Source organism: Ambystoma mexicanum, chromosome 5p, assembly GCF_040938575.1.
Source record: "Ambystoma mexicanum isolate Mex_15411 chromosome 5p, UKY_AmexF1_1, whole genome shotgun sequence".
In the NCBI taxonomy this organism is placed as follows: domain Eukaryota; kingdom Metazoa; phylum Chordata; class Amphibia; order Caudata; family Ambystomatidae; genus Ambystoma; species Ambystoma mexicanum.
This window is the reverse complement of record NC_090930.1, coordinates 911,385,506-911,457,594: the sequence shown is the minus strand read 5'-3', so window position 1 is coordinate 911,457,594 and position 72,089 is coordinate 911,385,506.

Below are 72,089 nucleotides of genomic sequence, written 5' to 3'. Positions count from 1 at the left end.
TCTACTTTGCTCCATAAACTCTCTCAGGTCAGCAATGTACAGAATATAGAAAGTAGGGGCCAAAGAGCAGCCCTGCTTAACACCTCTTTTTGTTGGAATTTCCTCACTAAGCACCCCAGAGGTGGTAAAATGGATTATTATGGTCATATTAATATAAAGCACCTGAATTTGTTCCAATAAATCAGCCGGGCACGTCTTCACAGCTATTTCTTTCCAGAGGAGATTTCGATTTAGACTATCGAAGGGAGAAATCGACGAATGCCAGATTTAGTCTGCTGTTATTTCCAACGGTCCTTGCTTTAAGTAGGCTAATCAAGAAATACTGGGGCAGGGGGAGTCCCCAGCCCTTAAACAAAACCAGCCTGGAACTTGTTGTTTAGACCGTTCATGTGTGACCATGGCGTCAATCTTTTTAGAAACAGTGTAGCATACATTTTCCCCAGTACATCGAGTAGGGCTATCTGCCTATAGTTATTGGGGTCAGAGCGGATGCCACTTTTGAATACAGGAATTATGCGTGCTGTTTTAACGGGATGGATTTAGAGGAAAGAACATTCTGGAGCACCAAATCTAACATGTTGACCCACTGCTCAGGATTTTCCTTAACTTGTAGTTTGATATCCCTTATCCGGATCCAGAGCTCTGGAAGAGCTTAATCTTTTGATCAACGTGAGAAGATCATCCCGCTCCTTTGGCAGGTGCCAGGTAGATGTCGCTAAAGGGTCATCTTTCTGTGAGGGCAGATTTTTGAAAAGTGAACCAAAGCAAGCATCCAGTTTTAGTAAGTCATGCCATTCGCTTGTTGTTAGTGTTGGGTCTTATTTAGTGAAATAATCAGGGAATAATCTTGGCCATTGATTTTCTGACCAAGGACCTTAGCATGGTCTCTGTGTCGTGTTGAAGTAGAACGTTTCTATGGTTAATACAAAAAGATTTATAGTTGGCCTTTATTTGTTTAATTGCAGACTGAGATGTGTTATTCAAGGATTTCTTAAGGGCCCGCAACGCGTGCCTAATTTCCTTTCTTTTTTGGACCAGTAGACCGTTCAGTAAGTGCTGGTGTATGCTTCCTTGGCTATAGCAGTGGGCTTTACCTTTAACACGGTAGAGAGCCAAGATGGAGGTATAATCCACTGGAGTGCTAGGCCTCGATGTACAGATTGCGTTGATTCATGCTGAGAAGCTTTTAGTAGTTCTCTCCACGGCTCTTGTGTTCATTCTTAGCCTATTATTAGTCAGTTCCACTTGAAAATAACTTTTCTTTGTGGGTCTTATGGTCTCCTTGCACCACTTGAGTTTTAGCCAATTGTGGTCGCTTTGAAAGGAGGTAACTTCTTCCAAAGAGATTATATCCTTTATTAGATTTCTTGAAATAAAGATATAATGTAGGATGGACGATTGAGCTCCTCTTTTCCACGTTGAATGCTGAGTGGAGTTTTTTTCAAAAAAGCAATTTGCCACATGCAAGTCTCAGCTGGTCATCAGTTCCAGCCATAATTCCCCCTTTTCTGAAATAGTAAGTTTAGGATCTTTATCTTCTGAGTCATGGTTTTTTCAAGTCAAAGGATAGCGGGCAATGAAGTCACTGCATAGGATGACGGAAGAGATGTCCCAGTTATATGCTTCATCAATACCTTCTGCCAGCTTCTCCTGGATCTCTTTTTTTTGGTCTATATCGGTCACTCTCCAGTAGATGTTAATGAGTGACAGGTGTCTCGGTGTGTGCTTTACGCATAGGATACAGCTTTGTGTCTTTCTCAAGATGGCATGTTGAAGGTGAGCTCCCTTGTTACTGTGTTTAATTAGTTCATAGTTTGATTTGGCGTTGATCAATGTTAGCATCCTGACTCTCTGTCTGCTGGCCTCCCCCCTGATAGCTGGGTTGAGTATTGATGTAAAGCCATCCAAGGAAGGCTCCAAAGACAGCCATGTCTCTTGAAAACATATGAAATCGACATTGTCCCAAGGAAGGGCTCCCTGCCTACAGCAGATGGTAGAAACCTCATGTGTTCCAAGATATGAGGGTTAAGGCATTATGTGGTTGCTCTAAGAAGGGTCACTGCTACTGCTTTTGTTTAGCTGCCAACACTGAAGGGAGTCAGGCCTATGATGCCTCTTCAATGTTATCCAAGTATGATTGAGTTTTGTGTGTCATCTTCTTTATTTGATTTTTTCCTACTTCACAGTTGATGGTCAGCACAAGGTTAGGTTTCAGAAATGTTGGGGAAGACTCTCCTTTAGATATTAATCCAGATGCCTTCCCTGATAGATCGTTGTCATGAGACTCTTGTAGTGGGCTTGTTGTTGTCTTCGAGGCATAACCCCTGATTTCAAGGTCACACAGAATCCTTTGGGCATCCCTAGATTGACTTGATCTAATAGAGCTGCATGTGCCTTCGGACCCCTTGGAGAGGTCTGTCAAATCGAAGCCCATCATCAGAAAGCTTTTCTTTATGGTCAGAGTAGATTTTTTACTATAATGGATCTCAGATGCAGATGGACCAAGTCTTATCTCTCTTCCTTCGGAACTCTACTATGGTGAAGTCTTCACTGTTAATTTGCCTTAGTTGAGGGAAGCAGTGGCATAGTCTGAGCAAGTTGTGTCTGTTTAAAATAAAAGTGTCTCCCATGTCGACCACTCTTTCCAGTCTAAGACATCTTGAGTAGTCTTTTGTGGGATGTGGGTAGCTGGTAGGTGGTTCTGTTCTCCTTGTCTCTTAATACACTTTGTCTAGCGAATTGCAGGTCATTCTTAATTCTCTGGCCTCCCAATCTCAGCTTCTATGCCTCTTATGCTGGTCCTGTCTAATAGGGGTGTACTCCTTCTGGCCATTGCCCTTTGCGCCGCCGATTACCACACAATTTTTAAAAATGGGATTGAGACGCTTGTGCGGCTCTCGACTCATTTCTTTATACTTCGGTACTACCGACCTGGCAACAGGGTTGTTCTCCTGAACTGTACATTTAGCAATACAGCACTCTTGTTTTTCAGCCATCGTAAGGAAGGAGGATGCCCCTGTTGCGTCACTAGCTCAGATAGGAGGAGAGCTATGGGCATAATCATATCCAGCAGATGGAGGGATCGCTTCACCTGCTGCATATTCCCTTACTTTATTTTCATCACTCCTTGTAAGGGTATCAGTTGACTGGCAAGTGCTTGGACTATACCCAGGACGCCGCGCAGGTGCTCCACGCTTGCTCCAGGCAATTTTAGCTTTTCTTAAAGTGACAGCTCCCATCAAATAGACACTCAGTAGAGCACTGGTCCTTGCAGAGAGTATGCAGACAGACCCACCAGCAGCCTATTTGGTGAGTGACTGGACTCTACTCAGGACCCTGTTCAAGCGCTCTGCACTTGCTCCATGAAATTATAGCTTTGCTTAAAGCAACAGCTCCCAGCAAATAGACACTCAGTATAAAGCCGGTCCTTGAAGAGAGTATCCAGAAAACAGACCTTGCAGCAGCCTATTTGGTGAGTGACTGGACTCTACTCAGGACCACAGCTTTTTTCAAGTTGCACGCCGGTGCTTCTAAACAAGGAACCTCTCCAATGGAAAATTTGCTGCATTGAATTATTATTTTTCATGAACTTTCTGCTACAGTAAAGATCCACCTTTACTTTTTTGTAGGCATTGGGCCTCATTACGAGGTGGGAGGTAAGGGATTACTGGCACTGGTAAGGGCACCGGTGCCGGTAATCCCTTACCTCCCTACTACGAGTTCCCTTTGCAGGTCCTTGCTTAACGCCTGGTTTTTGCAGGCGTTAAGGACGGGACCCGCAAAGGGACTCTAGAGCTAATAATGGTACCGCAATTTGCGGTACCGTTAATAGCGCCTTCCCCATTCCCATTGATCCCTATGGGGGCTCAAATGGGAATGGGGAATAGCCCTGGTGAATGGGGAATTACCGGTCCCTCTGACCTAGGAATGGACCGGTAATTGCTCCATTCACCAGGGCGGAGTCGGAAGGGTTTTGAAGGCAGCCATGGAGCTAATAGCTCCATGGCTATCTCCAACCTCGTAATGAGGTCCATTGTCTTTTGCATGTTGGGAAAGTTTGTGTTTGAACATTGTTGAAGGTTAATCCATGTATTATGCATGGGTGTGTGTGTGATTGTACAGTGGGATGATAGGTGTGGTTGGGAAGGTTCTAAGAGTGAGAGGATTTACAGGTGTGCTAAGGCTTGGGTTAGTGATTAAGGGAGTGATGGTATGATGGAATAAGTAGGGACATTATGATGTTTTGAAGAACACACTGTTTGTTATAATGGTGTGATGTATGGCATAGGTAGGAGGGTGTTCTGGATGTAATGGGAAAGAGGTGAAGAAGTGTGTCTGTGTGTTCTAATGTGTGTTAGTGATCTGGAATGGAAGGAGTTTCAAAGGAATTTGGACCTTATATGCATAGGGGTATGGAATATTAAGGAAATAAATTGTGGTGTAGAAGTTGTTGAGAGATAGCTATGTTGTTGGGTAGTAAGGAATGGGCAGTGTTTTTAAGAAAGAACAGTGTTTAGATGGGAATCGAAAGAGTGTGAATGTTGCAATATAATGAGTATTAGTGAAATACAATGCTGGTGAGTAGAACAGAATATTCTAGGCTAATATATAGTGAAAGTACATTGGGCCTCATTATAAGTTTGCCGGTCTGGGAACTACGGTACCGGTAAGCATGCCGGTACCGTAGTTCCTGGACCAGCAAACTATGAGTTGTGCTCATGGGTGTCTTTCTGCCCGCCAGGTCGGACTTGACGAGAAGAAAGGCATCCGCGAGCACAGCATGTCAGATGCACCAGCACTGTTATAAACGGTGCCGATGCATCCGACCTCCCCATTCCCAATGGGCCCAATAGGGCCGAATGGGAATGGGAAGCATCTTTTTTCCAGTGCCCACACATGGGCAAATACCGGGTCCAGCATGGCCATAATGATCCAGTAATTGCCCATTCCCGGGTGCCGGAAATTTTTGGAAGTTTGGCAGCGGCCTGCCAGTTTTACCGACAAGGCTACTGCCAAACTTCTAATGAGGCCCTTTGTCACAGTTAGAGCAGTGAACATGCTATACTCATGTACTTACTTTGTAGGATGTGAAGAGTGTTCTTTCTTCGGTAGCTGTTTTCTTCAATGTTCTTTTTTCTTGTAATTGTAAAAGTAAGTTAGTGGATATATGTGGTAATGTGAAGTGCTTTGAGCGAGAGAGTTTGTTATTTATTAAGGTAGGACAAGTTGTTGGGAAACAGAGTTAATGAAGTTTGGTTACGGATGCTGTAGTAAAATATGTGAAGTATGTTATTAGAAAAATTGGACTATGGCTCTTATTATTAATAAGCTTTATTTAAAGGTACCATTAAAAAGTTACCAACAGCTTTTCTGGACCAGCTTACTCTGTGTTTAGTGGTAGGGGCACTGTTTTCCCAGCAGGTTTTACCTGACGGGAGTTGAGACCGATGCCGCCAGGCTTTACACTGAAGCACCAGCATTGTTACTAATGTTGCCAGTATTTCATGGTTCCCATTCTCATAGAGTCATAGGACTGTATGGGAATGGGAACTTATTGTACTGAAACTGATTGTGATATTTCTCTAGCATCAGGATGTCAGTGGGTGGTAACGGTAATATGGGATTGATGGAAACACACTGGCTACCGGTGGGTTTTATCCTGTAATGAGGCCCTATAAGTAGTGTTGCTTGGGATATGATAAGGTGTAGGGCAAACATGTAAATGGTTATGTGCAGTAATGTGCATATCATCAAAAACCAGTGAGATGTACATGTAGATTTTGGTATACATTTTGACTGACTCATACATCAGTGGATTTACGTCATATAATTGGTGAGGAGCAACAAAAGGGGGTTTTAACACACTACCCCATACACGGTTTTGCCAAACAGTTTTTAGAAACACATAAAGAGTTGTGGTGCGTTATATTGAAGTCTACAATCTCGCTAACTGAAAGCATCCGCTTGTACCTAGTCTCATTTATGAGCCGATCTGGGAGAATGATGTTCAATGTGTATAATTATTGAGGTAACCCTTTCAAATTTTTACCCACAAGCCTATATTTTATTTATTCTCATGTAAAAGTCAAGCACAAATCAGTATCATTGCGGCCAGACATAAGGTAAAGAGATTCATAGAGGGTTTGCCATATCACGAATAACTATACTGTTCAATTGACCATTCCAAGATGGCCACAGTACCAGTTCACTACTGCTTCCATTGTCACATGGGACGTTGGACATGGTTTCCGTGTCACATGATGCTTTAATTTATAATGCTGATACAGGACGTGAGGCTGTTTTTACATTGAATCATTTGAAGAAAGGTATGAGCCTTTGATAGCAGCGGTGCAGCACATGGAGTGCAAGCACATACAAAAGTTCATGTTTTTGTTTGGCTTGTAGAGATGAAGGCAGAGAGAGGAACTGACCTGGTGTTTACAGGTTGGTAGAAAATTAACATCTTGTATACTTATCATATTACAATAAAAGCAGGTTTGTTTATGGACATATTCAGTGAAGTTGCATGTCCTCAACATGTGATGCATGACTGGTGAGGTTTTCCTAGAGGGTGAGAGATGGTATTTAAAGTTTTTACAGCTCTTCAACTGATGAATTTGCTTGGGCAGTTCAAGAACAGATCGGTCAGTCTAAGAACGGACAAGTAAGTACTCTGCCTTACAGGAACATTAGAATGTATACTACTGGTGTCATAGCAAAATAAGCTGATGGGTATCTTTCTCTTATATCCTCAATAGATCACAAGATTAGATAACAACTACACCTGAAGAAGGGACAGAAGGTCCTGAAACATGTAGTGTGGCGTCAACAGAAAGCGCCTCATTAAGAAAACGTAGTTTTGCGGATGTGGTACTGCTTGCATTGTACACAGAACTGTTATTTATCCTCATACACACATGAACATGTTTTCTTTGTGTACGTTATGCATGTTTGATGAAATCTCTTCTGCATAATGAATTGAGAAGATAAATGCTTTTTGGTTTAAGCTTTATGCTCACAAGATAACAGAACTTTGCTGTTTGTATGAATTATTGAATTTTGTACAATGTATCTTTGCATGTTAAAACTATTTTCTGTTAAAAAATGTCATTAAAAAAATACATGAAGGTGTTATCCTGGACCACGTAAGAATTTAAGAATTACTGGGTTATTCTTCAGTGAGACTGATCATTTCTGTTCATTTCCCCTGTAGCGAGGGGTTGATCCAGGGCACCTGAAGACAATTGAATTACTTGATGTACTTAAGATTAATTCTGGAGTAGAGATTACCAGTATTGCACCCTCCTCAAACTTGTATGACTTGTATTCCAAATACAGACACATTACTCGCACTCTCTACTTTCATAAGCTATTTTTAAATATAGCTACACACAGAACCCCTCCCAGTCCCAATGATGTCCACAGACACATGCCTGTGTCTGCAGCTCAGAATATGGCAGCAGACAGTAAAATGGATTGCAATCTCGCTGGCACCCGCATGGGCATTTTCACCTTTCTACTATTTTTTCCACACCCTTACCAGACACTCTTTTATCCACAAAATAACCCCAAATGTATTTTCCAGATGTTTTTCACACTGTGCTGTCACACAGGCCCAATACGGTTGACATTTTAATATGTTTGACGGAGGTCACGTTTTTCAATACCCAATCACTGTGCGTGTTTGATGTCCACGGACATCACAACGTACCCCTGATTAGACCAGAAGACAACAAAACAGGAAATAAGTCTGTGACCGGATGCAAATATCACCATTTTGTTAACCTACTTTTTGGCCATTTAACAAAAAACAAAGTACTGAATGGATTTAAACCAAATTTGCAAAATCATACTTTGGGGACTAGGCCGCTACTCCTGTGCACATTAGTTGCAAATCAGTCCAGTGGTTTATCCTGTAGATATGAGCAAATTTGTTTTCAACGTATGTCTATCCAGATTTAAAATGTTTTGGGACCCCCGTAGAAGATTGCCCCCCCCTTGACCGCACCAAACTTTGAATAAACATTCAGAGGTGGTCATATACTTTTTGAAAAGTTAGGTGAGGATTCATTGAATGGCACCAAAGTTATAATAGGCCCAAAATGGGTTCAGCAGCTTAACCATTAATGCAGAGTCGCCCTCGAAGACCCTGTAATTTGGGGGCTTAACAATGTTTGTAAAGGGTTCTTTGGATTACAATATAATTGTATCAGATACACATTTGAACTATTTACAGCGACTTACAATATCCATGACTCAAGGTGAAAACTTGTTGATTTAACATTTTTACAATAGTCCCCATAATTCCAGCTTCGCGCAACCTATGTATCAAAGAGTTTCTAACCTGCACCTGGCGCATGTTACCATGAAGTGGTCCCCAAATGGTAATGGCTCTTGCCCAGTATGCCGTATAGCAGAGGAGTCGTTGATGCATTTCTTGTTCTTCTGCAAATGTTATATTATGGCCAGGCGTAGATTATTATGATTCCACTATTAAATGCTAATAGAATAACAATGATAGATGAGGCACTGAGGCACTGAGGTTTCTCAAAATATTTGATGAGATTGAAGTGTTTTTTTGTGTCTCTACATTCCTCACTTGTGCGTGGTGCATTAGAGCCAAAAAAATCAAAGACAGCTCATAAATGTTATGAAATCTCCTTATGTATGTTATGCTATGTTATGTTATTGAATTTGTATAGCACCCCAGGTACCCTAGGGCTTAAGGGTGCTGTGACATAAAACAACAACTAACTGACAGAGAATAACACAAAGAGGCAAGAAACACCAGACAGTGAGTTCCCGATTGGACCAGATCGTTAGAAGCGTGGTCAGAGTTTAGGAACAAAGGGCAGTTTAAGCCCTTCCTTGAAAACCTCTTTCTATGTCATAACTCTTAAAAGAGGGGTAAGAGAATTCCATGACTGAGGCGCTGCAGATACAAAAGCAGTATCCCTAGATTTGTTGGTCTTGAAACATGGAAAAATGAGAATATTTGACGCCTCAGATCTGAGAGTTATGGTATATTTCTTGAGAATGATGATGTCTTTCAGATAAGCAGGCATATTTCCATGTACACATTTATGTGTGATAGGAAGGGTATTACCCAAATTGTTCGAACACAATTGTTCGAATTACTGAATTGACAATTGACCGCACATATATATATATATATATATATATATATATATATATATATATATATATATATAGTCAGAGAAAAAACTTTGTTAAAGGGACGTGATGGTTAAGTTGCGCTACTAAAAACCTATGCAATTCAGTGAAAAAAACTTTGTTGAAGGGACGTTATGGTTAAGTTGCGCTACTAAAAACCTATGAAATTCAGTGAAAAAACTTTGTTAAAGGGACGTTATGGTTCCAAGTAAAACCGAAAAACCCTTGAAATTCGCCAGTTATGGTAAGCTAAGCAACCATAACTCGCGCCACCACCGTGCACTGCTAAGACTAACACCCAGGACATCAAAGATGACTATAACTTTTCGCCCCCTGGTCGAATCCTCACCAAACTTTGCAAAAAAATTCAGAGTGACCCAACTACTTTTTTTGCAAAGTTTGGTGAGGATCCATCCAGGGAGAATGAAGTTATAAGCCGCCCAAAAAGTGCTCTTCCTATGGAAACAGCAACTTAACCATAACTACATGGCCACTACCGTGGCCATGTAATATATATATATATATATATATATATATATATATATATATATATATATATATATTGGTTTGGTAATATATATATGTATATATATATTTATATATATAATGAGGGGTTGCGGAGAGGCTGGCACCCATGCTCAATATGCTAATCAGCATTTGATTCCAAAAGGCAGAGCGCGACGCTTGCAAGTCGGCAGAAACTTTTTCTTTTTTGTTCCAAAGGATCCGCGACGCAGCCGCCCATCGGAGGAAACATTGCACAAACGAAAGGAAGGGAAATACATGGAGACTGGACACATTGTGTATACACGGCTCTACAGCAGCGCTACTCGAGTCGGAGGACCCGGACGGCACATGCAAGGTAGGCAGTGTCAATGCACAATTGACCTCGTTTCTTTGTTTTAAGGCAGCTTATCAATTGAATTGGATAAGACAGATTATCTGTCAAATTGCCATTCCCAATTCGTTTATTCCTGGAAAACTCCGATGTTATAGCATGAAACTCCCAGAGACATATTAAAAGCAATGAAACAGGACTCAGGGTCAATACCAAGACACATTGCCCATAAGTGAGAAGGTGAAACTGCACATTGCGAGCAACCAGAGGGATTTTTTACAAATTAAAAATAAACAGAAACAATGGTGGACAAGGAGCGAAGTAGGGATGCGGAAGCTTCCGCTTTGTTCAGTGAAAATATCAATGCCAAGAAAGTAATACAACAGGTACAAGGTACGCAAACCAAGACACTACAGCAATCTATGGCAACTTTGGAAAAACTACACAAAAAAGAAACAAACAAATGGTGGGAAATAAAATCCCTACAAAACTACATTGATAACAAACGGATCCCAAGGGGCTTAAGAATTCTAACAATTCCAACTTATGAAGACCCGGATCCCCAGATGTTACAGGAATGGGGGGATGCCACTAATGAATGTTCTTTCAAAATGCTAACGACTTTAGTAAAATACGCCAAAAGTGACAGATTGAAAGCCCTTAATGAAATTGAGGCCCTTGAAACAATGGTTTATACAGGAGCTGAATCTAACACAGCTAAAGAGTTAAAAATACAAATGGACAAAAATGTCAGCAAATACGAAGAGGAAATAAAAGAGAGAAAACAGAGGAAGTTTCTCCGTGACAAAGAAGACTATGCTAGTGGAAGAATCTATACCTTTTCTAAAAAATATGATACAGTTAGAAAAGGATTACAGAGTCAAAAGGAAAATCCTATACCGATAATTACAGAGGCAGATTCAGAAACAGAAATAAGTGCAGGCTCATCAACCGATACTTCAACCTCGAGCAGTACCAACGAACCTCTTCCCAAATTAAATTTTTTAGAAGAAATGAAACTCCTACATCAAGTAGGGAAAAATACGCAAGGCAGGAATCAGCCAAGATACACAAGAGGAAAAAAAGACGGGGGACCAGAGGCCAATCCAAAAAAAAAGAGGACAGTCAGAAACCCGGCCGACACGCTCTGGCAAAGCCAAAAAACAGAAGCAGTAATGTCAACTCATAACCCACAAGTCATTAATTTATCAGAGAAGATATTAACTGATGTAGAAATTAACATCTTGTCAAAGGGGCTGTCATTTTGTCCAACATCAAACTTCGACTATGCCCAATGTAAAGTGGATGTGCACCTGTTTATCAGAAAAATCAGATTGGCAAAATTTTTTGCCAACACAAGCTACAATGAAAGGTCGAGCATAATGGAACTAGAAGTACCATCGGAATTAACCATTAAAGACATACCTACTCTATGCACTTTAACCTCATTACAAGAAGAAAATGAATTTGCGGTAAGACCAGTATCACAAGAGCCTGAATGGAGCATCAATGTACCGGAGGATCTATCCACTAATATACCGGCACCAAGTCTTTTAAAGAAAAAATCAAAATTTATTCCTCCAAACAATAATATGCCATACATAGACCTTTTTGAAGACTTTGTCATAGACGATTTAAAAAAATTGGCCTCCGTTAATCAAAAACTGAACCACAATGTGACCTCAGACGAACGGACAGCAATAAACAATTTGAAACAAGATAAATCAATTGTCATTCGTCCCTCAGATAAGGGAGGAAACATTGTAATTCTAAATTCAAGTGATTATAAACGGGAGGCCATGCGTCAACTTAATCAAATCAACAACTATGAAAAGCTACCTGCGAACCCATATAAAATGTATAAAACAGAATATGATTTGAAACTATCCAACTGGCAAGCAATGGGCTTATTAACCCAACAAGAAGTGACATTCTTATCAAAAGACTTTCCCATTTTACCAATCATACATTTCATTCCTAAGATCCACAAAGGTATGAAAAAACCGCCGGGTAGACCGATAGTCGCATCAATTGACTCCCTGCTCGAAAATACTTCGAAATATTTGGACCATTTTCTTTTTCCATTTGTTCAAACTCTGCCCTCCTACATCAAGGATACGTCAGATTTCCTCCAGCAGATTGACCAAATACCATGGAAACCAGGATATTTACTCATAACTTTAGATGTTGTGTCACTGTACACGTGTATTGAACATCAAGAAGGCATGGAAGCTGCCAGAAGATATCTATCCACCAGATCTCTTAGTTTTAGAGACCACTCTCAGATGTTACTGGACATGCTCCTTTACTGTCTTACCCATAATGCCTTCATGTTTGATGGACTACATTACAAGCAATTGTGTGGTACAGCTATGGGTACTACAGTGGCACCAACATATGCAAACCTATTCATGGGCAATTGGGAAGCTAGTCTGCTGGCTGATGAAACAATGCATCGACATACCAACAAAGTAGCTTTATGGCGTCGCTACATCGACGATCTGTTCATAATATGGGAGGGCAGTGAAACTGAATGGATGTGTTTTTTCAACACCTTGAATGCGCAGAATAGTAGTCTTAAATTCACCCAACATCATGACCCAACAGAAGTGGTATTTCTGGATATCAAAATTAAAATCAAAGATGGAGTGATTACCACGGAAACATACCGAAAACCAACTAGTACCAATTCTCTACTCCATGCAGATAGTGCACATCCAAGATGCCTCAAAAACAGTATACCATATGGTGAATTTCTACGCATGAAAAGGAATTGCAGTGAGAGTGAAATATTTCAAGAAAATGCAATTAGAACAGCGGCCAACTTTGTAGCAAGAGGCTACAAGAAGTCAACAATCAATAGCGCATTTAACCAGTGTGCTAAACAAACCAGAGGGGCTATCCTAAGAAAAAACAAAGAAAAAAGCCAATTGGAACAACAGGATACAAACATTGATAATATAAGATTTATTACAACTTATAACAATGGAGCCAGAGAAATCCAAAAAATTATAGGCAAACATTGGTCCATATTAAAGAAAGATTTGGACATTAAAAAGCACATCCAACCAAATGCAAGTGTGACATTCAGGAAAGCCAAATCACTACAATCAGAATTGTCGCCAAGTCTTTATATTACTCCTGTTCAATCTACAACACAGTGGCTAGCAAGCAACCAAAATGGGTTTTACAAATGCACCAAGTGCAAAGCTTGCAAATATGGGATTTCTCTCAAACATTACATACACCCTCGGACAAAGAGAAAGATAGTGATAAATAAACACATTACCTGTTCCACGTCTTACGTAGTGTACGTAATTACATGTGACTGTAATCTCTGGTACATCGGAAGCACAAAGTTGGAAGTGAAAATACGTGTGTTGCAACATCTTCGAGCCATCAAAAATAAAGATCCATCTTACCCTCTCGCAAAACATTTTGAAGAAAAGCACAATGGGGCTATATCATCTTTTAAATATTTCGGAATAGATAGAATATCTCCACATCCGAGAGGGGGAAACCGGGAAAGAAAATTGCGACAAACAGAATGTAAATACATTGTTGATTACCACACTAAGAACCCGGGAGGCCACAACAAAGATGAAGAACTCTACACCTTTGTGGGGGAATAGAACTTTCTAGGAATGACCTGTGTTGATTGAATTTCTTTTCATAGAATGTATATATGTATTCATAACATCCTTTCTTGGATAAGATATTTAGTTTTAAATAAGCATCAATGTTTGCATATAACTTTGCAAAACAAATGGTTTTGATAATAATTTTTTAAGAAGCTTCCTCAAATATAGTGTGATATATGTGACAAATTACAGATCTCCAGTTTTAACATTTAACATTTATGAGTCCATGTGTTAAACATCTTTGCATTTTATATTAGCATGGACCCTGGAAATATGACGAACAGAATATAATCAATGCAAGAGTATACTCTGATAAGATATTATACCTAGAAGTGAATAGCCACATAGTGGGACCGATCTATCATTAGGGATTTTTACATTAAAATGCTAAGAGGGAGATCTAACTGATTTTATGCAATTTTATCATCATTGTCCATCAAAAGAAACATTTGAATGAAAATTGAGTATTAACTGTATGCCATATCAATTGTAAGCACTATGCACTTTATTGAGGCTGTTATGGAAAATAGTATTCACTATTATCAACTAGTTCCTTCCTTTCACCAAAATAACAACATAACAGCCCATTAATTTAAGAACATATTCATCCTTATAGCATATATTCATACACAAATGATGGAGGCCAATTAACAATGGTGTAAAAAATATACGAGAAATCACAAAATTACTTTTAACTTTTAGCATCGTGCACTTTAAGCACAATGCACTTTAAGGCCATAAAACATGATGCATTTTGCAGTCATGCCAGCTATGTAGAGTGTGCGTATAAATCGCTCTAAATCTTTAGCACTGTGCATTTTAAGCACTATGCACTTTCAAGTCAAGCCTAAGTAGTATACACCTTATAGCTTTTTGATAAAGCAAAATTATCAAGATGCTATTTGACTTTTAGCACTGTGCACTTTAAAACACAAGGCGCTTTAAGGCCCTATGCACTTTATGATTATGACATCAGTGCGTAAGTATATGCAAAATTATATTATTGCTCTCAATCCCTAGTACTGTACATTTTAAGCACTGTGCACTTTAAAGTTGAAGTTCAGTTCTAGTAGTATATACCTTATGGCCTTAAAAAAGCACTGAGTATTACATGGCTGATATAATCCATAAGCGAATAACAATGGAAAAATGGGGACCAAATATGGCCAAACCTAATTTAAGTAATTAAAACTAAACATTCTATTCTATTAACATTATGGCAATAATGTGTAGGAAGTCCCCTTATATGATCGGTTCTCATAGATGGCCATTAGGAATTCATAACAATAGAAATAGCAATAAGAGCAGGTGTTTTAAATAAAATCAGATGCTCCTGGGAATTTAAATAAAAATAACTGAAGTATATGACTTAGATTTGATTTAAATTGCAATTATAGCCATGCTCAGCTTTCGTTTTCAAAGAGAAGATATTTTTCTTTTCTCTGAAATCATTAAACGATTGAAATGATTTTAACATAAGATGCATGAGGGAGCTGAGAACATACATTGTAAAGAAACATTTCCAACATGGCACCCATATTAACCAGGCTCAATGCAACATATCTCTTCAAATGAAAGTGAAGAGGGACTACAACATCAGAAAAATGTTAAAAGGAGATATCTGTTTTCTATGTTTACAATCCGACGAAGCCCGGAAGGGTGAAACGCGTAAAGCCCGGAAGGGTGAAACGCGTAATTGTTTGTTCTCTCCTGAAACTGCTTGTCCACCGTGTTTCTAAAGCAAAATAAAGGACGTATGATGGAGATCCTCTTTTGCATCTGGTGCATTTCTATTTGTGGGAGAAGAGTGCCGCCTAAAAAGCTTTGATTAGCTTTTTCTCTTTTTTTGTTTTTCTTTTCTCGATATATATATATATATATATATATATATATATATATATATATATATATATATATATATATATATATTGGTTTGGTAATATATATATGTATATATATATTTATATATATAATGAGGGGTTGCGGGGGGTTTCCCCCCGCATATATGTAACAATTGACCTTCACAATTCGGTCAATTGTGCAAAGGTCAATTGTAATTCGAACAATTGTAGTTCGAACAATTCGTATACATCCATAGGAAGCAGTCTAAAAGACCCTAGCCTGCACAGGGAGCCAATGCAAACTTCTATGTGCTTCTGATACATGGTCTCTTTTCGCGAAACGTTTCACCACTCTTACAGCTCCATTTTGTACGACCTGGAAGCAATGAAAATCTGATAGGGGTACGCCTACCAGGAGGCTGCAACAGTAATCTATTTTAGAGACAATAATGGCCCTTGCCAGAGTTTCTGATTTTTTTTGGGATACAACGGGTCTAATACAGCGGAACAGTTTGATAAAGTAAGATGTCGAAGAAATTATGCTATTTACCTGGGCCTTCATGTTTAGATTTTTGACCAAATAGATGCCCAGAGTTTTTACTTTGCTAATAACATCAATTTTACAATTATCAATAGTAAAGTTCTTGTAGATGGGGCCCAACTTCTCAAGCTTGGTCTCTGACCCAACTAATAAGAGCTCGGTTTTGGAGCTGTTGATGGCTAGACCATTTGCCACCATCCATTAATGGATTTGTTTATATATTTTGTTGATCAAAGTTTCATCCTCAAAATGGGAACCTGAAATCGGGATGACACACTGCATGTCGTCTGCATAGTTTGCTAATATGATTCCTTCCTTTTTCAGCATCTGGAAGAAAGGGATCATAAAGATGTTATAAAAGCAAGACGACACACAGGCCCCCTGCGGAACACCATACATTAGTGTGAAGGGTTTTGCTTTGGCACTATCACTGGCCACTCTGAATGAACTGCAATAATAGAGTCATTGGGTACCAATTACTGAACATTTTAATGAACTTATGTTTTAATGCAATATTTTATTTGTTGATTGTTTTTTCTGCTCATGTATTTTGTAAGATTGTTAAGACAAAATGATTATGTCAAATAAAAGCCGCACAACAACAACATAAATCCAAATCAAAAAAACTTCAGGTGTTGAAAGACTTGGTGGAAGGGGGAGTACTTCTACAGTTAGACCAGAGCACAGTCCTATTGATGGGGGTGATTTGTAGGTCAAGCTGGGTAATGGGCACCCTGAGGGCCTGTGGGATGAATCTGAGGATGTAGAAATGGAGTCGCACACCCTCAAATGTTGGCTCCAAGTGTCTTTGCCAAAGGACTGCAAGTTGGTTCATGGTTTTTAGAATGGGGTTTGCGCTCTCTGAATGGATGTGCCACACCGGTCGGTCTGGGAGCACCAACATTCAGAAATCTCCAGGGTTCATCAACTGGTGATTATTTATGCATGCTTATACAACACTGAAATCTGATAAAAGAATCTAAGGTTATAGCAGAGCCTTGTAGTGACAATTTCACAATTAACCTGAGCCTTGAATGGCAGGGTGCCCAGTAGACCTCTGTTACTTTGCCTCACTTACATCTTGACAAAGGTAAACCCTACTGTAAGAGAAGAATTAAACAGGCCAAGGTTAACTCCCCAACTCTCCATCAGAAACTAGTGTCTTCTAATTTTCTTTCAATCCTCTTGATTTTGGATACAACAATCCCCCCGGATGTTCTGTTCAATTGGTTTATACACGTGATGGGGTCACTGCCTAATAGTTTGCAGCATGATTTTGTTTATAAAAATTCTCTGAAGAAGAGCTTGTTTAACAAAGTATGTAAATTGTCAAAAAAAAGATTGCTTGATATTTTGAAAGCCCTTGATAGTTCAAGGAGGAGCAGTATTTGTGCAAGATTTGCATTTAAGGCAGTTTTACAGAATAGGAAAGTGGTTCTAGAAAATCAGGTGTGGGAGAATTTACTTACAGAAGTCTCTTCTAATGATTCAAACATTTTAAGGGAACGGATGGCTTCAGGCTCTTCTTATAAAAGAGTGCAAGATCATGATGAGACACATGTGGATGCCATGTTTCCTCTTTATTTAGGGGCCCTATAGATCTTACCAAAAACCGAGGGTGTGTGGCACCCCCCTTTATGTTTCCCTGAAGGAAGTTGTGGATGCTTTTGTTCACCAAGCATGTAATCATGCCCTTGGCCCAGAAGCTGCCCCGCAGACCTCTTTCAAGAATCAGTGAATTCATGGGACCCACTGCTAACAGCTAGTTTTAATGCTTTCTTGGAAATTGAGCAATTTCTACCTTCATGGAGAAAGGCTATTATTATTTATCCTATTTTTAAAAAAGAGACCGCAAATGCCCACTTGCTTATAGACTGATTTTGATGGGTGTTCCCCTAATGTCCTGCAGAGTGTGATTAATGTGTATTTGGATTTCATGACTGATCTGGATTTGAAAATCAACACATCCTGGGCATGTGTCCAGGGATGAAAGAACATTTTAATTCAAAAGATGCTGAGCAATGGGTTTGCTATCCTGATGGTTTATGGTTTGGCTACCTGGGAATCTGCTTTTCTGCTGCACTGAAGGAACATGCCTACATTAATAAACAACAAATTAATATGAGCTAGTTACTGGGGGAGTGACACGTTTTATGAATATGTGCCAGGGCCAAACACTCCAATTGATAATGAATGTTTATAATGCTCAGACAATGACAGTGACCAATTATGGGGCATTGCTTTGGGACTATAAAAAGTTAATGAACTCCAGATTTTGGAAAATACATTTTTTAAGAAGTTGCTAGGCTTGCCGAGCTTGGTGCCTACATTTGCTGTACATGCCCAGCTTGGTGCCAAGTACTTGGCAGATGAGTGATATCAGGCCCTACTATTACATTAGGCCTCATTACGAGGCCAGCGGTAAGGAGTTAACAGCACCGGTAAGGATGCCGAGGTCTGTTAGCAGGTCCCACTAATCCCGGCTGGTTTTACCAGCCGCCCTTAGCGGGAGCCGCTAAGGGACCAGGGAGCTAATATTAGCGGGCCCGTTATTAGGTCCTTCCCCATTCCTATTGAGCCCTATGGGGGCTCGAATGGGAATGGGGAATGGTTTTCAGAATGGGGACTTACCGGGTCCTCCAAGCTTCGAATGACCCGGTAAGTCCCAATTCCGACTACCCTGACACGGGTTTGGAGTCAGCCATGGTGCTAATAGCACCATGGCTACCTCCAACCTCGTAATGAGGCCCATTGTCTTTGCATATAGTCAAATCCCAAGGCAGTTGTAATTCAAGACATTATTCAGCCCTTTGTTTGGAGAGATGTTTGGTGCAACATTCCCTGGTTACATTTTATTCATGGTTGCATGACTCTGCTAAATGCTTTAGGTTGTTTTTAAGACTGACCTGCTGAGTCAAGTTTACATGGATATTTATTAGAATAATCTTTTCCTTTTGGTTATGAAGAGGTGGGAATCCAAAGAGCTTTCATTGGATTCCAATAAGAAACATGCTATTGTTTCCAATGTGGACTTCCCACAATCCTATCTAATCTACAGTAATAAGAGATCAGATTCTTGGTTTGTAATAAGAGCCCGCTTTAATTCATTAATGTTGATAGCCAACACTGTTGATTGACAAGGTACTCAGAGGATTCTAATTATCCTTGCTGCAAGTCAGCTGCAGAAGACCTCCTACACTTTATACTTTTGTGTCCATATTTCTCTTAGAGAAATCAAACGATCCTTCCTCTACTCAGGTGTGAAAGGTTTGTATAATGCCGCCCATAATCAGTTTTTCTTCTCCAAGCAGGATCACCCTGTATCACGTGGACAATTGTTTCTTATCTGAAAAAAGCCTGCAGTGCAAGCAGAATGTGTCTGGATACTTATTTGAACATGGCTGATTGATTGCTACCATAGGAATATATTCTTGCCTTTACTGCTTGTATACTTTATTTATTGAAATAGTAAGGGATTGTATCTTTTTTGTGTTGCTGCTGTTTGTATTTAACTTGTATGGATGTTTTTGTTGTTTATGTTATTTTGATGATATATATTTATATTCCAGGGCCTGCAGTAGTTATGGTTACCTTGCTAAACCCATAGGAAGAGCGGTTTTTGGGTGGCTTTTAGCTTTTGCACCATTTGATGTATCCTCACGAAACCTTGCAAAACATGTATACAGCTACCTCTGAATTATTTTACAAAGTTTAGTGGGATTTCATCAAGGGAGGGACAAGTTATAGGAGGGGGGTTGACAAAACATTTAAAATCTGGATAGACATCACTTTCAGACAATTTTGCTTGCCTCTACAGCCCAAACCCCAGGACAGATTTGCACCAAACTTGCGCAAGGATCAGCAGCCTGGTTCCGAAAGTGTGCTTTTGCAAATGTGGTGCTAATTTGTCCAGTAGAGCTTTTTAAAATGCCCAAAATGTAAGTAAAAACTAACAGTGATATCTCTGTCCGGTCTGCAGACTCACTTCCTGGTTTGGTGTCCGTTGACACCTTTGGGTAAATCAGGGAGCCGCATAACGTTCACAGACATCGTATGAGCCTGCTGATTGGTCAATTAAAAATGTGAGGTGCGTCAATACCTTTGAAACAGATGCCATGTTGAATTTGCAAACTGTGCCTGTAGTACGCGGACATTGCCAATAAAACATTTTAAAAAACAGATTACATTTGTCAAACAAATGAAACAATCTCTTGGGAGGTGAGGGGTGATGAGGATGGGATGGGATACAGCAAGAAAAAGCCAGATGTTCAGGGACATTGCTGTGATGTTTGCGAGCTTGACAAATGTTTGAGGACATCCATGCATATTTCATTATTACAGGGTTGGTGAAGAGTCATTTTTGGGTGGCTTATTACTTTGGCGCCATTCAATGTAACTGCATGAACTTTTGCAATATAATTGTAGACCCACATTTGAATGCTTTTTGAAATGTTTGGTGCCTTTTCGACAAAATAGAAGGGGGGGTCCCAAAATGTTTGAATGGCTTATAAAAAAGTGGTGCTGTTTTCGGAACCTGCACAAAAGTTTGCAAACAGATTATAGATCCAATTTGAATGTGTGTGCACATTTTGAAAGTATTTTGTCAAGCAGGGGCTAAGTTATATCACTATTTATGCACTTACATTTTGACACTTTTCAAAAATAAAACACAGAAGGATTTGAAGCAAACATGTGCGAGGAGCATTGGCAAGGACCTGAAAGCATGCTTTTGGAAATATGTCCATGTTTTATTTTTTGAAAAGTGTGATAATTTAGGTACAGAAAATTGTGATATAACTTTGGTGACTGAGGCATAGCCTGTGGCCATGGCAGGGGCCGGATTGTCTGGGGCATAGCCGAAGGCTGGACAACCTGGCCATGACCACCAGAGACTGGCACTGCGGTAAAAGTGGGTACGGTCACGAGGGACTGGCTACGTGGTAAAGTTTTAAAAATCACTATAGGCTTGAATGAAAAGAAAAAAAAAAACATTATGCTCATGGCTACAGCCCAAAGTGCTGAACAGATTTGAAGCAAACTTGCAATATTGAGGTCCCGGCAATGGGCCACCAGGGACTGGCTACGTGGTAACATTTTCAAAATCAGGATAGGCTTGAATGGGGAAAAAAATAATCTGCTTTCGGTTACAGCATGAAGTGCTGGATGGATTTGCAGCAAACTTCCAATAGTGATATGATTTTGGTGGCTGAGGCATAGACTGTGGACATGGCAGCGTCCGTATTTGGCCATGCCCCGGACAATCTGGCCAGCGGCCATGGCCACCCGGGACCAGCAATGGGGTTAAAGTGAGCATAACCACCAGGCACCAGCTATGATATGATATGATATAATATGGCATTTATAACGCGCCTATACACAAGTATTTCAATATGCAATGAGGCAATGAAATGGGAACAGAGGGAGACAGAGGGCCTTATTAAGAGGCTGGCGGTAAGGGGTTAAAGACAGTGGTAAGGATGCCGATGCCGTTAACCCCTACCGCCGTATTCCGAGGTCCCTTAGTGGGTCCCACTAAGGCCGGCTGGTGTTACCAGCCGCCCTTATCGGGAGCCGCTAAGGGACCAGGGAGCTAAAAACGGGACCGTTATTAGCTTCTTCCCCATTCCCATTTCAGCCCTATGGAGGCTCGAATGGGAATGGGGAATGGTTTTCAGAATGGGGACATACCAGGCCCTCCAAGGTTGGAATGACCCGGTAAGTCCCCATTCCGACTACCCGGACCCGGACACAGGTTTGGAGGCAGCCATGGTGCTAATAGCACCATGGCTACCTCCAACCTCGTAATGAGACCCAGAGACAACTCAAGTTCCCTACTTTACCACCATGGTGTAAACACCATGGTGGATGGCGGATTTACCGCCCCATTCCAAGGTGAGTGGGGCGGTAAATCCCCATTCCCCATTTACTCTTCTCCATTCCCATTTTTGCCCCATAGGGCATAATGGGAGTGGGGAAGGCGCTAATTACGGCACCGTAAATTACGGTGCCGTAATTAGCACCAAGGCGGGTTAGCGCCTTGCATTTTAACGCCTGCTAAAAGCAGGCGTTAAAATGGTAATCAGGCGTTAAGGGTTAACGGCGCCGACGGCGCCGTTAAACCCTTAATGCCTGGGATGTAATGAGGCCCAATGATCTTACTAGGCCAGGTGTCATTCAGACCGCACAAGTGCATGGTAAGGGGTAAGGGGAAAAGTGCTGGGGGAAGGAGGGACAGTGCGGTACATAGGATACATTGGATAAATAAAACAATAAATAAAAATATGGCCAGCTTGTGGCAAGTGCAAAGGGTAAGTACAGACATCAAGTATAAGTGCTGGTAGGGGGACTGTAGGGATACAGAAAACAGTCCCCAAGTGCGGGGGTTGCCAGGGAGGCAGTGCTGGTGTGCAACTGGTGGGGAGGTGACCTGGGCCGAGATCAGATGGTGGCCAGGTAACCAGTGCAGTTTCAGTTTCAGACAGGAATTCAGCAGGGGAGAGGAGGAGAGAAAGCAGAAATGAAGAGGAAGTTTTTGAGGTGCTTCTGGAACTGGAGATGGTTCTCCTCAAGTTTCAGGGAGGTAGGGAGGCTGTTCCAGACAGAGGCCTCGGCTGAAGAGAGAGATCTACCACCAACTCATTGCTTGGAGAAGCGACTGACCCTGAGGGAGTTGGAGGCGGATGAGTGAAGAGCTCGAGAAGGAAGATATTTAGGAAGGGAGAGTTGAAGGTATTGAGGCCTCAGGCCCCAGAAGGCCTTGTGGACAATGCAGAGGGTTTTGAACTTAATCCTCGCAGCCACTGGGAGCCAGTGCTGAGATTTCAGTCCTGGAGAGATACAATCACTGGGCTTGAAGCCAAGGACAAGTCTTGCAGTCCTGTTCTGGATGGGTTGCAGGGGGCGTAGAGTAGAGGCAGGCAGATTTAGAAAGAGGCTGTTGCAATAGTCCAGCCTAGAGAGAACCAGAGCTCTGGGAACAGTGAGCTTCTGGGCAAAGGAGAGGAAAGGAAGAATACCTCTGAGGAGGTGCAGCTGGTTGTGTGACTTCTTAGAGACATCAGAGATGTGAGGAGAGAAGGCGAGTGTGGAGTCGAACAAGACCCCAAGGTTTTTAGCCTTGCAGGTGGGAGCAGGAGGAGGGCCAAGTGAGGCCGGCCAGAGAGTGACAGGAAAGGAGGTAGCAGGTGTGCCAGGAATTGGTTGAACAGCCAGGGAGAGAGGTCAGACCCCTGGGGAACACCACAGCTAGAGATAGAGATAGAGGAGAGGAAGGACCCAAGTTGGACCTGCGAGGGTCGATCAGAGAGGAAAGAAGTAAGCCATGCCAGGGCCTGACCAGAGATACCCAGACTATCATGGAGACGGTTGAGCAGGATGGCATAATTGACCATATCAAAGGCAGAAGAGAGATCAAGTACGATGAGGACACAGGGGGTGTTGGAATCAAGGTTGGAGAATAAGTCCTCACGGATGTTCAGGAGAGCAGTTTCCGTGCTTCTGGCAGCTCTGAAGCCAGACTTATGGTCATGAAGGCAACCAACTGATTCAGTATGGAGATTGAGCTGGGAGATGGCCAGCTTTTCCAGGAGTTTTCCCATGAAAGGAATGATGGAGATTGGGCAATAGTTAGCTGGGCAGGACGGGTCAGCAGAGGGCTTCTTAAGGAGAGGGTGCACCAAGGAATGCTTCATTGGGGATGGAAAGACTCCAGTAGTGAAGGAGTAGTTGCAGAAGTCAGTCAGAGTAGGAGCCAAGCAGTCAATGTGGTCCTTGATGGTTTTGGAGGACGAGTGGTGAACCTGTTTTGATGAGACTTTCATAGATTGGACATGTCTAGAAACCTTGTCTGGGGAAAACAGGGGAAAGGCAGATAAGGTGGAAGGAGAGGTGGCCGAAGAAGGGCCAGAGGAAGAGCAGGGGAGTAGAGGGAGGAGGGGGAGAGGAAGAGAGAGAGGACAGGATGTCCTAAGTTTTAGAGCTGAAATGAGAAGCCAGAGCAGTGCAGAGGGCCTGGAAAGAGACAGGAGAGGTAGAGACTGCAGCAGGATTGGCCAGTTCCTTGCAGATTTTAAAGAGTTCAGCTGAGTTGTTAGATTCCGCAAAGACGCATGCTTGGATGTAAACTCTCTTCCTGGTGTGGACAGAGAGCCAGTATTGCCTTTGGAGCAGGCGGCAGGCCAGTTTGTCAGAGGATGTACGAGAAGTACGCCATTTCCTCTCAGCCACCCTGCACTTATGTTTGAGGGTGACGAGGTCTGAGTTGTACCAGAAGCTGCACTTGGCTTTGGGCTTCAAGTGGATCCTCATGACAGGGGCAAGAACATCGAGAGTATTGGATATAGCAGAGTGGAGCATGGAAAGAGCTTTGTCAGGGTGTGAGTCAGCCAAAGCGGGAGTGGGGGTGAGAAATTGGCAGTGAAAGCCTCAACCGACACGCGTTCATGGGCTGGATGACTGCGAAGGTGGGTGGCAGTGCTGTGAGGGTGAGCAGGGAGGAAAAGAGGACATGATCACTCCAGGAGAGAGGAGTGGTGAGAGGGATAGAAAGGGGGAGGCCTGAAGAGATCAGAACATCCAGAGTGTGCTCTGCAGAGTGAGTCGGGCACAACGGTAGATTAGAGAGTGAGAGAGAGTCACAGAGGTTACGAAAGAGTCAAGAGGAAGGACAAGGGGTATCCAGGTGGATGTTAAAGACTCCAAGAAGGAGGAGTTGAGTGGTCGAGGCCAGGAGGGAGGAGGAGAGGTCCGCCCACTTAGAGAGGAGGAGGTGATCTGATAGATAGTAGCCATAGTAAGTGAATGGCTAGGAGGGAGAGAGACTGCAGACGAGGCATTCGAAAGAGGAGTAGGCCTCCGTAGGAATGAGAGAGGTAGGAATCCACTCGGGGAAGATCAAGGCTACACCCCCTCTAGAATGGTTGGACCTGGGCACAGAGAGGATCTTGTAGCCATCAGGGAGGAGAGTGTCAAAGCTTGTGACAGAGCTGGCCGTGAACCATGTCTTGGTGAGACCGAGGACATCGAGGTCAAGTTCCTCCAGGAGGCAACAGATGTCAGAGGAGTGTTTGACAGCTGAGCAAGACTTTAGAGTGGCAATATGGAGAAGGTTAAAAGTAAAAAATGTTAACCACCATGCACACCTGATTCAATTTTGTGTTTAGATATATTGGGGAATTGAACTCAAAGTAATTGGTTGAAAAGGTAAGTATTATTAGAGGTGCAGGGGAGAAGTGCTCAGCCTTGGTATCTAAGCTGGAAAATATACATGGAACAAATGGTTTCCTAAATCAAGGAAACCCACGTCCCCTGCACACTATCAACAAGGGCCGAGGCCTGTATGTAGTTTTTAAGGTACTAATAGTAGCCTTATTGATTTTTACAAAAGGTAAGTAACACTTTTGGTAGTTTTGTTTGTTTTGCAATGACAGGAAATTTCTCTGAAATGTCCCAATTAATGCTAGACAATTCATGTATTTATCAAAAAACATTTATTCAAATTTTTTACAAACAAAAACATTCAATATATGATCCTGCCCAACGCGTTTCGAGCATTAACTTTCACTCTTCATCAGGGGCAAAGTGTTCTGTATTCTTTATACATGATTAAATCACTAGAGAAAAAATAAATTTTAATTAATCATACATTACAGAATAATTATGACATCATGAAACAGAGATTCTTAAGAAGAGGGTACCCGGCAGAAACATTGGACAAGGCAATTATTAGGACTAATTCACAAGAAAGATAAGAACTCCTCCGAGGGAACACTAGGAAAGAAAGTAAAAGCCTAATATACACACTAAAGTACTCAAGTCAAAGTTTCCAAGTAAAACGGATTATCCACAAGAATTGGGACCTCATAAGAACTGACAATACCCTAATAGAACTCTTTCCAGACCCCCCCATGATGGCATACAAATGAGGCAGAAACGTTAGAGACCAACTCATTAGAGCGGAAAACCCCAAAACAACTCGCAAACTACTCTTATCAAACAGAAAACAGGAACATTTACCTGCCTACATTGCCAACATTGCAATAACATTATAAAAGGGGATCATGTGAGACACCCAAATACAGGCAAAAAAATAACTTTGAGACAATATGCAACATGCGATACTAAAAACGTGATTTATGTGATCCGCTGTCCCTGTGGAATGTATTACGTTGGAAAAACAAATCGGAGAGTGAAAGAAAGGTGGACAGAACATAAGTCCAACATAAGAACAAAGAATATAAAGTCACCAGTCCACAGACACTACCGAGACCAAAAACACAACATCTCACAAATGAGAATGTGATCTTGGAAGTAGTCCACCCATTAACAAGAGGAGGTGATCCTCCAAAACTGTTAGCACAAAGAGAACTTTACTGGATCCAAAAATTAGACGCTATGTTCCCTCTGGGGATGAATGAGGAGTACTACTTAGGTACATTTTTGTAGACATACATCAGAGCATGGACACGGGATCCCTCATTTTTCTGCTGACCTTTTGTTCTAATGACTATTCCTCAAAAAATATTTTTTGACTATTCTATGTTTGATTAAAATCAGATCCTGATATTAGATTCACAAGAGGGTATTTGAAATTCAAGATAACTAACAATTTCATGACTATGCGATAAGAATGTACACCCATTAGTGGGTCAGCCAAGGGTTAAATCATTTACTCTATGCACAGCACATGCAATTGTTTTAATGCTATGGTTTTAATGTACAGGTGCCCTGTTTTTTGTTCAATGACAAACAGCTTTTTATCATCACACCCATTCCTCCTATAGGTCTAAGGACAAATATATTACATCCATGGTTCCAATAAGCAATTCTTTAATAACTAACCTGTTTTCTCTTTTATTCTCTTTTATCTAGCCCATCTACTCATCCACTTTTTAAACCATTTATTATCGTTTTTTATCTTCTTTTATATTTACACACTTGTTCTATTTCCTCTCTTTTTTCCATCACTGTGCTCTATTTACATTTTACATCCATATTTATATATTTAACTTTTACACATGTTTTACCATTCTAGTCATCAGTTATATTTTCGCACACTCGCGAATGTTTACAAACATACAAAATGGCTGCGGGGAGGCCTCGTTATGCGCGTGCACGGGTGACGTCACCCGCGGCCCTTGTTGCATTTAGTGGCCGCTCTGTGACGTCATCACGCGAGTGCGCGGATGACGTCGCCCGCTACCATAAATACTCGATCCGGTTCCGTTTTTCATTCGGAAGCGGATGGAGTGTTTCCTGCCACAGCCCCCTGAGCCCCCTGAGCCCCCTTATTTGGATTTCTGCAGCTTTTTCTTGTAAGTAAGGCTGCACAGCCTCTATCACTTTGCGCTGTCACGTTGTGCCTTATGGCCAATATTCACCCTTTCCCTGAATGTATTTATATTACATATTCTCTCGATATATCTTTTCACCTCCAGAGAGAGAAAAGCATCCCACAGAGATACAGTTGATGCCTGTCTGTGGAGCTATTAATTACTTTTTCAAGTCAGTTTATGACCGCTTAATAGCCCCTCTCACTCTGACCATTATATTGCATCACTTTAAATCTATCATTTATTATAGGTTAAAAAGAATTAGGATCCTCGACCACTTTGTCATCCAGCTTCGAATGGAGCTCCCTACCCGTGGAAACCTCCTCTTTATATCTTTAGAAGTAAGTGCTCTTCTAGCCACCATATTATTATTTTTGCTTATATTAGGAACCACTGAGTCTATTAGATTACTATGCTCCAACATATTGAATTCAAGCAAAGGTATATATTAACCACCAATAGGAACCTCTGAGTTTGTTTATGTTTTTTTCTTAAAACATGTTCTATTTATGAAAAGAGAGGTTTGTCATTGGCTTATATAGACACCAAACACTGGCTAATTGCTACAATGTACTTTCCTCTTGGAGCAGAGAAACTGAACCTGATTCCAAAGAATGAAGCACTGATGTACATAGAAACATTATAATGTGCTTTTCTTTATTTATTTTAGAACTCAATTTTTCCTTTAATGCACATATGAAGATTAATATGTATTGGAATGAATCATGAATACTGGATCATTCATTTAAATTTATTTTTTGTCTAGTGATTTAATCATGTATAAAGAATACAGAACACTTTGCCTGTGATGAAGAATGAAAGTTAATACTCGAAACACCTTGGGCCAGATCATATATTGAATGTTTTTGTGTGTAAAAATTGAATAAATGACTGTTTTTTTATAAATACATGAATTGTCAAGCATTAATTGGGACATTTCAGAGAAATTTGCTGTCATTGCAAAACAAACACAACTTCCAAAAGTGTTACTTACCTTTTGTAAAAATCAATAAGGCTACTATTAGTACCTTAATATGGAGAAGGTTGCCATCCTTGAAAGACTTCCGGGGAGCGGTACGAATCAGAGGTACGCCCTGCGGAGGTATAGAAGAGGCCCGAGGGGTAGCAGAAGAGTACAGCATTTACGTACAGCAATTCTTGGGTACCAGTTAAACCCATCTGCTGGGGTAGGGTCACTTTGGCCAAAAGGATGTTCACAAAATGTAAAGGTAGTTCCACTATTCCCTTTGGGTTCTTAACACCTAAGGCATTGCCCCCTTTGGGCCGACCTCTAATGCCCTGGATTGCCTGACGGGAGATGAAATTCCATCCATCCACCATCAATGGTTTTGTTAATCAGGTAGCTTGGAGCAAAACAACACTGAGCCTGTCTATGTAATTTAAAAGCCCATCCCCCTGGAAAAGTTGGTTGTGCCCCCTAGTGTTCCAACTCAGCACCAAATGGGGTGAGATGGGGCTGTGGTTAGGAGTGAGGAGCCCCCCTCATCTACACCAAGGACGCCAGCAAAGCCCAGTGGGACTCGTCACCGTGGGAGCCAGCCCCATCTCAGCCGAAAGCCTTTGCGTCCATAGGGTCAGAGTCGTAGTGGGTGGGGACTGCAGAGACCTGTGCTCCCTTGGCAACCTCTCTGGGCGGCTCAGACACCATCAGCCTCCCCCTGCCAGTGTTAATGTGTTTTTTAACATCAGTGAAGCCCTCCAAGTTGAAAATGAACAATCATTACCTAATTTGTAGATGCCCCCACCCCCCGAGTGTTCCATAATATACAACAAAGTCTTTTCAGCATAGAAATGTACGAGGGATATGGCTCTTCCTCGTGCATGTCCACAATCTTAATGTCATTGCTGTTTATGTACCGCAAAGGAAGTACAGCATGTAAGATGTCCAGAAGTCGTGATCAATTAAAAAGAAAGTTGGTACCCTTAGAGAATAAACTTTTCATCTGAAAAAACTTTTACAGAGTTTGCCAGAGTAGGTTGGTTAGTATCTGTTAGATGGTGGGGGGCTGCCCAGAGCCCCCACCGGCACCCACACGCACACAGGCACACGCACACCAGGAACCACGCAGGACGCGTGTGTTCTGCTCAGCTCCCTGGCTCGAACTGCCGGAGGACCGTCTTTATTCAAACTGCGCATGCGCGAGCCTCGGTCCCGCTCGCGTATACGTGTTAACGGTGTAGTCACTACGCAACATCCCTCCTTTTTCCCCAAACAAGAAACGATGACAATTTATACAATTAACAACAGTAATTCAAACTTTAACTAACAGTCTTTCACCGGTTACGAGGCAGAGTCCATAATAAAATCTTGGAACCTCTGCGGCGGCTTGCGCCCCGCCCGGCTCGGGTACCTGCATGCCTCAGCTGTGGGCACCTCGGTGTCCCTGGAGTCTCGGACGGTCCATCGTCCCTCGGTGACGATCCTGCATCCTGTTCGGGCCCCTGCATGACGCTCTCTTGCGGGTCTGGCACCGCCTCTATGCGCTTGAAGAACGAAGCATTCCTCGTGACAGTTCCCTGTGTATTGGCCGCAGTGATCATAGACCCTTTGACATGGGTCACCCCCAGTGGCTGCGCCTCATAAGCCAACAAAAGTTTTCCTTCCGGCCTCCTATTTCGCACCAGCATGGTGTCCCCCACTGAAATCGCCTTCTCTAGTAATCTTCGCCGAGCAGTCTCACTCTCGTTCCAGGCAGCCCTTTCTGCTCGCACCCGGTTGTTGTCGATCTCCCCTGGACACTGACCTTCCACTTTGGGCAACAGTCCTCGGGGTACCCGTTTAAAGAGGGCCTCCGCCGGCACGACCCCAGTAGATTGATGCGGGGTCATGCGATACTCATGCAGAAAGTCAAACAGGTTGCGCCGTAGGTCTTCCCCTCCATTCAGCGATATGCAGAAGATTTTGTTAAGCGTCCGCATGAAGCGTTCCACCTCCCCATTGGCCCTGGGCCATAGTGGGGTGACTTTCCGGTGCTTTATCTTGTGCATCTATCTGAAACAATGCAAACATGCCCAGGCAGGGCTTTAAGTGGACCGGAGCTAGACGGGCCAAGCCCTGGCAATCTCCAGAAAGGGCTCCTGAGCTGGGGCCCTGCCCAGCCTACCCTGAATACCCCCAGCCATGCCGACACCTCGGGCAGCCATGCAGTCGAAGCGGTGCACAGTTACACAAAGTGCCTGCAGGTGTGAGCACTTTGGAAGTATTGGCATATGCAGACAGCCACTGTAACTGGTTTCTTCTACACAGCTGCCAGATGACTATGAACTACGAAACAGGAAAAGGGCTGGAGGGCCCAGTCTCTCCTTTTGTTTCAAAGTAAAGAATCATCATGCAGCATGAAGCTTTTTAAACAAGGCTTCATGATGCCCTCCAGCCCTCCTCCTGTTTCGAAGTACAGAGTCATCACGCAGCAGCAGGCAGCCCTTTAATTCAAGACACCTGTGGTTTTTAATCATGCAGCACCTTGAATGAAAGGGCTGTGTGCTGCGTGTGAGGGCTTCGGCACACTGGTGTGACAACTGTGGTGCTCCCAGCTGCCAGGGGCTGGGCACAGAAAAGGTAATAACACTAGTGCGCCCAAGCTCTCCTCATTTCACCAGCACCCCTGCCCACCAGTGTGAGGGGGGCTCTCATTAGGGGGTGTGGTGTAAGTAAGACATACGAAGGCCACGTCCCTAATGAGAGCCCCCCCTCCTCCATTTAGCATGCCTCTTAATCCACTGTGCCTAGGGCATAAATGCTTGTTGTTGAACACTAGGAAACAGCAATTTGTGGTGTATGTGTTGTGCACCCAGGGTCAGACTGGGCCATTGAATTGTGTCGGATGAAATTAAAAAGTGGCCCACATTTGCAAATGGCAATTTATTGCTGTTTTAACAGACTATTTGAATAGTACCCAAGGGGAATTTTTTGATAACATGAAATACAAATTGTGACATTGAACTGATATTTATATAGCAATAATAGTCAAACCTACTAGCCACATCTTGAAGAAACTCATCTAAGTGGCCAACATTGGCCATACAAGTGTCCCACTTTGACCAAGAAAACTGGCACACACTAGCATTTTGCATTTTTGTTTCAGGCATTGCCCTATTGCTCTATAGGCCAGTCCATGCCTGTGTGCAGCTAGCCTATGTGCATTTGTGAAAGAATCTGTAAATGTTGTAGGACCAGGCGCCTTAATACCTTTAAAAGTATGGTAAACATTTTGCTATTTGGAATAGTTGAAATATTTCATTGTGTTTCACTGCACAGCTTGTTACTGAAAGCAAACAAATATTGTTCATTTTTGTGGCACATTCTCCATAAAAAGAAAGAAACGCCTGGCCGCATGAGAGTGCACAATAAAGGGTCTCATTGTTATTTGTTCTTGAATTGAGCGTACTTACAATTTGAATGACAGAATGTGTGGAATACCCACAAAAATGTATAAGATTCACTATATTGAAATCATACGTAAGAAAGTTACATTTCTATTACTGAGATCTCTCATTTGAAGTGGTTGGTCAGTGTTGCATAGAGAGAATGGAACCTCAACAGATCATGTAATCTTATTTTCACATAATATTTAGGCAACTGAAGCTGGCATGTGTGCTGTATGTTTAATGATTAACAATATACTCTCTGATTAATGGAATTATTTGTGGCTAAAATGCACATTTGCGCCATTCTTCCCGAAAATCCCCATACCTCAAACAGGGATTTTCTGGCAGAAAGGCACGCAAGTGTGCATTATACGCGCAAATAATTCCATGAATCAGGGGCATAATGTATAAATGTTTAATTTGACGCAAAGAATAGACATTGTACGTCTTACTTTTAATGTAAATTTAAAGTAAACATATTTTACTGTCAGTGGATTAAGTGGAATGCTAAAATGAGTGGTGTTCTCGCTACGGGGCATGGCCTAAGTATTTTTGTACTTAAAGTATGCCCCCTAACATGAGCTTCCTACTCACCAATGGGGGGCTGAGGTGCTGGTGAAAGTGAGAGGTGAAAGGTGAAAGTGAATGTGCAGTCGGCAGACCATTCATTCAAGGAACCAGGGGGTTAAAAACCATGGCTCCTTGAATGAAAGGGCTGCCTGCTGCGTGATGACTCTGTACTCTGAAACAGGAAAAGGGCTGGAGGTCCCAGTTTTTGTTTTGTTTTTGAGTAAAGAGTCATCATGCATCGTGAAACCTTGTTTAATAGGCTTCATGCTTCATGATGACTCTTTACTCTGTAACCAAAGGAGAGACTGGGCCCTTCAGTCCTCCTCATATTTCTAAGGTTAGAGTCATCTGGCAGCCGTGTATCCAAAGACAACATTTCCGAAATGCTCACACATTCGCAGGCACTTTGTGTAACTGTGCAGTGCTTTGCCTACATGGCTGCCCAAGGTGTCGGCATGACTGGGTTAGACGGGGTAGGCCAGCATGGCACCGCTCTGGACCCCTTTCTGGGGACTACGAGGACTTGACCCTGGGTAGCCCCAGCCCACTTAAAGCCCTGTGTATATTCTATTATAAACTGGGCATTCTTACATTCATATAGCTACCGTTGACCAATGTGCACTTGCCATGGGTTTAATCTTCCAGTTGATGAGTTCTTTCAATTGGAATTGAACAATAATCATCAAAAACGCATCTTTGATAACCATTATCTGGGACAATCACCAGGCACCAATGTGTCCTTTTGCAAAACCAGTAATAAGAGGCAATATGTTAGCCTTTAGGGTCTGAAAACGTGCAGAGGTGAAAGTGTTGCATTTGAAAGAGAGAGAACTGCTTTCTTCTTACTAATGGAACACCATGTGCGCCGATGAAACATCAGTGATGGGCAATAAGCTCATTCATTTAACTACACAGACTTTCAGAAAAAGTGCAACTACTGGCATTAATCAATCAGCGTAATTTCCATTATATCACAAAAATTGACAATTATAGAAACAAATCTGAAACATGCAATGTTTGCTAGCTATGACTTCTATTGGGAAAAGTTATTAATATTTTCTTCTGAGCATTATGTGAAAAATAAACATACATGTTATGTTTCTGACTCTTGTTGTTTTCTTCAAAATATATGAATTTTAAACATGTTTGTGAAGAAGAAAACTTTTGTGTTGTGTGTGGATGTGTGTGTCTCTGGTCTTTGTTCTGCGTTAGGTAATGTTATGGCATGGGTGATGATACGTTTGGCTACGTTGCCCACAAATGTTAAGAAAAAAAGTGAAGCATATTGTTTTGATTGCTGATATCAGCCTTAGGGGTGGGTGATGTGAATAAGTGCAGCGAGGGCACTTGAATTTAGGGGGATAGATGAACGGTTGAGATTAGCACAAGATGATAGCACCGTGTGAAAGTGTTAAAAAGAAAGGTAAGATGCATTGGAAATGTTTTTAAGATTGTTCAATGTATGCTCAAAAATACATGCACGATCGATTGGCCCGATAACATTTCTGAGCAAAGTTCCCCTTCAATATGCATTGATATAACATCATGAAAGATTTTCAGTGAAAAACCTATTAAATTCAGTGAAAACACTTTGTTAACTGGACGTTATGGTTGGGTTGCACTAATAAAATCCTATTAATTCAGTGAAAAAATGTTGCTAAAGGGGCGTTATGTTTACAAGTAAAATTGAAAACACCAAGAAATGTGTTAGTTATGGTAAGCTATGCGACCAAGCCGCCGCTCCTTGTGCAAGTTTGGTGATAATCCGTCCAGCGGTTTGCGCTGTATGTGTGAAAAAGATATTTTTTCCATCATGTCTATATGATTTCAACATTTTATAACTTTCCCCCCTCTAGACGAAAACAAACCAAATTGCGCAAAATCATTCAGAAGTGGCTGTATACTTTTTTGCAATGTTTGGCGAGGATTCGTCGAACAGCAGCAAAGTTATAAGCCGACTAAAAAATGCTCTCCCTATGAGTTGAGCAACTTAACCATAATTGCACAGCCGCTACCACAGGCCATGTAATATATTCACTGAAAACACTGTGTTAAAGTGTTATATTGTTTTTAAGTTGCACTAATAAAAACCTAAGAAATTCTTTTATACATTTTTTGTTAAAGGGACGTTACGATTTCAAGGCAAATTTGAAAAACCAAAGAAATTTACCATTTATAGTAAGCTAGCTATGCAACCATAATTAATGCCACCACCATGCACTGTTAACACTAACAACCAGGACATCAACGATGGCATCACAAATGGCATTTTTGATGTACTGGGTGTTAGTCTTAGCAGTGTACAGTTGTGGCATGAGTTATGGTTGATTAGTTTACCATAACCGGAAATTTCTAGGGTTTTTGAATTTTACTTGTAACCATAACGTCCCTTTATCAAAGTTTGTTTCCTGAACTTCATAGGTTTTTATTAGTGCAACTTAACCATAATGTCCCTTTAACAGAGTTTTTTCACTGAATTTCAGAGGTTTTTACCAGTGCACCCTCATTTGCTACAAATTGATGAGGTAGTCTCACAGGCTCTACTTGGGAAGTTGACTATGGGGGACTGGGGTTTTTCTCAACATGTGAACTCATCAAACCACATGAAAGGGAACATTTTAGACTGGGTTTTCACACTGAACATGTCTAAAAATAGCTTTAAGAGTCCTACCTGTCCTTGGTCCGACCATTTCCTTTTGGAATAGGCTATGCCTCTACCTGTGTAGCATAACATCAAGCCTGCAAAATTATGGATGCTGTATAGAAACCTGCGCAAGCAATCCCTCATGGCAATGAAACCATTACTCTCTCCCATGACAATCATAACAATCTCAACACTTCAGATGACCTAGCGATGGCTTTTGGCAACACACTTGAGAAGGCGGTCAATATGCTAGCTCCAACAAAAACTAGGCTGCCTAAACCCCAAACTAATAGAACATGGTATTGCTCTGAGATTCAAATGTTAAAAATAGCAAAGGCGAGAGCCATGAAGCAATGGCAAAAAACACAGGCAGTTGAAGACAAAACCACATACACTGTAGCAACTAAAACATAAAAATGCCATTTTAACAGCAAGACAATGCTTCTTTAACATGCGGATAAAGAGGGTGGGCTCAAACACAAAGGAATTATTTAGGATTCTTAAGGAACTTGAGGACCCATGCCCTATTCCATCAAGGTCATGAAGGATGTTAAGTGGTGTCAGACCATCCAAGGAATCATGTAATAAATTGCTGAATATCCTAAATGACATCTCTATTAAAACCAAGCATGCACAGCGAGACCATCTGATCATCTCACATTGTGCAACTGGTGTGGAACACCCTAAATATGAGTTTCAACCCATTAGCGAGGATCATCTCGCAAACGTTCTCAGGCAGCTAAAAACTACAAACTGCAAGTGAGATGTGTCTTTCCCTAACCGTCAGGCAGTGCGGTCTACAATTGGTCACAGTGATTACGAAATGTATAAATGCCTCGTTCAGGGATAGTTCTGTCCCGGTGAATATAAAACAGGTCTGGATGTTCCAGTCTACCCTGGATGCAAATGTGCCTGGGAACTATCGGCCAATTACTAATGTCCCTTTTCTTCCCAAGATTATGGATAAAATAGCCCATCAATAAATTGAAGAGTTCTTATGTCAATTCCACATCTTAGGACATAAACAATCTGGGTTCTGTTGTGCACATAGAACAGAGTATATCCTCTTAGAGGTTAAATCTAACATTTTAAACATATTTGATAAGGGTGACACAGCGATTGATTTTGTTGTCACACCAACCTAGTGGATAGACTCTGAAGCACAGAGCACTTCTCAGTGGAGGCGGCACAATGGGTACACTCATTCTTATCTGAGCATAAGGCCATAGTCTTTGTCCAAGATATTTGTTCAGAAGAGTTTCTAATTTCTTGTGGGGTGCCCCAGGGATCCTACCTGTCCCCTATTCTATTTAATATCTTTATGCGCCCCTTATTTAACCAATTGGATGCCGCTTGCATAGTTTATGCAAACTATGCAGATGACACGCAGTGCCTTGTGCCACTTTCAGATGATTACGATGCTGACTACCCTTCCTTAAATAGCGCTTACAGACTGATCCAAATGTGGATGCTGGCTCATAAACTAGCACTAAACGATGCCAAAACAGAACTCATGGTGGCCGGTACTGGGCCCCAAATCAAGAAACTAGGGCAAGAATATGAGTAATTTGATGTGGCTGGGAGTCCGATTAAAATGCAACCAAAAGTAAAAACGTTGGGTGTTACCCTGGATCAGAACCTGACAAGGAGGACTCAGGAGAATAGCCTGGTGGTGGGCACCTCAGGTCATCTGAAGTTGCTTGCACAAGTACGGCCATTCTTCATTGTTAACAACTGTACCGTGGTGGCACGTGCCATTATAGGATCAAGACTCTACTATTGTGCCAGTTCCAAGCTAGGCATCATCAGTGGGCAACTATCTCAGCTACAGATTAACCAGAACAATGCAGTGCGCATAGTTGAAGGCCTTCTTAGAACACACCATGTGCCCGCTGCTCGCAGAGTACTACATTGTCTCCCCCTGAGCAAGTGTTTCTGTTTCGGGTCCATTCCATCTCCCATCACTGCATTTATGGCCAAGGTCTCAAATATTTGGCTAAACATCTCATTTTGTTTCCAACGCGTAGAACACTCTGGTCTAACAACACTTGGCTGCTGGTTACCCCACGTGCTAAATTGTAATGCGTTGCTTGCAGGTCTTTTCCACATTCAGCCCCTGTTCTGTGGAATGCTCTTCCTCCTGATTTGCGAGCATGTCCGGGAATTATGGAATTTAAAAGGACATTGAAAACCAGGCTTTTCTGCTGACCTACTTCTTGCAAGGAGTACAATGGTCTCTGAATGAATCCATCTATTTGTTTGAGTGTGTTTTTGTCCTGTTCTAACGCCCTTATAAATCTGGCCTTTTGTATCGCGATTTATAAATTAATTAATTAAATAAATAAATACACTTCCTAATATCATACTCAACCCCAATATAGCAGCATGTTCTGCCGATCTTGGAGGTTTCAAGGATAAACTATGCCAAGTCTCACCTTTTAGCAACATTCTTAACACTTCTATCAACTTTTGACAACATTTTACACAGTTTTTTTGTTTGCTGACATCCACAAATGCCTTACGCCACTGCAGACTTTTCGGGAAAGCATCACGTGACCATGTGCCATGCCTTGTGATGTGTTCGCAAATGGGCATGTGCTTTGCGGACATTTTAAAACTGGATTTCCAGCCAATCTAGGAAGTTTCAAATTAAAAGTTTACCCTTGCAAAGCTCTTAGACCTATTCTTACTCATTTTTCTTCTGTAATCCAGGAGAGAGTACCTGCTTGGAAGAGTATTAGCACACCTGCTAATTAACTAACTGCAATCCAGGAGCCACCACCACCAAAACCACCACCACAACCAGCTAGATGGCCTGGACAAGGGAAAAGGTGCAATGCTACAGAAGAGGATCAAGAGGACCAGGGAGATGAGATAGAGGAAATGCCTACCTCCAGCCCCCAGAGAGAATCTTGGGTGTGGTGGTTCTTTAAGACTGTGCAAGGGGTACCAAAGGCTTGGGCTACCCATGTTGAATGTATTGAGTCTGGAATCATAAACAGTTATGGACAACACAGGAAGTACTCTTTTGGTACCACGTCCATGCACGGCCACACATGCTCAAACCACCCAGGTGCTCTGAGAAAGGCTGTTCCTTTCTCACAAAGTAATAGGCTGTCTTCCTCTACCTCATCTTCCTCAACCGCTACTGCCACCACACAGGCTACTTCTGTGGGGCAGAAGATCCCACCAGCTACCCTGCAAGCAATAAAAGAGGTTGTTGATCCATATCTTTCCAAGATAACAGTACTGTGTATATACTGCAACACACCACTGTGCAGGGAGGAGCAGTTTTTAACTGCTTTTGAGGTTGTAATCAAAGAGCATGAGAAACACTGCCCCATACCCTAGATTTAAAGCATGCCCAACATCTTCCCCTGTCCACCTGCCCCCCATATTTTTGATTGGTGCCCTTTCCATCATTTCCCACCCCCACTGTACTTCCTGGCCTCTTCTGCAAAACATTTATTTTTAAAAATACAAAATCAAAAAACACCAACAAAAAGGTTTCTTTTGGAGCCAACTTTCACAGTTAAAACATGGAACTAAAATAATTATTCTTATAGATTCCACCTGCTTTACATTGTTCAATAAAGTAGTTAGACTCAATAAGATTCTTCACCATTTCCATTAGCATTTTGTACTATGCTAATGGAAGTAATGGACAATTGTATACAAGAGAAAAAGAACACATGACAGAAACAATTTTCTGTCACAAATACTTTTCTCTAGCATACAATAAAGACCATAATCATGGACCTTCATGATTATCCATGGTCTATACAGGCCAGGCATCATTAAAAGACTAGGATGGCATGTGCACACCATCGCATAGCACAGCCCTTGTATCCTTTTTTACTTTTATGTTTGTAACACTCCCTCATTGCCTGCTTTCAAACAGACACACATCCATCCACTAATCACTTCCAAGAACTCTAGATGTAACCATATCAACATATTAATTTTCCACACATGAACTGCCACTTAACATTTTTCAAGAAATCTTTTCTATCTGCAATTCCCTTACTTGGATGTGCAAGTGTTAATGGGAGCCCGGGAGGCAAATGCCAAGGGATGCCAAGGTGTGAGACCACTGGCTAAGTTTTGGCCCAGCAGAGTCCCAAGGGAATAGCCACCAGGCAGAAAGCCTGCAAAGGCAGTGCTGAAGAGTGGGGTACTGGAATTGACTAAGTATAGGGCTTGGAACCTGTGAGGTACATGAAGGGCCAGGCCTTCAGTCTCAGTGGCAGTGGTGTGAGTTAGTAGGGAAGGGACAAAGGGAAAGAGGAAGAGAAAAGCACATTTTTTAGACATTTCCGGAACTTAAGTACGGCTCAAGTCTGAGAGGAGCAGGGAGGCTGTTTCAAAGAGAGGCAACAGCCAAATAGTGAGACCTGCTTCCCACTCTCTGTTTGGAGAAGCGTTTGACAAGCAGAGAATTGGATTCCGAGGAGCAGAAGGCTCTAACAGGGGAGTATTTAGGGAGAGAAAGTTGGAGATAGCATAGTCCCAGACCCCAAAAAGCTTTGTCCATGATACAGAGGGTCTTATATTTCATCATTGCGGACTCCAGGAGCCATTGCAGAGATTCTAGAGCTCCACCGATATGACCCATGGGCTTGAGGCAAAGATAAATCTTGCAGCGCTATTCGGGATTAGCTAAATGGGTGTGTAGGGAGCAAAACAAGATGCTGAGGAAGAGGCTGTTACAGTAGTCCGGCTTAGACAGGACCAGGGCTCTACAGATTTTGAGCTTCTGAGGCAAGGTGAGGAAAGGCAGAATGCCGGTAAGGAGGTGAAGCTCAGGGTGGGCCTTCTTGAGAAGGTCCAAGATGTAAGGAATGAAAGAGAGAAAGGAGTCAAATATGACCCCAAGGTTTTTGCCCTCACAGGGTGGTGAAGGTAGAGGGTCCAAGGAGGGCAGCCAGAAGGTAGAAGGAACACAGGTTTCCCAATAAGAAGAATCACCATTTTACAGGCATTGAGACAGAGATCGTTAGCCGCACATAATGCCTGGATGGTGGTCAGACAATCAGGGATGTAAGACGCGTAGCAGAAAGTAGTAAAGGAAAGTTTCATGGAAACAGAGAAGGAGGAGCTCTCATGAGCCAGAGGGACGACATAGATATTGAAAAGCCACAGCAATATGATAGAACCCTCGGGGGCAGTCCAGGTAGAGAGTGATGATTTGGAGGAGAAACGTGCCAGTTGCAGCTGGGGAGGGCGGTTAGGGAGGAAACGGGTCAGCCAGTCCAGTGCGCGGTCTGTGATGCCAAAAGGTATCATGTAGCCATTTAATGATGGTAGAATGGTTGACCATGTCAAATTCAGAGGAGAGATCGAGGAACACTATCCTCAATTGTACTACGATCATAAATACCATTTGCACTTCAATTATATCATTCCAACATATTACAAATATGGTATACTCCCCCTATAGTACATATAATAACTATACACATATTACAATAGTGTATGTGGCCAGTGGCCAGATTCTTGGAGGCAATAGAATTAACAACTATGTACAATACACCTTCAAATAACAAGACTCACCAAAACCCCCTACCACCAACCCCCCCCACACCCCAATCCCAGTAACGTCTGTGGACAGAAAAATGTACAGCAGACACAGCAACACCTGCACAGCTTTTTTTCTCCTATAAAAATAGCTCTACATCAACTTTTTCTGCCTCCCCCAACCTTTCAAAGCCCTCTTTTGTCCACAAAATAACCCCAAATATATTTTTCACACTTATTTTCCTCACTGCGCTGTTTGCAGACAAAGCTTGCGATCCGCCCATCCAATATGGCGACGGTTTCTAAAATGATGACACATCTCACGTTTTCAAACATATAATCAGCATGCGCCGCTCTGCAAAATTTGATGACCATTCGTCAAATGGCACCAGATTTATAAGCTTCCCAAAAAGTACTCTTTCTATAAGTTAAGCAAGTTAACCAAAGTTTAACGAACCAATGTTAAGTACATTGGCAATGTGGTGTCAGCAGATGGTTTTAGTATGGATCAAGCCAAGATGGACACTCTCAGGAACAGGCCCATACCACTCAACCTGTGGGAGATAAGGAGTTTCCTGGGGTTTTGCAATTATAACAGAAGATTTCTGTCAGGGTTTTCCAACATAGCCCGGCCACTCACTGACCTGACCGAAGGCTTTCCAGCTCCATGGAAGACAGCGATTAGTGGGGGAAATAATGGCAAAGTTATATATCCTCCAAAAGAAAATGTTGGCTTGCAGTGGAGTGAGCAGTGACTGAGCATTTCCACTCTTGAAGAAGACCCTCTCAGAAGCGTATGTACTGGGTAATGCTGATCCTCAACTGCTATACATTCTACACTTAGACATCAGTGATGACGGGTTGGAAGCTGTATTGTATCAGGAACATCAGGGCATGGCCAGACCTGTGGAGTTTGCCAGCCAATGATTGAGCACCTCAGAGATTCAATATCCAACTCATAAGCTAAAATTCCTGCCCCTCAAGTGGGCGGTGACCGAGAAACTGCATAACTACCTCTAGGGGACCGAGTTCATGGTAACTGATAACAATCCGTTAACCTATATCCTCAAACTGGCCAAATTGGATGACACAGGTCATTGCTGGCTGGTGGCCTTGTATGCTCACCACTTTCAGCTTCAGTATCGACCGGTGATTAATAACATTGATGCTGACAACCTATCCCGAATACCACATTTAAGAGAGAAAGAGGGCTCTGTACATTCAGAAATGGCAACAGTGACTACTTTGTGCGCTCTGTGCTTGTAGGACACTTTCCGACTGGCTGAACTGACACATCTTATCGACTGATTTGGAGGGGCAGCTGCAGGAGTTCCGGTGGGTTATTTTGATGTTACCCCTCATGACCAAGGCCAAATTAAGACTAGAACAATTGAAGTAATCTGAAATACAAGAGGTGCTCAAACCCAAAATAAATGGTGCTGAAGGACCCCCTATCAATCCCAGCATGACCAATCAACAGAGTTACAACAAAGAATGGAAAACTCTAGTGTTGAAGGGTGATGTGCTGTTCAAGTAGAGCAAGATTCAAGTGAGCCAGATTCAGGGGCGAGTTATCCACTGACGTGTGCTGGGTTGCACTCTCTGTCCTTCATGATCAACATCCTCATGATCAACATGGACGTTTGGGGGTTGAACAGACACTGGATGGTATACAAAGACGTTTCTACTAGCCGCGGTTGGGCCCCGAGGTAGAAGGATACTGCCGAACATGTGCTCAGTGTATCGCCAGGAAGATGATCCTCAGTCCAGCTGCAGCATTGCAACACCTACCTTCCCGAGCCTTGAATTAGACACCAGTAGGACCCAAAGCACATTAATGGTGATCAATCACTTTACCTGAAATGCCCAAGCATACCCCACGAAAGTCCAGAAGGCCACCATGATAGTCAAAGTACTGTGGGACAAATTCTTTGCTATTATGACTGGCCAGAATGGCTACATTCAGACCAAGGGCCTGATTTCAAATCTAAGTTAAAAAAAGAACTTATGCAATTGATTGGATTGCAGAAGACTAGGAATTCTCTGTATCACCCTCAAGGTGATTTGCAAGCGGAACGTTTCAATCCCACCATGCTGAGCATGTTGGGCACTCTGATGGGAAAAGACAAATCTTGCTGGAGTCAGCATGTCTCAACATTATTCCATGCCTATAACTGTACAAAAAATGACAGCACCGGTTTCACCCCATATCAGCTTATATTTGGGAGAGACGCCAGATGTCCTATAGACTTTGGGGGTCTCTTCAGATGGCACCAGTGAGGAAAATTACCGTAAATATGTCAGAGACCTTCAGGATCAGTTAAACCAGGCTTTTCAATTGGCTCAAGCCACGGCTGAGCACCAGGGTGATGCAAAGAGGAAAATATATGATGTTAAAGTAAAGTTTCAAAACCTGCAGCCTGGGGATCAGGTGCTCAAAACAAGTTTGAGAAAAAAAGGACAAAACAAGTTGGGGGATGGTTGGGAGTCTCAGCCCTATATTATCGATCGCCAGATGCTAAGACTGCCTGTGTTTAGGTTGAGAGAACAGAGGAATCCCTGTTATGTGAAAACTCTTCACCATAATCAAAATGTATCCAACTGGTACTGAAGTTCCTTTTTCCCCCAGAAATATGGTTATAAGGAGTCGTGCATGGGAGCCAAGCAGTGTGAACAACTCTAAACCCACAAGGCCCAGTACTGTACCATCTAAACTCTCCAATCCAAAGAAAAAAGAAAATGTTGCGGGTGCTGGAGAGGCACTACACCAATAAGGGTCTAAATGTCTTTCTGATTTTTGGATGACCCAAGAAAAAGAAGGGGGAGAAAGTCGGTGTGAATCAGAAAACAATAATGTGACATGCTGGTATGAAAGTGAAAGCAGAACTCCAGGATACTCTGATCATATAATGCATCCTGAAAACAGAAGAGAGGTACTTCCTACAGATAGCACAGAGCTTTTTCGCTCCAGCCAGGGAATCATTTGCCAAGGTCAGGCTTTGAAACTTTAGACAGGCCTCCAGCAGCCAAAAAAAGCACGGTACCAGTGACAGAACCTAGTCCAGAAACAAAGTGTGAACTAAGGATATCTCACCAGGAAGTCAGACCAGTCAGAATGCTGAGCTATGATGAATCTAGGGAACAATATGAGATTATAAGGAGGGGCTTTCCTCTACTCGTCTCACTATATGCAAGTTCAAATTCATCCAAATATGTTCCTACTAATCAGCCCTGGTGGTATGGAGTGAGACTGTACACCCTTTCCTTTCATCGCAGATCAAACCCATAGGGATAAGGGTTTTATGATAGGGTGGTGAGTGTAACTCTGCAAGCAACTCCGGGTCTGTAAATACCCGGTATTTGATCCACAACAAGAAAAAGTAAATGTAATTCAAAATAAATGTGCTATTTTTTTGTTGTTTCTGTCTGGTCTGCTAAGAGGCAAATTTGAATTATGCAAATGTCTGTTCTTTTAATTTGTCCAACTCTGGGTGTCTATCTTATATATATTTATATATGCGCCGTAGGTGTCCTTTTGCCATTTTCTCGGTCCCAGCATTGATTTGGTTTTAAAATGGAGGGCGTTGGTTCCGTCCACAGGTAGGGGGAAACACGTGCATTTCTGAGAAGAAAAGTTGCGTGACTGACAGCTGTTTACCCATTGGGAGTGTGGTATGCTATGTTCTGGTCAGGGAGAAGAGTGGGAACTTTGGTTTGAGGGTGTGTGTGTCGCAGGGGTTTGGGAGTGACAGGTACAGGGAGTTGGACTTGTGTGATTCCTCCCACCGATATAGTGCAGGTCTTCCTGGCTTCTATGTGATCAGCCCTGACTTATCGGGAGCTCCAAGTGGCTGTGGGCATACTGCAGGGCAAGGAGATTATGTGCAGCCCCCTGAACGGTTTCCGATTAGGAGTGTCGTGGATGTACAAGGCATTTTCTTCTCGAGGTTGGAAAGGGGTAAAGCATTGCCGATAGACAATCTGTTTGTCTGTCATATATTTATTTGGATTATGCCCACGATGGGTCGAGATATCGACGTGTGAAAATTGAAAGCTTCTCTGACAAAAAACCAAAATTAAATAATACAAACAAAGTTGATTTTCCTCTTACACAAGTATCTATATGCACTCTATGGCCAGTTTTGCAGGGTTTTTCTAGGTTTCCGAGAGGGTACACCTTTGAGGATTCTTTTATCTATTTTTACATTGTCATCCATCCTAGGTTAGGATTGTGCTTAGTGGTAGTCAAGCGCTTTTCTTGCTGCCGTGGAAGAAGACACCTGGTTATATCATGGTTTGGGCAGGTTTTGCTTTATATTTTGTAACTTCTCATATTTGCACATGTACTGTGCGTTAACATCATTAGGGATTTTCCTCAAGGGGTAGCGGGTTTCTAACAGCGCTCCGGTACTAACATCTATTACTCTTCCAACGTAGTGGATTTGTCGATCCTTGTGCGCTAAGGTAGAGATTACTTATGAATCCTTAACAAACTTTGCAAAAAAAGTATATGGCCAGTCTGATTTTTTTTGGCAGGTTTGGTGACGTTTCATCAAGGGGGGCGTATAAGTTATAAGGAGGGTCCCAAATTACTTTTATTTCCATATACATAATGGAAATTTGTTTTGCTCATGCCTACAGCCAAACCGCTGGATGGATTTTCACCAAATGTGCGTGAGCTTGGTCCGGAAAGCGTGCTTTTGTAGATTTGGTGTAAATCTGTGCATTTATTTTTAAAACAACCATAAATTAGGTCCAGAAAAATTAGTGATATCTGGGTTTGGTCCACGGATCCATTTCCCTGACATCTGACGCGCCAACTGATTGGATGATGAAAAGCGTGAAGTGCATCAGATTATTGGAAACACCCGCCATGTTTGATTTGCAGACATCCGCCGGTGTCTGCGGACACCACGGTAGAAACATATAAAAAAACACAACATTGCACCTGTCAAACTTATCAAACAATCACTGGGGACGTGAGGGGTGATGAGGATGGGATGGGAAGAAGCCCTCAAAGTATGCAAACGCTCTGGATGTTCGGGGACAGTCCTGTGATGTTTGTGAACAGTTCAGATGGTCGAGGACATCTATGCCTATTTCGGCATTACAGCGTTGGTGAAAAAAATTCTTGCATGGCTTCTAACTTTGCCGCCATTCAAAGAAAGTGCTTGAAATTGTGGAATGTTATTCTACACTTGATTCTCAATGGTTTTGGAAAGTGTGTAGCTGTTTTGTCAAGAGGGAACACATATAGAGGGGCGGGTCCAAAATAGTGTAAAGGTTTATAACTGTGCTTAGAGAGGCATCAGCTTCACCTCACTGATGATCCCCAACAAGGGTGAAACACGTGTATGGGGTTGCTGGTGGTACTCTTGTTCAGATTGGAATTGCCATTGTATTTCGGTGCTGGACTGCCCCTGGGCAGGACAAAGACTGATATGCAAATGGATATTTCCCATCTGTGAAAAGCACAGTGAGTAAAAGCAGTGGCTGCGAACTCTCAAGTGGTTAATAACCACTGAACAGGTTATCATGTCTGTTCTTGCGAGAGAGGGGCGCCCGCTACCTTTCTAAAACTATTTTTTAAGGAACCTGGGATTGGTAACCCTAGGTCTCCTGGGGGCAACCAGACGTGGTCTCCCTCTCACTGTGCTTAGAGAGGCATCAGCTTCACCTCACTGATGATCCCCAACAAGGGTGAAACACGTGTATGGGGTTGCTGGTGGTACTCTTGTTCAGATTGGAATTGCCATTGTATTTCGGTGCTGGACTGCCCCTGGGCAGGACAAAGACTGATATGCAAATGGATATTTCCCATCTGTGAAAAGCACAGTGAGTAAAAGCAGTGGCTGCGAACTCTCAAGTGGTTAATAACCACTGAACAGGTTATCATGTCTGTTCTTGCGAGAGAGGGGCGCCCGCTACCTTTCTAAAACTATTTTTTAAGGAACCTGGGATTGGTAACCCTAGGTCTCCTGGGGGCAACCAGACGTGGTCTCCCTCTCACTGTGCTTAGAGAGGCATCAGCTTCACCTCACTGATGATCCCCAACAAGGGTGAAACACGTGTATGGGGTTGCTGGTGGTACTCTTGTTCAGATTGGAATTGCCATTGTATTTCGGTGCTGGACTGCCCCTGGGCAGGACAAAGACTGATATGCAAATGGATATTTCCCATCTGTGAAAAGCACAGTGAGTAAAAGCAGTGGCTGCGAACTCTCAAGTGGTTAATAACCACTGAACAGGTTATCATGTCTGTTCTTGCGAGAGAGGGGCGCCCGCTACCTTTCTAAAACTATTTTTTAAGGAACCTGGGATTGGTAACCCTAGGTCTCCTGGGGGCAACCAGACGTGGTCTCCCTCTCACTGTGCTTAGAGAGGCATCAGCTTCACCTCACTGATGATCCCCAACAAGGGTGAAACACGTGTATGGGGTTGCTGGTGGTACTCTTGTTCAGATTGGAATTGCCATTGTATTTCGGTGCTGGACTGCCCCTGGGCAGGACAAAGACTGATATGCAAATGGATATTTCCCATCTGTGAAAAGCACAGTGAGTAAAAGCAGTGGCTGCGAACTCTCAAGTGGTTAATAACCACTGAACAGGTTATCATGTCTGTTCTTGCGAGAGAGGGGCGCCCGCTACCTTTCTAAAACTATTTTTTAAGGAACCTGGGATTGGTAACCCTAGGTCTCCTGGGGGCAACCAGACGTGGTCTCCCTCTCACTGTGCTTAGAGAGGCATCAGCTTCACCTCACTGATGATCCCCAACAAGGGTGAAACACGTGTATGGGGTTGCTGGTGGTACTCTTGTTCAGATTGGAATTGCCATTGTATTTCGGTGCTGGACTGCCCCTGGGCAGGACAAAGACTGATATGCAAATGGATATTTCCCATCTGTGAAAAGCACAGTGAGTAAAAGCAGTGGCTGCGAACTCTCAAGTGGTTAATAACCACTGAACAGGTTATCATGTCTGTTCTTGCGAGAGAGGGGCGCCCGCTACCTTTCTAAAACTATTTTTTAAGGAACCTGGGATTGGTAACCCTAGGTCTCCTGGGGGCAACCAGACGTGGTCTCCCTCTCACTGTGCTTAGAGAGGCATCAGCTTCACCTCACTGATGATCCCCAACAAGGGTGAAACACGTGTATGGGGTTGCTGGTGGTACTCTTGTTCAGATTGGAATTGCCATTGTATTTCGGTGCTGGACTGCCCCTGGGCAGGACAAAGACTGATATGCAAATGGATATTTCCCATCTGTGAAAAGCACAGTGAGTAAAAGCAGTGGCTGCGAACTCTCAAGTGGTTAATAACCACTGAACAGGTTATCATGTCTGTTCTTGCGAGAGAGGGGCGCCCGCTACCTTTCTAAAATTATAAATGTGGTGCCATTTGACGAATTTGCACAAAAGTTTGCAAAACAATTTTAATTCTAGATATAAAGTTATTGTAAAGTTTGGTGGCATTTTCTCAAGCGGGAGCTAAATTAGATGGGGGTCTCAACATTTTTAGATGGCTTATAACATTGTTGCCATTTGACAAATGTGGACAAACATTTTCAGAAAGATTATAGACCCAACCTTCAATGTTTGTGTAAAGACTGAATGGATTTTGTCAAGTCTGGGTTCAGTTATATGACTATTGTATTTACATACATTTTAACACTTTTGAAAACATTTAACATGGGCAGATTTCAAGCAAACTCGTGTAAGGAGCATTGGCAAGGACCTTGGTTTTGCAAATGTGCCTGTGTTTTATTTGTGTCATAATGTAGGTACAAAAAATAGTGATATAACGTTGGTGACTGAGGTACAGCCTGTGGCCATGGGCAGTGGCCAGATTGTCCGGCCCATGGTATAAGGTCATGACCCGGACACTCTGGCTAGCCCATGACGTGAGGGACGAAACATAGTGGAAATGAAGGAAGAGGCACCAAGCACTAATATGGAGGGGCAGATAGACAGGGGCTGCAATGGAGGATAATGGTCCAGAGCCCTCGTTATATATGTATTTATTTCTAATGCACCAAAGCCCGCAGGCATCAGGGCACACACAAACACACTTCGCTTGGGCCGATAACTTGGGCTGCCGGGCCTTTATCCCCTGTTCCATCCCTGGTACAGGGATGAAGTTCACATTATTCCATTAGCATAACACAAAATGCTAATGGAAATGTTGGAGAAATGTATTGTGTCTAAGTACTTTACTGAGAAATGTGAAGTAGATGGAGTCTATAAGATGTTCTTTAGCTCTATTTTTTAACTGTGAAAGGTGGTTCCCAAAGGAACCTTTCTTTTTTTTTTTTAAATTAAAGTTTGCAGGAGAGTTTAGAATGTAAGGTGAGGAGGGAAATGAGAGAAGTGGTACCAAGCACTAATATGGAGGGGCAGGTGGACAGAGGAAGATGTTGCGAGTGTGTTACTTCTAAGGTAGTCAGCAGTGTTTCTCATGCTCCTTGATTACAGATTCAAACACACATCGAAATTGCTTCCCCCTGCAGAGTGGTGTGTTGCAGAATATACAGAGAACTGTTGTCTTCCAAAGATATGGATCAACAACCTTTTTTATTGCTTGCAAGGTAGCTGGTAGGATTTCATATGTCCGACAGGAGTAGGCTGTGTGGTTACAGTATTGGTTGAGGAAGATGATGTGGTGGAAGACTCCTACTACTTGCTAAGAAAGGAACAATCATCCTGAGAGCATGTGGTAGTTGGATTTGGTCTGGTGGTGCATGGTGGTGGTCCTGTAGGAGAAATGTCCAGGTAGTCCACGACTGAGTACAAAGTTGCACTCAGTGCATTTCACTTTTGTAGCTTTAGCCTTTGATACATTCCCAACAGTGGTAAAGAACTGCCACACCCATGATTCTCTCTGGGTGCTAGAGGTAGGCACTTCCTCTACCTCATCTTCTTGTTCCTCTTCATTGTCTTTGTAAATCTTACACTTCTTTTGTTGTGTGGGTCCTCCAGCTGGTGGTGGTGGTGGCTTTTGGAGGGATGGCAATAGCAGATGCCATTTTTAAGATAAATAGCAATTTTGCTACTATTCTCCCAAGTATGTGCTTTGTACTAGATTGTTAATGGATAATCAGTAAGAATAGGTATACAAGCTGTGCAAGGGTATATTTTGAGCTTGAAAGTTTCTAGATCATTAGAAAATGCAGTTGCGAACTGTCCTCGAAGCAAAGACCTGAACTTGAAGTGCAAATGCGTTCATCGACGTGTTATTATGCCGCAGGCAAGCGCATGGTCACATGGCACTGTCCGAGAGGTCCACAATGACGTCAGACATTCGAAGACATCAACGGATGCAAAAACAGTGGAAAAAGTATTGAAGTGTTAAAAATGATGCTAGAAGGTGGGAAATGGCAGAGTTTTAAGGTGAATGTTGTAAATTGGACAAACATTTTGCTATATTGGGCTAAGTATGATATTTACTAAGTTGTAGGAAAATAGCATGCACTGGTAAAAGCCAATGGAATTCTCAGAACAAAATGTTGTTAAATAGACGATATGGCTAAGTTTCACCAATAAAAACCTATACAATTCACTGAAAAAACTTTGTTAAAGGGACTTTATTAAGTTACACTAATAAAAACCTATGAAATGTACTGAAAAACTTTGTTAAACGGACGTTATGGTTAAGTTGCACTAATAAAAACCTATGATATTCAATGACAAAACTTTGTTAAAGGGACGTTATGGTTAAGTTGCACTAATCACAACCTATGTAATTCACTGAAAAAAAACGTTGTGAAAGGGACGTTGTGGTTAAGTTGCACTTATAAAAACCGATGAAATTCAATGAAAAAACATTGTTAAAGGGACGTTATCGTTAAGTTCCACCAATAAAAACCTATGAAATTCAATGAAAAATCATTGTTAAAGGGAGATTATGGTTACAAGTAAAACCAAAAAACCTCAGAAATTCACCAATTATGGTAAGGTAAGCAAACATAACTCGCACCACCACCGTGCACTGCTAAGACTAACACCCAGAACATCAAACATGACATCCCAAATTTCATTCATTGAACTGATTGGTCCAGAGGTGTCCGCGGACTCTGAATCAGGAAAATTAGTCCACGGACCAGACCCAAATATCACTATTTTATTTTGACCTACATTTTGGCCATTTAAAAAAAGAAACTACTGGACAGATTTACACAAAATTTGCAAAACCATGCTTTCAGGACTAAACCACTGCTCCTGGCGCAAGCTGTTGCAAATCCATCAAGCAGTTTGGGCTGTAGTTTCAAGCAACAATTTTCTTTTTCATTGTGTCTATGAGGATTACGGAAATGTTGGGGTCCCCCTACAACTTTGTCCCCTGGGCAAAACCATACCAAACTTCAGAAAATCATTCCGAGTGGGCCATATACATTTTTTTGCAAAGATTTGTGAGGATTCTTCCAGGGAGGGGCAAAGTTATGATGTGCCCAAAAAGTGCTTTTTCTATGAGTTGAGCCATAACTACAGGGTCTCTGTAATACATATATATATATATATATATTTAAAACCACAAGACGGGCAGTCTATACTTCACTGATGAAGTCTGCAGTCTTGACAAATATCTATCTAGGGTTGATTAAGCTAAGTATAACGTCGCACTGCCCTGTAAGGCAAGGGGGACTTTCTAGAGCAAACAACTTACTTTTCAGCTTACCCACAATTCCTCACTGATGTGGCTCTGAACTGGAGGTGTACGGCCAGCAATAGTTACTAGGTTGCATTGTGAAATGTGAGACTTTGCTCAGGTCGAAGGTTTTTTGAAACCTTTTTAAATTCACCATTAAAAATGCAGCAATCACATTTTGAGCAAGTCCACCATAACTATGTGCTCTCTGTTGTGCAGCATATGACTACAATGATAACATCACAGATGGCATTGCAGTTGACATCACTGGTGACATCACTAATAACATCATACATGACATCTTGTATGAAACTTGAGGAGAAACATCTCCGGTTCCGGAAGCACCTCAAAACCTTCCTCTTTGCCTCTGCTTTCTCTCCCCCTATACCCTGCTAAACTTACTGAAACTGCAACTGGGCCACTCACCGTTCTCGGTCCTTGGCCCAGCCACTCTCCCTTGCACTGCCTCCCTGGCAACCCCTGCACTGTGGGACTGTGTCTGTATCCCTACAGCCCCCCTTCCCAGCACTTGTCTGCACTTACCTCGCACTTGCCACTAGCTGGCCCTTGTTATTTATCCTGTATGCTATTAACCCTGTACTGCACTTTCCCCTCTCCCTTTCCCCCTTGCACTTTTCCCTTCCCCTCTACCCTTGCACTTGTGCGATCTGAATGACACCTGGCCTAATAGGATCGTTGTCTGTCTCCCCTTGTCCCCCCCTGCCTCTTCTCGCCTTGAAACACTTTTGTATAGGCGCGTTACAAATGCCATATCATATCATATCACATCACTGATGACATCACTGATGGCATCACTAAGTACAATATGCATGACATCACTGATGTCACTGGTTTGATTAATTACATTTTGAAATATGACCACTCTGTTTTAGCATAACATATATGTACATATGTCATACTTATACAATAAAATGTATTCTTCCCTTGTTTCTTTAAATGTAACACACATTGTAAAATGTGTAGCATAAGTAGCAGATTATTTTTGCATATTAACCAAACTTCAAATTCCTAGATGATATACTATCACAATGCACACAGTGTCATACTTTCTTTAGCATGTGATTATTTTTTATAAACACTCGTCATTTAGGTATTAAGGTCTGAGGTGTCACCTGTGTGATGCTGATTCTCTGAAACGATATTCAAAGAGGCAATAGTTCAAATTTATCTGCAGTGGTGAGCTGTTTGTTTGAGCTGAATAGGTAATGTGTCTCTGCTTCATGCTATGTGGCAGCCGGCCAGTTCGACAGATGCAAAGAGCAGTGCCAAAAGCAGCACATACAGGTCCCCTTGGCTCTAGTGCAGCAAACACGGTTAATTTGTGGTAATTAAAACAGGGATATTGGCTGTTCAGGTTCTCAAGATGTTGAGAAACCCATTGTAGAGGGCTCCAGGACAAGATTATTGCATCTCAGTCTCTGCTCTCCTAGGCTAGGGTGGTTTGCAAGCAGAGTGCAAACATTGGTCTTCAGCAAGAGAGTCTGCCAATCTGCCCTGGGATCGGGTAGGGAGCAGAGCCTGCCCCTGTCTTGGAACACTCATTCTTCACCAAAGTAGCTGAGGGCTTTGGAAAGTTCAACTTTCCCAAAAACATTCAAATACTTTTTTTCTCTTAGTCCTGGAATGCCCAAAAGCCAATCGAAAAGAAGAGGGAGACCCCCTCTTTTATAGGCATTGTGACATGTGCCCCCTGCTCTCTGATGTCATGCCTACAGGGTCTTGTACTAAAGGAAGTGGAGGGAACAGGAAGTAGAGAAAAGCCAACAGAAAAGTAAGGTGGAGGCATCCTCCTTCAAACCTACCTGTGTTCCCTGTATTTTCTGTCTCTCTCCCCTTCCCAGGCTGCAGCTCTTAACGCTCTCTGGTGGGCATAACCCTATTGTGAGACATGCCTTTTTCTTGGACTTTGCTCTCTGAAGCCAGGTACATAGGCTGTCTCCAATTGGGAGATCACAGGCCTGACAAGGGCGGTGTTACCTTCTCTACCAGAGATTCAATAGAGTTAACCATTCCGTCATTTTGTCTCGTTCACTTGAATGCAGGAAGGCAATTGCCTGAAATCAACATAGCCTACCATAGCTGTCTGAGTTCAAAGGGATGACACTTATATGTTCAGATGTGGCTTTAATAATTATTTGAACTACCGACCACCATACCAAAATAGATATAGCATATATGTTCAGATCATCCTGCGACTAGATCGGTAGTTTATCATAATGAAAATGTTTTTGGAGTAGAAGTGTAGACTTAATTGCACTCTGCACATGGTAGTAATAGCATCTGTCAAACACCATCTGCAACCTCTGAATCTGCTCTGTGCCACAGGAGAGCAGAGGCTGCAGCTCTGTATCCTGAGGCAGCAGGACACAGGTGTACACTATGTGTTTGGTATAAAGTTAAATGAAAGGGTAGCCTGTTGGCAGACCCCCCTTACAGAGGTGGACTACCTGCATCACATCATTTTAATATTAATATGCTCATCTAACTCTTAAATGAAACACACACCTGTCATTGTTTCAATTGTCTGCATGTTTATTTTTGTAGCCATTTCCTGATAAAGAACAATAAAACATCTTCTTTCAAAATACACACCCTGATTCATGGAATGATTTGCGCGTAAAACGCACATTTGCGTGCCATTCTTGCCAAAAATCCCCATACCTCAAAGAGGGATTTTCGGGCAGAATGGCGCGCAAATGTGTGCTTTAAGCGCAAATAATTCCATGAATCAGGGAGTAAGTATTTGTTATTAGCCATGGTGAGACATTGTATGAGTGCTGCAGAATGGTCCCTGTTTATTAAATTTCGACATTGAAGATGGAATCAAACTTGATATGCAAGCCTATCATGAAGGTGCATCGTGGGAATATCGCAGAATATCATGAAGGTATATCTTGGGAATTCCTCCAATAAAACTCTCTCCAGAACAGCAGTTTTCACTTTGGGCAGTAATCATGTTACCATATTACAACTATAATTGGATATAGCAGACAATTAAGAGCCGACACATTTAGAGAATTATTCTATGTGAATTTCCCAGGGTAATGCGTTCTGGCATTCACATTCAGTGAAGGGAAAAACGTGTTCTTTTATGTCAATGAGCAGAACACTTTGTTAGAAGATGAACAAAAATAGCTATTGTCTTTTATTAATTCAATCTCAAATGTGAAAATCCAAGCACAATGAGTGAAGGAAATATAAACTAATCATGTTGAGCTAACAGATAAAAAATGAACAGTTTAAAAAACATATACTTGAACGCAGCAGACTCAGACGTTCTGCAATATGTGTCACTCACGCAGCTTTCAGTATATCCATAGGCATGTCTGCAAATCTACACCAATTCAGTATGTCAATAAAAACATCCTTAAATTCCCAAGTTCGATTGGCCATAGAAAATGATGAATACATCTATGCGGGATTGCACCTACAAGGATACAATTTAATTGATTGTCAAGAAAGGGAAGGCAGAAGTAGTGGAAGGGCAGCATCAAAACATAGCTTTTCTGATGGCCACAGAACATATTGCAAAATGAAATGTTTTTGAGAACATAAAGATATCTCTGTCAGTGATGCAACGACCTGACCACCTTCAAGTAAATTAACTGTTCTTTTTATTAAAGGGCCTGCGGTAGCGGCCGTGTAGTTGTGGGTAAGTTGCTCAACCCATAGGAAGAGCACTATTTTGGTGGCCTATAAATTCGCCCCCCATGGACGAATCCTGAACAAACTTGGCAAAAAAAAGTATATTGCCCCCTTGGAATGAGTCTGCAAAGATTTGTGTAGTTTCGTCAACGGGGGGCAAAGTTATAGGGGTGGTCCCAAAATGTGTGGAAATCCTTATAGACCCAATGGAAACAAAATGTTGCTCAAAGCTACAGCCTAAATCATTGGACGGATTTTCACCAAATTTGCGCCATTAGTGGCAGCTTGGTCCCGAAAGCATGTTTTGGTAAATTTAGGGTAAATTTATCTGTTTCTTTTTTAAATGCTCCAAACGTTAGAAATCCACCTGGACCAATGAGGATCTGACATGATTCCACAGATGAAAGACACGCCCGCTGATAGGATGGTGAAAAGCGTGAGGTCTATCATATTTTTTAGAACGATTGCCAGGTTGGATCCGCGGACAGAGGCCGATGTCCTCGAATAGCGCAGTGGGAAAAAGTCTGGAAAACAAATTTGAGGTTATTTGGTGATCCAAAAAGGGGATGGACAGAGTGGGCGTGGAATAAAGATAATATGGGGCTGTTTTTCTAGGTCAAAAATGGACGTGCAGGTGCAGTGATACACCACAGTAGTCTGCGGACAGCGTTGTGAAAGAAAAGTTTTGAAACACATTTGGGGATATTTGATGGCGGAAAGAAGGTTTGGAAAGGGTAGGGGAGTAGAATAAAGATGATACAGATCTGTGTTTATAGGTGAAAAAAGGTTTTGCAGATGCCACTGTGTCTGTGTTCAATTTTACTGTCTGTAGACGTAATTTCTATTGCCGGGGGTTCAGGGCCAGTTTTGTTATTTGATGGTGTATTGTACATACTTGCAGCCATTCCCCCAAGAAGATGGGCCCTGGTCACACACACTATATTAATATGTGTATAGTAATTATGGGTACTAGGGGGAGCATACCGTATTTGTAATATGAAGGAATTATATAATTGAAGTGTATATGGCATTTAGGATTGTAGTAGACTTGAGGATTGTGCTTATGGAATATGTATTTGTTTATACTGTTTATATTTACTTGGTTTCATACAGTAATAAAGCTGGCATCTCTGGTTCTTTTTATGTGTAAAAAACAGCATAATTTGTTAATCATGATAGTTTGAAAGCTTTATTCGCATATAGTTTTACATATACATTAACTTTTTTTGACTCTTATAAACAGTACATTCTATGTACTATGTTTGGTACAACATTAGTGTGTGCTACACTGTTGTTGTATTGACATTAAATAATCATTGAACCATTGGGAAAAAATATCCATAGAGGATTTTAAAAAACTATTATAATTATGTGAGTATAAGGGTGATTGATATTATGTTTATTTGATTCTCTAATAAGAGAATGTTTAAAGTAGTTAGATACATGTTGGTGTATTCTAACTATATATAACTTTACCAGAGATTTTGCAGTAACACAAACTGTAATGGAGTATTTCAAGTGTATTGCTATGAAGGGTATTTTTGAAGTAGTTAAATACCTGTTGGTGTCTTCTAACTATCTTGACTTTTAAAAGTACTGTTGTAGTATTATGGATGTCATTAGATACCTGTTGGGGTATTCTAACTGTTTATTGTGCCACAGTTTAGTGGGTAAATGTGGGTTGAAGGAATATTAAGTAGGCATTTGTTAGATTTGCTGGTAACTTATGTTTTGTAGTAACAGAGGTGTTGTTAAATTCAAAAGAACCACTTATTTTTTTGACATAAGCAGTATATTGACCTGCAGTGATTGTAGCACCAGTGGGGTATCTTATGCCTACTGGTGTGTAGGTTTTTTTTACCAAGAGATACTTGGCAGTTTGTAAAGCTAGTGAGCTTACAGTTATTTTTGGTACCATCTGAATTGTACCTTAGAAGTATCAGTATGACACATTGGCTTGTGAGTTTATGTGTATGCTGGAACGATTGTCTGAATTGCAAAAAGGCCATAATATGCCATGATTTGAATACATACACAAATTGTTCATTAGGGATTTGCTCTTTTGAAACGTGGTTGCAGAGAGTGCATGTAAGTTTCCTCCTGTAGGAAATCTGAAATATTCCATTTATAGGGAGATTTTTGGTTTCCAGTACTTGTAGTAAGTACATCAGGAATTATTGTGGATCTTCCTGTGTGCAATGGTACATTTTACCATTCCTGCCTGAGTAGTCCAATTCTTGCCTTTAACATGAGACCTTATTTGTGGTATTTCTTTAAACGATGATCATTTGAAAACACAACTGGTCCAAGCAGTTTAAGTAAATGTTGTGAAAAATTGGTGGCAATTAGAAAAGAAGATTGGTTGTTACATTTGCATAGCCATTTACTCCAGTTGAGTTGCTGAATTTAAATGGACCAGAGAGCTGTGACTCTGCAGTGTTTCATGGGCCTGAAGATCTTTTTTGAGAAGAGATTTGTGTCTCTTTGTCTTCTGATGGACCTGCGTGCAGTTGAGTTTGTAATAGACAGTTTTGTCGTTGTTTTATTTGATGGAGAAGCAGTTGGTTGTTTTTTCTTCAGCAGTATATGTGGGAGATAGGGTTATATGTTCTGTTTGTATTTGTTTTATTTGTAAATGTTTCATTTTTTGAGGTACAAGCTCATATCTAGATGGGGTGGACAGTGCACATAGCCTGTTGTATCCTAGGATGCAATGAATGTCAGTGTTTGCATCAATGTTAACCAGGAATAGACCATTGATTGTAGAGAGAAACGTGAAACTCCTTGTAACTCATACCTTCTTTAAATGATGTGCTGCCAATGTCAATCAATGTTCCTACAAACTGTTCTTCTTAGTCGGTTTACAGGACTTCTTACATTCTGAGGAGAATTAAAGCCAACATGAGGTTGTAAACCATGATTACTTCACCTATTCTATCAGGAGCACTTTCCTTTGTTTCAGAATTCTGCGTTCTTCAGTAGAAGCTGCTGCTGATAATCGGAAGTATTCTAATTAGTTTTCGTGTTCCAGTGGAAGGAGCAGTAGTTGGTGTAAAGTTACACCTCCTTTTTTGTTGGCAGCTAAACCTGTGGTGGCTGTTACAACAGCTGAAAGGTTGTTGTTTGTTAAGTCGTGTACAAATGTGCTGATTATTAGAATTTAAAGGTTTTGCTAGAACCAGCTTCAGCACTTACATACAGGAGCAGAGGTTTATAATGTTCACAGCTTCAAGCTTTAGTTTCATGTTTAGACCATGTTCAATTTCTTCAGTGACATCTAGATACATGGTGAGTTGTTCATCATTTAGTTGTGAATTGAGCACTGACAAGTCTTCTGTCATGACCCTGCCCCTGGCCCTCACTGGCAAGTCAGCCTTCCAGTTAGGGCCAGGTCAAAGGCCTTAAAACCTCATCCAAGACTCTCTTGGAGTCAGTCCTGGCGCCTTTGACACCAGGCTCATAACCATCATGAAGACCAACTTTAGAATGGGACTATTTACTTGGGACTATTTAACCTGGGGGGAGGGTTCAGCCAACATGGAGGCACACACATAGCTCAGTTAAAAGGAACTGAGCTATGCGGTCTAGTCTTTTGGGTGTGACAGGCCTGGGACTACTTTACCTGGACTACTTTGGGTGTGGCAGGCCTGGGACAACTTTACCTGAGACTATTTGAACCACACCCAAACAGCAGAACATGCTTTGTGTTATTCTTCTGTGGGCAGCGTAATGCTCACCGTCTCCAGTTCTTTGATGCCAGCTTACCTGAAAACAAGGACCTGCAGAGAGAGAAAGAACACTACGAAACTTACCTGGAACAGTATCCTGTCTTCATTCCATCGCTGACTTCAGTTCCACTCACCTGAAGGTACGAACCCCATCATCCGGCACTGCATGCATCCTGGAATACTGTAACCTGGAAAGAGGAGAAAGAAAGACGGCCTTAGTAAATGTTTACTCACGTTTCCTCCCGAATGAAGAAAGCCACACAATTCTTACCTGGGTAATCATCTCCTGGTCAGTATCATTGCTGGAACATTACGGTGCTTGGCGAGGAACACCGCAACCTGCAAGGAGAGAAAAGACACAAGTTAGCAATATAAAAGGCAAAACAGCGCCGTGCATCGCACATTACTCACCAGACAGCATCGCGCACACCGCGCTTTCGCCTACCGGCCCATGCTCATCTTCAAACTGCATGACAACACCAAAATACCTTTCCATACCTAAACGGAAAGAAGCCAGACATTATATTCGAACTAAGAGGTACATAAGAACTGCATATAAAGACTGTAAAGCAGCAAACCTACGGAGTCGCAGCAGGCCTGCATTCCCACAGGGAAGCTTGCACCAGTGAAGTAACTTGGTCGCTGCTCGCCCCCCACATCTACGTGCCCCTGCCACAAGGAGCAGGACGGAGAATCCAAGTTTTACAATACTAAGGTGAGGAGAAAGCCCAAGGGGGAGGAAGGAGTTGAGGCCAAGAGAGGTGGAAAAACATAAAGACAATCTGGTATTGAATCCAGCTCTCCTATATATCAGACCCATCTTTAACCACAGGCCTTACCAAGGGACCGGGAGAGGGTTCGAGAGTGCAAATAATCAAACCAGGGCTGGGTGGCGTCCCTGTGGATACCAGGTGAGCGTAACAGAACGCAAAGTCTCAATAATATTATCCACCTGGGCGTCATGGAGACTTCAGAGACTAACCAGATAGTTCAGTTGTTGGGACAATTACGCGCTGAAGTACATTCAGCCAGGCAAGAAACCAACACTCTTAGGAGGGATTTGATTGTTACTAAGGATCGTACTGATGAAATAAGTAGACAATTGCTCCAATCACAGGCATGACGGACCCCATTGCCTGGTAACATTCCACCAGCACCTGTACCAACTTCTTCCACCAATACAGTACAAATAACCCTTCCTGGGGCAGTTCCTTTAGCTCCACTTGAATGACTTACAGGGGACCCCAAGAAGTATGCAACGTTCATGAACCAGTGTTGGCTTCATTTCCTTTGCAGACTTGGGACTTTTCCTAACGACCAAGCGCAGGTTGCTTTTGTCTTGTCATATCTGAGTGGCAGTGCTGCGGATTGGTCGGTACCATTGGTAAGTCAGGAAAACCCGTTGTTACATGACTTTGGGGTTTCCAGATGGAAATGGAAAAACTCTTTGCTCGTCATACCCAAGGCCAAGCATTAGACAACAAACTTTTGTCACTCCGTCAAGGAAGTCAAGACTTGCTTACATATATAGCAACATTTAACAGACTAGTCGTTGAAGCTGGGTGGCCTGAGGAAAAAAGGACCACACTATTTCATCAGAGTCTACGAGGGGAACTAAAGGATGTCCTTGCTCAAGTGGTTAACCCACCTAAAGACTGTGGAGAATTCATCAACCTTGTAGTGCAATTAGATCACAGATTACAAGACCGAAAACGCAGGCCAGATAAGGTTAGACACTCGAGCTGTGCATGTCCGGTCAAAGGATAATGTTCCACGTACATTGGAAAACACGGTAGAACCCATGCAAATCGGAGGTGTACGGCCCCCTCTAACTAAAACTGAAAGAGACAAGAGTCGGCAACAGCAATAATGCTTATATCGCGGAAAATCAGGCCACTTCCTCAAAAAATGTCCAGTGAAACCACCAAGGAGAACTGTTGGAGCCACAGAGAAGGAAGATAATAACAAGGAGTGTAGAGGTCCGCTTGTCGAGCGAGAAGGATGAGCCACAGACCTCACACTTTGCATTACCAGTCATTTTGATCAATCAACAACAACCGTCTGGGGTGCATGCTGTGGAAGTTGGGAATTATGTAGACCAAGATCTGGCAGCAGAGATGGGGCTTCCCTTATGCTCTAAGTCGACTACTGAAAAAGTTACTACTGTTGATGGGACAGAAATAGCTTCCGGACCAGTAACCCAATGTACAGCAGTACCAACCCTACTGTGCCAGGATGGACACCGATAATCTATTGCATTCAATCTCATCAAAGCTCCTCAGTTTCAACTAATCTTAGGGATGCCATGGTTGGTAGCTCACAATCCTCTAATAGAATGGCGTGCCAAGAAGTTGGCCTTTTCCGATGATTGTGCTTACACCCGTTATTACCAAGAAAAGGGGAAAAGAGACTTATGTACATCTGCTACTCCCAGTACGGCGGCGATTGTACTAGGTTTGACTAGTACTCTACCAAATGAATACCAAGATTTTCAAAACGTGTTCCAGAAAGAACAAGCCAATACCACCGCACATGCCCTACGATTGTCAGATCGACCTCATACCTGGTGCGCAAATACCTTGTGGTCGAATCTATCACTTACCGAACCAGAAAACCTCCATTTGAAAACTTATCTTGATCCGTACCCAGCAAATGGATTTATCCGCCCATCTAAATCACCGGCAGCCAGTCCCTTATTCTTCGTACCAAAGAAGGAAGGAGATTTGAGGACTTGCATCGACTATCGCGCATTAAACCAGATCACAGTAAAAAAATGTTATCCACTGCCCCTTATTCCCGAATTATTGGATCAAGTCAAACGCGCCCAAATCAATACCAAACTGGACCTTAGGGGGGTGTATCATCTTGTTCGAGTGAAGAAAGGAGACAAATGGAAAACCGCCTTTCGTACCAAATACGGCTTGTATGAATACCAGGTAATGCCTTTTGGACTTTGCAACGCTCCTGCTGCATTCCAGTACTTTATGAATCATGTTTTGCAGGAGTTAATCGATGTTTGCGCCCTGGTTTACCTTGATGACATCTTAGTGTATTCCTCTACAAAAGAAGACCATGTCAGGCATGTCCGCTCCATCCTTACTAAACACTACGAAACTTACCTCGAACAGTATCCTGTCTTCATTCCATCGCTGACTTCAGTTCCACTCACCTGAAGGTATGAACTCCATGATCTGGCACTGCATGTATCCTGGAATACCATAACCTGGAAAGAGGAGAAAAAAAGACGGCGTTAGTAAGCTTTTACTCACGTTTCCTCCCGAATGAAGAAAGCCACACAATTCTTACCTGGGTAGTCACCTCCTGGTCAGTATCATTGCTGGAACATTACGGCTCTCGGCGAGGAACATCGCAACCTGCAAGGAGAGAAAAGACACAGGTTAGCAATATAAAAGGCGAAACAGCACCACGCATCGTGCATTACTCACCGGACAGCATCTTAAAAATATTGTACACATCTTTTGCATCTACTTTTTCTTCCTTTCAAAGAAGTTACTCAGAGTGCTGTTATAAATGTATACATGCATGTCTTAACTTTAATGAAAATGCTCCTAAAAAGAAACATTTTTATATGCACAGCAGTTTCTTTTTTTCAGTTTGTATAAATGTCAAACCTTTGCAGCTTACTGTCCAGTATTGTTTTTTTTTTCTTTTGGCATTCTGGGACTTGTAGTGTGAGTTGTGTATTGGGAGACGTGAGATTACAAGTAACAGAATGCAGAGCAAAAATCAAAGACTTGATAAACAACTATAGATTGGAATGAGTCATGATGGCCAGTATGTATGTACTGTCAACATATTAAACGTACACACAGCAAGTGCCATTTAAAAATGTTGTACAAATCTTTTCAATCTCCTTAGGCTTTCTTGTATAAAAATGTTACACACAGTGCTGCTGTAAATGAAAATATGCATTGTTTAACTTTCATGAAAATGCTTCTAAAAAGAAAACATTTTAAACTTGTAGCATTGTAAGTAACTTCCACTTGATGTGAGCAGGTGCTGCATGCTGCAATACATGGCATTTGATAGAGTTGTTACAAAAGAGAATATGCTTATTGAGAAGTTTATTGCAGGTTAAGTGGCAGGAGCCCAGTAAATACATTTGCAAAAGAGTTGAAAAAAATACTTAAATACATATAAGCATAGCTGTACTATGTTCTTAGATGCAGATGTGGGTGAATCTGCAAGTATACATCGTGGAGAGTTTTACAGTAGTTTTTGATGCAGGTGGCCGTGAAGTGTTGAACCGAGATGACAGGGTTAACTGTAGAGTTTTTTGGTTGTCATTGGTGGATCGCGGTGTGACTGTTTGAAAACTGCCAACGAGGGAGTCTTACAAACATAAAAGTGGAAAGGGTAGAATGGCTGCCCTGTGTTACAAGTTCCATGGGCACTGCGGTAGCCCAAATACACCAGGTGTGCCATCCTGGTCTTTTGAGGATGCCTGGCATGGAAACGGGACTGTAGGGATTAGCCAATGATGTGTTCTGGTTGTGGTTTACAGGAAGACAGGGTAGCATGTGTTGTGTTTGTTGTGTGCAGGGAAGATAGCTATGGCTATTGCTAGGAAGAAGATTAATGTGTTGATGGTGGGAGATTGTTGGATGAATTTTTTTAAAGGTTATACTGAATCACATCTCTGCAAATATTGGATTGCATGGATTAGTATACAGTTTCTGGGCTAAACTGGGGGAGTTTATTATCATTTTATCAGAGTCCAGATTTCAATGTCCTGATATTATTATTGTGCAGTACAGTGGAAATAGTTTTGGCTATGTTAGTCCAGTATCTTTGCAGTTTGCATTAAAGGATATGTTACAACGCTTAATGGAACTATTTCCATATTCATTTCTGAAACAAAATCCAAGGGAAATATGGAGATGTCCAAGTGTGTTTTGTGTACAAATAGAAGAAGCTAGACACCATGTGAATAAGGTCTATGTGCTTTTTTGATTGGTTCAGGCATGGCATTTTTTCCAAATTAAAATATCATGTTGGATGATGTAATGTAAATACTTTTTTTGAAGCGATGGAGTGCATTTAAATGATGTTGAGAATACAATTGTTCTTTTCAATGTTAAACATTATTTGAAAAAGTTCATGTGAACAACTTAAATGGGAACATTTGGAGTCCATAGGAAAGCATTGGTTAGTAGGTGTAGGATATAAACGTGAGAAAAACAAAAAAGAAATTGAACACCAAAAAAAGATTAAAAAAGTCTCTTTCAAGAGACACCATTGTAGAATAAATTGTTTAAATTCAGTGTAGAACCTCCCCACCCCCTTCAATTGGACATGCTTTCCACTGACAATTCGGTAGTCCACGGACACTGCACGTGCCATCCGGGTCTTTCAAGGATGCCAGCCATGGAAAGGGGACAAACATGGACATCAGGGGATCAACCAATCAGGCTTCCTGCGTGTGGCAGAGAGGAAAAGAGGGAAGCAGGAGTTTTGTTTGGTGAGTGCACTAAGATGGATATGGGTATGTCTTTGTGGAAGCAGAGTGCATGGATTCTGGGAGACTGGTGAATCCATTGGCTGCAGATGTATTCTGAGCACTGTGGATTTTCTGAGAACCTTGGATTAGATGAATTTCAAGTTTCATGGTATGGAGTTTCGAAGAATGAAGTGGGTGGATTTCCTCCCAATGGTGAGAATATGATTCACTTGAAGCATCCGGACATCATTGTAGTTCATTCTGGAGGCAACAGTTTGGGCTAAGTTACTCAAATTTCATTACAGTTTGCACTGAAGGATACATTTGCAAAGTTGATGAAACTGTTTCCACATTCCACATTCGGAAATTATGTTCTCTCTGATAGCTCAGAGACAAATGTGGATGTGTTTTTTCTATAAAGGTTTCTTTTGCTATAATGGTGTCTCCTACCATTTCATACCCTCGGCCCCTCTGCCCTTACTATCTATGGCAATTGTTTTTTTTTCTTGTTCCTAAGCCTCTTTGAAATATGGTTCTTTGCTACTTGTGTGAAGCCATTCACCTTCACCAAAGTTTGAAAAGGTATCGATATTGAGATTGAGCATGTTTAGAAGAACTTTTTATAATGTATTGATTAATTTAGTTTGTAGTTTCATTCATATAAATAACTTTTTCTTCAGTAGAAATGCACTGTCAATTAGATCATCAAGGATTAGTTTTCTGCTTTATGTATGAGATTGTTAAGAACTCTACGATGGAAAAATGTTTGTTAAAATAATTGTTTCAACTGCTTTCCTTTGGCTACATTAACATTGGTAGATGTAGTGTACTGCTTTTGTCTGTACCTCTATTTTTCACTTTTAATTTTTGTATGATGGGCCTTCATTTTTTAGTGGTGGCTGGTTTAGTTTCATTGAGTGAGCTTACTAGCTTGATTTGATTTGATTTGATTTGACAAGTTATAACGTGCATACCCCTGAACGGAAGAAGCACAAATGCATCTTGGTGCTTCTCGGTGCAGAGATAGTGTTACATGATTTATCACAGTGTCACAGAGGCTCAGGCTGATGATAAAAATATCTGATCTAGGCAAACAAATGGGTTTTTAGTTGTTTCCTGAAGATTAACAAGGAATCAAGACATTGAAGGTTCAGAGAAAGAGCATTCCAAGCTCGTGGGCCAAAAGCTGAAAACTGCCTTTCACCCCAAGTGGTCGTTCTGACCATTGGGACCTGCAAAAGGGGCTGATCTAAAGAGTACAGAAGTCTCTGAGGACAGTACAGCTGGATCTGTGCGCTCAAATAGCCTGGTGCCATCCCATTGATGCACTTAAACCTCAAATGAAGCACCTTGAACAGGATTCTCAGAGATATTGGAAGCCAATGTAATTGCCTTCTATACTGAGAGATTTCAGTTCTTCTACTTAGTGAGAAAATCAGTCTAATAGTAGAGTTCTGATCTACCTAAAGATGTTCGACCCCCATAAGGAAGGCATTGCAGTAGTCCAGTCTAGCAATGGTTATTGTTCCAACAACTGTTGGCCAATCCTTTTCTGCAATGAGAGGCATCACTGGTTTTAGAAGCCACAATTGAAAATAGACTGACTTTACCATTTGACTGACTTGTGAATTGCAGTCCATACCTGACTGCCAGATACAGCAGAGGTTCTTCACAGTGCCTGAGTATCTAGTAGGGATGCCGAACAGAGAGAGGCACGGAATAGACTGAACCATTTTTTGTACCATTCTCTTTGCACCCAGCAGGATAACCTCTGTTTTTGAGGGATTCAACTGTAATATATTTTCCAGCATCCAACTCTTAATCTTGTTGGCGCAGGACAAGACCAAATTCATTGCTTCCATAGGTTGATTAAGTCGCACATGAATTTGGGTGTCAACCCAAATTCAGAAAAATATTCAACAATGTTCAAATATAAATGTTGAACACCAAAGGAGATAGTGAGGACCCCTGAGGTACCTCACACTCAACAGGCACAGTCACTGTGAGACAATCACTTATCTTCAACTGTTGAGTGCGATCATACAAAAAGGACACAAACCATCTCATGGCCTCGTCTGAAATATGTGCCACTGATGACAGCCTTGCAATGAGGATCTCGAATTCAACTGTGTCGAAGGTCGCTGACAGGTCTAGCATGTCTCGGGAGGATAGCTCAGGGTCAAACATGCACGCATTGGAAGCAAGATGGCACGGAACACAACAGGTTCTATCCTAGAGTCTGCGCTTATAAACCTCTGGGTATTAAGTAGGTTGTAAATAACTTATCATATCATATCATATCATGACAAACATGCTCGGCCCTAGGAGATAATCCCAGAACGACACCAAGGCGGTCTCAGTGCCATGGCCTGGTCTGAAGCCCGACAGAAAGCAGTCAAGGATTCTATGTTCATCTATAAAAGTCTGAAGTTGTTTTGTCACCAGAATTTTGGTAGGCCATAATAGGCCAGCTATTTGACCATAATTGAAGAGAACCTTATGATCTAATTTCGGTTTTTGAATAGTGATGTTAGAAAAGATGCTTTTAGTTCTAGAAGAACACATCCCTGCGATAGTGAGGCATTTATCATAGATGCCAAAGGTTCACTAAGACCAAGGCATGCCGTTGAGCCAGGTATGCTGCAATTGGGTCATAGCTGAAATTCGTCAGTTTTAGCTTTTCCAAATGCTCAAGGATTGCATCGGTCCAAACAGAAGAAAAAGAAAAGTTGGGGCATGAACTAAGTGAGTTTGTAGAATGAGAAATACTCATGCAGTTTATGGTGCATACCACAACCTTCAATTGGCCATTTAGTCTGCGGACAAGGCCAGAGTCTGCAAACCCGGATGTGCCATATGGGTCTTTAAAGGATGCCTGACATGTAAATAGTACTGCAGAGACCGGGCACAGCAGGGAACATCCGCGGACATCAGTGTTTTCTTGGTTGTGTGCAGTGAAGACGGCTATGGCTGTGGCTATGAAGAAGCAGAGTGTCTGGATTGTGGAAGATTCTTGGATCTAAGGGTTAGAGGTGTACACTGAACAGTGTGGATTATCTGTGATTCTTGGATTAGAAGAATTTGAAGTTTCTTGGTATGGAGTACGAGGATTGAAATGCACGGAATGGTTACAGTTTTTTGAGAATATGGTTACTTTGAAACATCCAGACATTATTATAGTTTGGGAATGTGTAATACACTATTGATAGTAGAATTTGTTGAGCACTACTGGTATTAGTGAGAAAGGCAATGGTGGTGTGATTGAATAATTTGGAATGTTATGGTCTGTTTACAGTGGTTGCTGTAATGGTGTGATTTAGTGCATAGCTAATAGTGCATAGATATAGATATGTGAATTTAAACCAGTACTGTTTTTAACTTTTTTTCTACAAGGGACATGCAGTTGAAAAAGACGTGTAGTACACTTTTAAGTTACAGTTGGTGTGTGGAAGTTTAATATGATGGCAATACATCTAACTGCCACTTGATGTGACCAGGTGCAGAATGTTGTAATACATGGCATGTGATAGCAGTTGTTAAAAAAGAGAATATGCTTATTGAGATGCTTATTACAGGGTTAATGGTAGCAACCGTGTATATTACATGGATGCAGTAGCGTCCATGTAGTTATGGTTAAGTTGGGGTTTCCATAGGAAGAGCATTTTTTGGGTGGCTTATAACTTTGCTCCCTCTGGACGAATCCTCACCAAACTTTGCAAAATAAGTATATGGCCCACTCTGAATTTCTTTGCAAAGTTTGGAGAGGTTTGGTCCAGGGGGGCAAAGTTATAGGGGGGGGTCCCGAAACTTTTGTTTTTTCCCATAGACATAATGGGAAAAAACTTTGTGCACGCCTACAGCCCAAACCGCTGGACGGATTTACAACAAAATTGCGGCAGGAGCGGGGGCTTTGTCCCGAAAGCGTGCTTTTGCAAATTTGGTGTAAATCCGTCCAGTAGTTTTTTTTAAAATGACCAAAATGTAAGGCAAAAAAATGTGTGATATCTCTGTTCGCTCTGCGGACGGATTTACCGGTTCGCTCCGTGGACTCTGCCCTGATTGGCCGAGCGGCTTGCGTGATGTCTACGGACATGTGACGTGTTCGCTGATTGGACGCATGGTGCGTGAAGCGTGTCAGATTTTCTGTGGCGCCCGGACAGCGCAGTGAAACTTGGATTAAAAATTGTATTTAGTGGAGTGTGTTGGTGTGTAAGAGTGTTTGGGGAGTGTGGGGGAGTATGAGATAGGTTCAATGTTCTGTTTTTTTATGTGCTAAAAGCTTTTGTTGTGTTCGATTTGTCTGCGGACAACATGGCTGTTCTGAAATTTTCTATATAAACTATATGGTCGGGTGTTACGAGGACGAAGTATGTGTCCGTTTTGTTCGTAAGCAACCTAAAATTGAGCTAAGAACACTTGCGGTGTCCTTAAATGTTGGTACATAAACAAAATGGGGGTGTCCTGAGGACGCTGTCCGTATTGTACTCTGGCAAGTTGAATGTGTTCTAAGAACACTTGCGGTGCTGAAATGTTTGCAATTAAACAAAATGGGGGTGTTCTGAGAACGCTGTTCGTATTTTTCGTTGTCAGCTTGAAAGTGTTCTAAGAACCCTCCTTATGTCTGCTGACATTACAATTTCCTATGGGCCTTACCCGACTTTTTGTCCACTAAACAAACGATAAATCAGGCTGCTGTGTGCCGACATTATGTGATAATCCTATCACTTGCCCCATCAACCTGGCTGACCAGTTTTTGCGACACTAAATCATATCCCCGCCCCTAAGCCTGACATTACCGAAGCATTCATGTTCCCGTCTCTCTCCATGACGTTACAGGGTGCGTAGCCAAATGCGCCCAGTCATCTCCAGTCCTACGCGACTTTACACAGAACCCGGAAAACAACACACATCATCTCACAACACAGCGCGCCACCATTCGGAATATGAAACTGTGATTTAAAAGCAAACAGCAAGATTGTACATTTCGTAAAGTATTTTTATTTGACATCAAATGTTTAGAGAATATTCAGCGATTTGCATTTGTCTTTGCTGTCGATCCGCAAAAGTTAATCTTGACTCACGCGCTGTTCCTCTGCGCTACACAGGGTGTTGGTTTATGATAAAAGAAGCACTATGGTCGCACTGATAATCGGAAGGCTGTTCCAACAACGAAGCATTATGGATTATAAAATACTAGCATATTAAAAATGGCAGTACACGTTTAAGAAGCGACAACAGAACAACCTAATCATTGTGGGGTTTATTTAAATACTAGTGCATTTGCATGTGAATGTATGCATATGGATGTAATGAGTTTGCATCTGTGCATTCGTGACTTTCATTACAAAAAAGGAGTGCGCTCAATGAGAGGCTAAAACAACCATGCCCTCGGCAATCACCCATCATGCACCTGGTGAATTATGCAAATTAGGTTATGACATCATTTAGCTACTTCTAGCTACTTTTATGACGGCCAATAGCTACTTTTCTTACTAAGGAGTTGACAACACTGCTCCTACGCGACTTCATACAGAATCCAGAAAACAACACAGATCATCTCACAACACAGCACGCCACAATTCGGTATATGAAACTGTGATTTAAAAGCAAACAGCAAGATTGTACATTTCCTAAAGTACATTTATTTGACATCAAATGTTTAGAGAATATTCAGCGATTTGCATTTGTCTTTGCTGTCGATCTGCAAAAGTTAATCTTGAGTCACGCGCTGTTCCTTTGCGTTACACAGGGTGTTGGTTTATGATAAAAGAAGGACTGTGGTCGCACTGATAATCGGAAGGCTGTTCCAACAACGAGGCATTAGATCACCATAACGGTTGGTATGTTGCTTCTAGCCGCTAGTACCGTGTAAGGGCATATTGGTCCTTGACGATTCTCCCATAAAATGGTGAGGGTCATGAAGTTGTTTACTCGGAGCTGCACCTGGCAGTTGAAAAATGCGTCGGCCGGGGTCTGAAAATCGTGACATTGACAGTAGGGAAGGAAGTATCTGTTTTAAAAACATAAATTAGTCTCACGAGCCGATCTTCATTAAAAATATTCATTTTATTTATTAGGGCGTGAACCTTTTTGCTAGTGAGGATAGTGCAACGGAGTATGTTAACTTATTCCCACTAACCCACCCTCTCTCCTCTGCCTTTTTCAGAGCCGTCTGAGCGCCAGTGGACCACTTCGGCGGTGATAGTGCGCGGAACAAAACAATATGCCACATTGAACGAACAAGTACAATTTAACCGGGCTTTAACACCCCGCTATTGTTATTATTTTCCGGTATAAAATAATTTAAAGGGTTACTTACATTATATTGGCATTTTCCATTGTCTGCGCGTAATGCAGTCCCTAAATACGACTCCGTCTGTGCCAACGATCTTTCTCATAGTGATATAATATATAAAAGCGGTTTCATTTCAGAAATTTCATCCTTATCGTCTCTTACGTTTTTGCACCCCTCCTTCAAAAGAAGTCTTTTGGCACGATCCCTGTCTGTCAAGGTAAAAAAACAATAGAACCTTATAGTGCGAGTCGTGGGCCACTCGGGCCGCGAGCAAAAAATGGAAGCAGCTGGCTTTCACTATGAACAAGCATAAATTCTTACTTTGCAACATTCTGTGTAAAGCCATCCCTGAGAAATTGCTTTTTACACTCCATCTTTGTATATTGTCTGCGTGCTAATGAAAAAAGTTTGTTGAAGGGAGTTTATGGTTAACTTGCGCTACTAAAAACCTATTAAATTCAGTAAAAAAACTTTGTTAAAGGGACGTTATGGTTCAAAGTAAAACCGAAAAACCCCTGAAATTCGGCAGTTATGGTAAGATAAGCAACCATAACTCGCGCCACTGTGCACTGGTAACACTAACACCCAGGACATCAAAGATGACATCACAAATGTCATTGATGACATCACATGGCTGGCTCTCCCTTTTTTTCCTTTACTGACATATCTAAGCCACATAGTTTTCTTCAGTAACAGTCAGGAAGTAAAAATTGAAAAGGTACTATATTTGTAGACTTAGGGTCAGGTCATATCATATGAAACATATATAACATATATATAGCGGAAGACACAGGCTTGAAAGAGAGCAATCCTTTCTTTGCATGAAGATAATCATTAGAGTTATCAGCACTTTTCTCATAGTTTTATTTTTATTACTATACCTTCCCTGTATATGCTCATATTTGTATACATTGTACTCACACTCCTTTCCTTAGGGTTCACTGACATCATTTGATACACATACATACAGTAAGTAGCAGCTTTGAAACAGACAATCATTTCTCTGCATAAAGATAATCAGTTAGGTTATGAACTCTTTCTGCTACTACTTCTGCCTTTTTGCTTACTTCTCTGTCCCTGTATATACTCATATTTGTATGTGTTGTTGTCTCTTTGTGTTTTGTCTGTATTAAGTGTAATTATGTATTAAGTGGGTTTTATTAGCTACTTATTACATGTTAGATTATGAATATTGCACCTTCATCATGTATACCGCACACACTGCCTATGTTTCTGCATGAGCTGCTTAGTATACTGGATAGAACTTCATAATAGAATGCTATTTATATCAATGCATTGCTTAATGCACTAATTAGCTCATGATATTTATTCAAATGATCCTTGACACTTTTTGGTGGATATTATAAGAATCCCTCCTACAGAGTTTTCATGATAAGTAAATGCACATGTGATGTCATCAGTGATGTCATCAATGACATTTTTGATGTCATCTTTAATGTCCTGGGTGTTAGTGTTAGCAGTGCACGGTGGCACGAGTTATGGTTGCTTATCTTACCATAACTGCCGAATTTCAGGGGTTTTTCGGTTTTACTTTGAACCATAACGTCCCTTTAACAACGTTTTTTTACTGAATTTGATAGGTTTTTAGTAGTGCAACTTAACCATAACGTCCCTTTTAACAAAGTTTTTCATAGAATATATATATATATATATGTTTTTAGAGGTATTTAAAAATATTACTTAAAAAATAAGCACAACTGTTCTAGGTTTTCTTAGATGTAGATATTGTTCAATCTGCAAATAGTCAAAGTTGAAATGTTGAAGTGAGGTTATATGATCACATGTAGAGTTTTTGGGT